The sequence below is a fragment of the Echiichthys vipera genome (genome assembly GCF_963691815.1).
Source record: "Echiichthys vipera genome assembly, chromosome: 22".
Lineage (NCBI taxonomy): Eukaryota > Metazoa > Chordata > Actinopteri > Perciformes > Trachinidae > Echiichthys > Echiichthys vipera.
In genome coordinates, this window is record NC_139847.1 from 7,192,030 (window position 1) to 7,249,820 (window position 57,791).

The window sequence follows — 57,791 nt, forward strand, 5'->3', positions numbered from 1 at the left end:
AATCAGCCTATTTCTGATTCTTGTCAAAAAAGTTTAGTGTATTGTGATGACCATTTATTTTAAGACAACCTCGGAAAAAAAGTTGGCAGAGCCGTATCCTAACTAATGACATGCTTTAAAAACACACATTTAATTGACAACACAATGAACCTGCTGTTGGATCTTATTCAGTTATTTATTCAGCATGATTGTCATGAGTATTGGATTTTATAAAACACAGTAAATGTTGCCGCTACATTAATATACCGTAGATATGGCCAACATGCAACAAGGCACCAAATGCTATTTAAAAAAACAAAAACAATTTCATTTCCAACACTACTCAGGGCGTACCGGTGTTACATCACTTGGTACAGCATTCATATTTGAGTGGAGGAAATCACGAAATTGACAAATGAAATGTAGTGTTTGCATGTGTGTGGGTGTGTGAGTGTACATGCATGCAAATAGACAATATGTTGCTGAAACATGAGGTCAATTTTTAATTAGCGATACACAATGGCTATGATTTTGACATTAGATGCCCTTCTCACTGCATGACTGTAAAAAAAAAATGTTGAACTCTCACCTAATATCAATGTCATGATCTACAGCAGCTACCAACGCGGTCGAGAGTAAACCGTCAAAGTTCTTGCCCCTTAAACATTTGAAACAAAACTATTGTGTTAAATTAAATGTATGTAAATCGGTCAAACAGAGCCCTGCAGGGTGGGTGTGCAGGTGAGGGTGGTGGCTGTTTGGAGGTCATTTTTTTTATTCATTTTGAACACGCTGTAGCGGCCCTAACGGCTCAGGTCCTAGCTCTGGTTCTCTTTTAACTCCTGTCCCTGCTCCCCGTCTGTGGCTCCAGTTTGAGCCGATGCGTTCTGATCCTTCTGTGAAGTGTTCAGGGCCAGCTGCATGGCCCAGACGCTCAGAGGCCTCATGTACGCCAGAGAGCGGTAGATGCCCTTCTCACAGTAGGCTTCAGGAGTCTGGAAGGCCATGCCCAGCCTCTCCCACACGGTTCGGTAACAACCCTCCGCCGTGCGCATACCCTCCTCCTGCATACCCTGAGAAAAAGAAAAAGACCAGGCAATATTTCACTTTAATTGTAATTCCAGCACAAAATCATTCCATGGTATTTCTCAGCCCTAACATACATCAAATAAGCCATCAAGACAGTTCTTTTCGTGTATGAATTATTACCAAAGAAATCCCAGAGAGTCAATAACAGCCGGACGTGGCTAGCACTGATTAGCTCAGGGCAGTACGATGCAGACATTAATGATGTGTATTGTAGAATAAAAAAAGTTTGAAGTGTCTAATTTGCCGTATTGGGAGTACAGATGCAAATTCATAAACAAGAAATGCACAAGAACTATCTATCATCTGTACTTAAATAGACTAAACAGAATGGCAAAGGAGCCTTTCACCCCCTTAAATTAGGTGTTTAAAGTGTAATTCAGCTAATTCCAATAATGCTGCTGAAAATAACAACAAACCTCTGCAGTAGCATGGGAAGAGTCCCTACACATAAAACAAAGCACCAATGGGCTCCTTCCTTTTGGATTGACTTTGGTAATCCACTTGAATGGACTTTACTATGAGAGGAGCTGGTACAGGGGCCAGTAGGTAAGTCTTTAAAACACTCTTTTAATAAACTCTGTGTTCACTAACTACGTTGTTGGTGCTTTGTTTTATGTGTAGGGACTCTTCTCATGCTGCTGCAGAGGTTTGCTGTTATTTTCAGCAGCATTAGTGGTTAAAAAAGACGTTTTAATGCCTTCACCGTACTGCCCTGAGCTAATCAGTGTTAGCCACATCTGGCTGCTAGCGACTCTACTGGATTTTTTGTGACTAATTCATTCACGGAAAAAACTGTCTCGATGGTTTATTTGATGTATGCAAGTGCCGAAAAAGGCCAAGGGATGATTTTGCACCAGAATTACACTCTAATGGCATACAGTACAGTCAACACAACAACACTTCTTCATATCTTGAGTAGAGAGTAGAAACACTTACCTCGTGGATCATAGTGGCTGCCAGTCCATACACTACTCCGATCCAGACCTCATCCGACTGGACACTGGAGCGGTCAGGCACTCCTTCAGGACGCATGCCGTTAACTGCCCCCATCTGGCCTCCAGCGAAGCTCATCACGTTCAAGTCAAAGACAGATTTTAGTGCACTCTGGATTTTTTCTTGTGGAAACGCCTGCACAGAGACAAGAAATGGTGCTGAGACCATGTCCTGATCTGAAAACGTTGCTTCGTTGAGGTTTGTGTCATTTTCAGCTCGTTCTCAGAGAGAGGCGGAAATTATTTAACACGATTACTCATTGACTTTAGAAACATTGAGCATTTACTGAATTAAAAATCAACTTTTTAAAACAATAGCTTTTCTTTTACTTTAAATACAATTCAAATGAAAAAAACAAATTAGGGCCATATTTCGTAGTGAGTAGCAGAGTTTGAATTGAATCTTATGAATTTATTTCAAACATGTCAAGAAAAAACTATACAGAACTACTCAAAACCAAATGAGTTCACAAATAAGAAAAAAACATGTAACAACATACAGTATATACAATTAATTATGCCTGAAAAGGAGTAGGAAGAAGTTTTCACTTATTTAATCAAACCCTTTATTCACAACTCAGTAATTGCTCTAATCTATAGATAATGAATCTTCTATATGTACTATTTGTTAATCTAATTATACAATAATAAACCTTATACAATTGTGTTAATAACACAGTATTTAAAAAATGTAATATATATAAAGTAATATAATTTAAAGCCTCGAATAAACATCCATAGAAACACATGTATATAACCGTAAATATACATATATAGGCCATATTTATACGCAAAGCAATTTTTTGTGTGTGTTTGTTTTTTTAAAGCCTCCCCTCATCCCTGTACCTTTTTAAAATCATTGCCTTGTAACCTTTTTAAACTGTGGGTTACACGCAGCAGCATGTAGTGTTGGTGAGAAACTATAAGCTAATGCTAGTAGTTTCATCAGCAAGGCTTTAGAGAAGGACACATACTGGTTTGTCTTAGGTACAGAAATAAAAAATAAAGTCCTACAAGTGAAAACAAGTTCCAACGTCCGCCTGTGTATTCTAGATGCAACATAGTTTGCTCACAACCTCAAAACTCCGACACACATTGTGTTTGAACTTGCCTGGTAGTCTCCCTCTCCCAGCCCGGACGCTCTCAGGAACCAGTGGCCAGCACACTGGTCAGACATGACGCTGTTAGAAAGGTCTCTCCCACTGCTGTCATAGTTGTAGTACTTGCCTAAACAAGAAAGTAAAATAAAGCAAAGGCAGTTCACATATCAATGCATAACTGCGTGAACCCTAAATCCATTTGAAACACGGTCAACCATAAACGACGTACCGTTCCACAGCAGTTTGTCAAAAGCAGCGCTGCCCCTGTCCAAGATGTCTCTGTAACGTTGGTGTGTCTCCTCGTTGTTCACCAGTCTGGCCATTTTACACATCACGCACAGGGACGCCAACCACAGCCCACCACAGTACGCACTGGAAAATACAAATGCACACAATGACACAGAAGAGAAAACAGGTTAACTGATGTGACTTCTTTCACAACTTATAAACAGGAAGTGACCGTTTCTTTGGTTTTTGCTACGGCCTCTGACCTCTAACTTGTCTCTCACATCAAAAGCCAGGATTTTTCCACGTCCTCACCTCTTTCCCTTCCCCCAATTATCTAACAGTAGTTTCTTTGACGAGTGCTCAGTTAATTAAAGTTACCTGTTTTAGATTTAATAAAGGGCTCACAGAGCAGAGCTACGTATTAATCAGAAATACTTTAATAATCTCGGGGGGGGGAATCATTTTCATAACAAAACTCCAGATATACAAACAACAAATATTATACGGACAACATAAATTAGAAAAACATGACAGGATTGTTGCTAAGGGTGGCTGTGGCTTAGTGTTAGAGTGAGTCGTCCTCCATTCGAGAGATTGGCAGTTCAATCCCCAGCTCCCCCGGTCCACATGTCGAAGTGTCCTTGGGCAAGACACTGGACCCCAAATTGCTCCCCGTGCTGTGCATGGGTGTGTAAATGTGGTGTGAATGGTTACATTAGACGGTATGAAGATGTCCACTGCCATCTGTGTGAATGTCTGTGCGAATGGGTGAATGTGACAAGTAGTGTGCAAGAGCCTTGAGTAGTCAGAAGACTAGAAAAGCGCTTCTATTAGGTTCCTAATTTGTTAATAGAATTAGAATATTTTTAGTTTTACACACAAAACAACCCAAGGGAGTCATGCATGCTCAGAATAAGGGATATATAATTGCATATTACTGTAATCCTAATCTTTATTTATAGTGTTTATTTCCGGGCTACCATGTTTTTTTTGTCCTCACCTTGGTCCAGTCACCGTCCAGCCGTCATAGGTCTGGTCAGCATATCCAGAGTTCTCTATCAGGCCGTCGCCATCCAGATCGAACTTCATCTCTGACTCCATCACCGCCTGGCAGACCAACCAGAATAAGAAAGCTGAGTAGTAACACCAACATGTAATCCAGTATATCCATGTTTTGTGTGAACTGTGTACTAAAGATGGGATACAATACTCAAATGCATTACAATTATTATCAGTCAGTTATTATACCTGGCAGATGGGCCACATGTCCCGCAGGTACTGACTGTCCTGGGTGAGATGAAAGTCCCTGTAGACCTGCAGGACAAACTTCAGGTTCAGGTCCTTCCAGTCTGCGGTGTCATGGATGAGGTAGGCATTAACCCTCTGCCACGGCTCGTCATCTAGGGACAGAATTATGTTTTAAGTCTCAGTATTTGATGAACAACCTATTAGGCAGTCACACGTTTCAGTTAACGAGATTGTCTTTCTCCTACCTGGGTCTCCTACGTCGTGAGGGACCACATTTTTGGCCTTGACAGGAGAATACCGCCCACTCATCAGATGGAGCCTCTCTGTTGGATCCTGCTGAATCACGCTGCCAGCTGAGAAGAGATTAATGCTGTAAAACCTTGGCCTGGTATTGCACTATATCAAATACAAATACTTAGATGATTGATAAAAACACTTAAGATAACAGAGCTTCACTCACCAATATCATATTGCAAACTCAAGGCAAGTTTGGGCCACAGCATGATGAGTGCAAAGGAGGCGTAGAAGTGCACATCGTATGTGTTGTACATTCTGTACTCCTGACCTGGGAAACAACAGTAGCTTAGTAATGGTCGTAAAACACATATTTAAGTCTTAGGAGTTATGTCCCCTGTGTTTTCTACACTGACATGTGGGCTGTTTTCCTGTTGAGAGGGTGGAGGTGTGGTTACACGGTGCCTGTGACTGGCAGAAGGAAGTGAACACAACGCTTGCTGTAGCAGACGCCATTCAGACCACACCACAGTCACACCGTTCCAGTCCAGGGACACCTGCACTATTATTTTAAGGATCCATTCAACAACAGCCTTAACCGAGCTCAAGCTAAACAACGGGTATCACTAGAGTCGAGGTCAGCGCTGGCGGGGTCTCCCTGAAGATAATCTCTTGATTTTAGTCCAAAACCAAAACATATTCAGTTTACGATTAATAAAAAAGAGAGAAACTCCTCACATAGAAGAAGTTGGAACCAGTTAATGTTCAGTTATCAAGATAGTTGCTAATTCATTTTCTTTTGATCAGCTAATATAAGCTCTAACCTGCTGTGTCTAGTCCTTCAGACTAACTGTTTCCTTGACACTTACCTTCTAGGTAGGCAAAACGGCCAAACTCCTTGATGACGGCGGGCTGAGCTGGCAGGCCCCCGTCCTCGCTGCGCATGCCACCACTGACATCAGCGTCTTCTGGTAGCTCTGTCCACACCGTCCCTCCATCCACCACGAAGTACAACTCGTTAAACAGGGCTGACTTATACCAGGAGGGGAGAGAACTGCAACACAAGCCGACGTGAGAGGATAAACAGTTATGAGCGTTCATAGATGGGAAACTATTAAATAAGGCCAGTGAAATCTATCATCGTTGTTTGAGATAAACTAGTGTTTAGTTGTGTTTAACCTATGGAGCTTTCAGGGTGATCTACCTGTCCTGCAGTATGGGCCTTTGCCACTCCTCAATGCTCTTCTCCCACTGTCTGTAGTGTGTTAGGCCGTAGTGACTGAGCGACGGGGACGCATCCCCTTTGGTCCCAAAGTAACGAGTGTATCTCCTGCAAACAGACACGCAACGTTCATTGACAAATGCAAATACAAAAGCAAGCGACAGCGAAAGCAAGCGACAGCGTCAGTTGGGCCTGAGGCTTTAAAATAGGAATGGACAATGAAAGAATATTTGTTTGGTTCGTCACTGTCACAAGTTTGTTTTTTTGCAATTAGGAAGGCCTGTTGTTTTGTCACAATACATTATTCATGGAAACTGGGCTGCTATTTGTGATGAATGCACAAAGGTAATAAACACTAGGGTAATAAAAAGAAGTGGGCATGGACGGCCAATAGATGTGTTTTTGGGCGCGGCAGTGTCCCCAGGTCCAAAAGTGAGCTGAACCAAACAACCACAGCAAAGGAAGATAACAAAGAACACTAATGTGGTCTGCTTTAAGTTAAAATTAACAGATGTAATAGGAAAACAGGGAGAAAGATAGCTGTAGCTGTGAGAAACTACAGCTTGTTCCTGCAAATGAACACACTGTGTTTGTGTTTCCTGTGTGTTTGATGAACCTGATGTGTTCCCTCTCCCTAGAGCCGAAGGTGATTGTTGGCATGTCCCAGGTCAAGCAGAACTCCAGGCTGTTATGGCTCTGAGCCGGCACAGAGCAGCCTACAGCCAACGCTGCGGCCACCTTCTCTCCCTTAGGCGTCGGCGGACTGGACCCTGCAGAGGTGAGTTAGAGAGCAAAGGGGAGGATAACACAGGAGGTCACTTGTGGCTTCTCTATTAAGCTCAAAATGATATATCACACTGGATAACGCTGCAAAAACAACACCAACAACGTCTTACTTTGTCTTTAAAAGTGTGAAGTGGTTTAGCTCTTGCAGCCTTTGTCTTTATTCACTTAAATGGGTCAACTGACAAAACTTGTTAGCGTCTGAAAACTGCATTATGGTTTTGAGAAGAATCTGCTCACAATGTTTAATGCTAAATGTATGTGTTTGCTATTTTGGGTGTTTTACTGTGAATCAGTTTCCTTCAATGTACTTCTTCTTTCAACATCTGTTTCACATTTCTGATTCACGTTGAGGAAACAACAACTTCAGACATCTGTTCAGTAATGAATCCCACTCATCCCTCTGTACTTTATTTTTAAACACCGACCTGTAGGAGAGTCCAGCCGTCCGTCTGTGATGAGGTCACTCCACAGGCCGCTGCAGGTTCCCTTTGGACTGAACGCTGTCTGGTGACTGACCTCCCTGTCCGGCTGTTAAAATGAATGAATGAATGAATACAAACAAAAACACACACACACAAACACACACACACCTAATGCTCACTAACACCACAGATTTCCCAACCAGCTGGTTATTATAAATCCACTTCCAGATAACTGAGACTATTGTTGCAAATCACTTTATTCCCTGGGAATTTCTCGTGCAGCTACCAACGGTACAACCTACTCAAAAAACGTAAAGGTTTGTTAAAAATCATAAGTTTGTAAATCAAACCTGTTCTCGGGCTGCGATGCACAGAGTGTAAGGGTTCACTGCAGAGCAGTGATGTAGCAAGACCCCAGACACCGCCTCCCCCTCCTTCTCCAGGTGGAATGGTTCATTCCAGTGTCCCCCGCTCTTATCGTCCTTGTGTCCCGAGCCGTTGACCATCGTGAACATGATGGAGACATCCAGAGCGTAGTCATTCTTGTTCTCTATGTCCCACACAAACACTGCCACAGGGAGACTAGAGTCCTGAAAAACAGAGATAAACACGGTGGAATAACTTTTATAGAAGGAGCATGTCAACATACACCGTTACACACACACTGTTTTTACTTTAGTTTCTACTTTTAAAAAGTTAAAAGCATGTATTTGAGCAGCTTGTTGGAATGAAATCAAATTGAATTTATTTTTCTGTAGTTGTGGATATTTCAGCATGAGCATAATGATCCACAAAGAAGGAAAAAGTCTTAAATGATAAAAATATAACATAGATCCTGACTTTTTTGTCTTTGTGTGGATGCTCTCTGTATTCATGGGTTTGCAGTGGTCTGTAATTGGGACATATTTGGCTTAAACTACCTACTCTACATAACTAGTTATGTAGAGTAGGTGAGACATCAATCATGGTCCGGGGGTTCCTGTACAAGCTTGTGTGTTTTTCAGCGACTTCCTATCATAGCCTGACAAATACTGGATTTGTTTAAGCCAATACTGATAACAATATATAACCAATATTTACTTCTCTTAAACATAAAAAAAAGATCTTGTTACATTTCCCTTTAAAAAATAATTTTTCACAAAGTATTGTGACCAAGATACTGAACATTTTACAGTTAAAATCCCCCGCCGGTGCACTTAGATGGACTAATGATGTAATTACCTCAAATGTAGTTTGCATTTCCATACCAAAGCAATTTCTTGATACTTTTCAGCCAACACATGCACTTATACGATATACCTGCTATCAGATAATATCAGTAGTCTGTCCTGTTTTACTGTGAAACCTGGGATAAGCCGAGATTGGCAGCTCCTCAGAGAGAGAGAGAGAGAGAGAGAGAGAGAGAGAGAGAGAGAGAGAGAGAGAGAGAGAGAGAGAGAGAGAGAGAGAGAGAGAGAGAGAGAGAGAGAGAGAGAGAGAGAGAGAGAGAGAGAGAGAGAGAGAGAGAGAGAGAGAGAGAGAGAGAGAGAGAGAGAGAGAGAGAGAGAGAGAGAGAGAGAGAGAGAGAGAGAGAGAGAGAGAGGAGAGAGAGAGGGAGAGAGAGAGAGAGAGATAGATCCTCTGTTACCTGGTAGTCGTGGGGGATGACCGGGGAAACCTGTCTGCAGGTTAAGGTGACATTCTGTCCCGGCAGGTGGTAGACGGTCCAGGCGCGGGGGTACAAGGCGTGATAGAAGGCGTATTCTCCGCAGTAGCCCCAGTTCCAGCCTTGTAGTGTGGGCGGACGCTCTACGGATAGCACCTGCTGGTAAACTGTTTGCCCCCCTCGTCGTAAACACACTGTGAACTAAGACAAAGAAAAAGGTTGAGAACACAGTGATTGTGTTTAAATGTAGGTTTGATGAGACATTAGTCACCACCACAAGGTTTTTGACTGCAATTTCCCATAATGTTTCTTCCAGGGACAAAAAGAGTCATACCATTTCCTCAAAACACGTCCTGCATTGCATCATAGTCTACTCAGGCTTTCAGCTGCCTCCTCTACACCAAGGCCTGGATTAGTACGAGTGTTTGAAGTAACTTAAAATTGTCCTAGCATTAAATTGCACAGTGGCCGCACTGGGAATATCTAAATGTGACATTTAATTGTCTGCATTTGGCAGATTGGTTACTCAGATGATTAGGAAAATAGCTCCATTAGTGTTGATTAAATGGAACGGTTTTAAATCACGCCTTCAGCGTTTGGCTGGTACTTGAAAAGAGGCTGTTCCTATGGATTTAGAGAATAACTGGGGGGAAAAACACCTGAACAGCTCCATAGTCTAGAGCATGGGTGTCAAACTGATCCAGTAAAGGGTCGTGTGGCTGCAGGTTTTCATTCCAACCAATCAAAAACACACCCGGTCCAACAAATCAACTGTGTGAAGACAGTTCAGGTGATTTTTCAGGTGGTTTTTGATTGGTTGGAATGAAAACCTGCAGCCACACGGCCCTTTACTGGATCAGTTTGACACCCATAGTCTATAGAGACGTGACTACTTAGAAACCTTGACTTTAAGTGTAAGTCCAATCGATTACTTCTGTCTACTTTCTATTGAACGTCAATCGAACTGAACTCGGTAATCGACTTGTTTGATCTGCCTGTCGATATGAACAGAGCCGGCTGCGAAGGCTTGTAGCATTGTAAAACAGTCTTTTTAATAAACTCTGGGGTTCGCCTGCTACGTTGTTGATGCTTTGTTTCACGTGGGTTTCTTATGTGTACTACTGCAGAGGTTTGGTTAGGTTATTTTGAGCAATTAAAGTGGTTAAAAAAAGCCGTTTTGGATGGTTCAGCGCTCCGCCCAGAGCTAATCAGTGTTAGCAATGTCTGGCTGTTAGCGACTCTCCAGGAATCTCTGTCAATAGGTGATCACCCCAAAAGCTTGTCTTGATGGCTTATTAGATGTTTATTCAAGCCGAAAAAGACAGTGGGGTCCAATTTTGCCGGAGTTACACTTTGACCCACTGTTACTAGCCTACTGCTTATTGTTATTCTGTCTCTTTGTATTGACCTGTCAAGGGGATACAGATGCAAATTCGCTTAATGCTAAAATCTGGTACAGAGCATCAAACATTTATTCCCTTTTTTAAAAAAATTACATATAAATAAATAACAGGATGCAGGAGAATTAGTTAGACTTTGTCAGGGATCAAAATAAATAAAGCGAGATACATTTCCTTGCCTCATTCGTTATGATGTAGTATGTTTTCACATGCACCTCTGCCTATTAGAGAGCCTGTATACCTGGTTTGCTGTGACAGTTTTGTAGTGGTACATCCCAGGGTTAAGTTGCCATCTGCAGAATTCCCCCCTCCAACCTCTCGTGATGGTACCTCCTCCAATACCGCCAAGTGGAGCACCTGCAATTTAGAGTATGGTGTCAACTTGCATTCATTCACTTTTCAAAGACCTTAACTGGTTAAATTCAAAGGGTCAAAATAGGTTTTGGTGCAGGATTACATAGAATTATTGATCGCAATTGCACTGAGACGTCTTGATAAAACAGCAGATGTTGGACCACTTCTCAAATTCAGCCTTTGGCATAAAACTTTTACACTCCGATCCTGAACTCACCATATATTTGACGTAAGGGTTGGGCACGAAACATATCAATGAACGGAGCTTTCTTTTCCACCTGGGTCTTCTTGTACCACCATTTTAGATACCTGGATGAACACATATACAGTTTACCATACACCGGTTACCTTACAATCATACGTGGAAGCATGCCGGTGTGTAGAGCAAATGAAGAGGACTGAAAACAAGCAAAGAAATCAACAAATACTAAGTCACAGAGTCAGTTAAAACAAAAGGAACCATGGCGTGTGAAGGCAGCATCGTCCTAACTACAGTCATGTGTTAAAGGCTGATGAATAGGGATGTTCTTAGTTATCAGTTTATAATGAACAATCACAAGCATATGGGCAATTGGTTAGCATGCTTATTCTCCTTGCTTGTTAAAAAAAAGGCAGCTACAGACGTTTCAAACCCTTTAGCAGACCGAAACCAAACAGAAATCAACAGGGGATTATGTGCACACACACACACACACACACACACACACACACAAAAACACACACAAACACACACACAGGCACACAGGCGGACAGAAAAGGGAATTGTGCAACTGAATGAAGGAAGCACTTGTAAGATGAGGAGAATGAAGTCAAAGTGGCAGCTCTACTTCATCTGAGTGATGTGAGCGGTGCAAGTACGTGTGCATGCATGCATGTCTAGGTGCAGCTCTCGCCATCACACCGGGGTTGTGGTGTAAAATATTAATTAGGCTACGTTACAAAAGGTCTCACAACAGCTCCCACAGCCCGAGGCTCTGAAGATCACAGTTCATTCATCTGTTAACGCTCTAAACTCTGATCTCACTTCCTGCTCATGTGCCGGACAAAGTAGAAAACCACTGCCGAGTTGAGGAGTTGTATTTCAGTAAATAGTTTACAGAACAGGCTGTAATACTAACGCAAGTCGCTACATTTAGCCTGCATCATTTTCACTTTTAGCTCCTGGACTTTGAGTGGTACTTAAAGGTCTCTAGAGGGCCCCAGCAGAATGAGAATCAGATTTAAGATGCAATAGAAATGTTCACTGTCCCACTGGTAATGACTAGGCAGTACTTGCATGCATATACCGCATTTGTTTTTCTGTTAGGTACTCAAAAATCTGCATTTTAAGATGCACAACAAGCCTAAAATATGGAACTTGGTGCTACAACTGTACCACTGGTGCCTCTAGTATTAACAACACCAGGGATCTTGTTTACGCGTTCATCCATCGGTGGTCTGAGGCCGATTTATTTGGGCCCGTTTAGGAGTTTAGGAGCCCTGAACTAGAGATGACAGCTTCACAAACCATTTCTGTATACTGCGACGGACCTATGATGAAAGAAACCCTGGTATAGCAACCTAATATTAACATCCCTCATCAACTCCACGGTGTCTGCAGCATCTAAAAGTCAAAACAGAGAAACGTACTTTACTTTTCTCGTTTACACACTAAACTAGCGTTTCAGCAATAAAAGGGTTTTCTGCTTGTTGTGAAGAAGATCCCGTGTGAATGCAAAATTGCCGTGTGTCCCGATGCAGGGAACTGACTGCAAACAATGACTTCACAGGAAAAGCTCAGTCCAGGGAAACAACAATAGTCCGCCAACACAGCTCCACTCTGGAGATGAATAGGATCAGTAAGAGCCAGTTATTTGAAGCCGTGGCAGGTTGCATTATTGTCAGGATCTTGTTCTGCAGCTCAGCTGGAATGCAAACAGTCCAACCTGATCCAGCTCTGAATACTGGCCAAATATGCTAACCTAAATCTAGTGTGTGTGTGCCGAAAAGCTGCCTATCCTGTTCCCCACCACAGTAAAGTCATGAGAAGAGCTTAAATGAGCGTGTAGCACATAAAGTTTCAAGTTCCTCTAACTGATATCCAAACACATTTACCATTCAGCTGATTTAGGTTGAGGCATTAGTGCACTGATGAGGCACTTGATGAGGTTTAGGTGAGTGGCGTAGGCTGAAGACAAGTTTTAAATGTCTCTTACCTTCCCCTCAAAGCTTTAATACAAAACAGTGCATGGACTTATCGTTGCACTGTGTTTTAGGTACAGTATAAGGGACCGACCAGGCAGAGCATAAGGCACACGGCACTTCCTTTTTTAAGAGCGTTGCAGGAGTGTTGCAAGTTTATTCATTCATTCATCTGCAACCGCTGCATCTTTTTATTATTCTTGCTACTAGGCAACCACCAAGGTTGCCTAGTAGCAAGAATAATAAAATCATCCTTCATCAGCTGTTGTTTTGCTGTAAAGTTGGGAGCTTTTCTGCCCTGAGTTCAAGTTTTTTTCAACCTGAGGCGTTCGGGGCGCTCCTGAAAAACATGGAGGCGCTCAGCAACGCAAAAGCATGTTTGCCTGTACAGCGGTAACTATTTTTTTATTATTTTATTTATTTTGTATTATATGAATCCTCACTCAGATGATGAAGAGATGAAGGTGTTGCTCTACCTGGGTCTAATAGTAACCCCGTTTTGTAACATTCTCCAAACAACTTCCTGTTACTGCATAAAGACCATCACAGTTGTGGCCTGTGCAATAATTGACAAATGTTGCCATGGCGACCAAGCCAACCGAGACACACCTTGGCTGAGAAATGGTGAAAATAAAGCTTTGTGGTTTATTTTGCTCTTCTGAGAGAGCCGTGTTTGTTTTACAGCAACATTGCAACAGATTGAAGAAGTGAAGTGAGTTTGTGGTTGGATTAACGTTTGAGTAGTTTTCTGGGAACCTGTTGGATCTCAGTGAAGCGCTGTGTCATGTAATACAGGGATAATGTGTTGTTTTGCAGAAATAACATGTTGTCATATCACAAACGAGCTGTGGTATTTCACTGCACTGCAGGTGTCTCATGGGGAAACGTTGTGAACAAGTAGAAGCTGCGATAGCTGCGATTAAAGCTCGAGTTATTCAATCAAAGTACGTATTTTCTGTTCATCATCAACAAGAAGTTGATTGAGATGAAGAGTGTCAGCCCAGTCTCACTCTGATCACTCTCAGGGCTGAAATAAGTGAGACAGCGTGGTGCTGGCTGTGTGCCCGACAATCCACTACAGCTGCAGAATGTATTACTTAGCATCTCGGATGTCAGCGGGTCGTTCCAAACAAACAGCACCAGATCAACAGATGTGGAGATCTGTACTGGATGATACTTTTTTTCTCCTATAGTTGTTGGGTGACATTTTGGATGCAGAAATGTGCTCCTCTAATCCGTTACCAGAGATAAAAACAACAACAACTCCCTTCTTTCTTCAGCTATTTGAGAAAAACAGACAAAGACAATAAGCTAAATTAACTCTCCGGTGTAGAGTGAGGAATATGACACCGTAGGCAAACACCTCATAGACCTCATACCTCTGGTTAGACGATAGGTTGCTGTGTCATATGGGGTGTACGCTGAAAACCAACTGTGTCAATAAAGGGACCAATCTCTGGGGTGTGTACTGCACGACACCATTGTTGAATGGATGTTGGTTTTTCAAAGGCAGAGGTGGAGGATTTCATCTATCAAAGAAAACTGGGTGTGCACCTGTGGACATGGGCTGATTTATCACTGGGTCAATGAGACGGGACTTTTCTTTAATGTTCCTCGACTGCAAGCTACTTTATAAGTGAAATCTAAAACTAACCACATAGTAATCCATCTCTGTTCTGACTAATGCATGTAAACGTGTGGTGTTTTGGTGCGTGTCTCACCTGATGCCAAGCCCGACGTGCTCCAGGACGTTGGACAGCGAGACATCTTTCGCTTGAAAGGGCTTTCTCTTCTCCTTGAACTCATGTGCCAGACAGATACGCCAACCCTCCTTGGGCACTCCATATCCCATTTCCTCGGAGACATACCTACTCATGAGGTCCGCTGTGGATTTCTCACCCCACTCAGTAGTCATTTTAGCAGGAGTATACCCAGCGATGGGGGAAGAGCTTTAAGTGTGTGTATGTGAATGGGAGCCGGAAAACACTTGTGATTTCAAACATGGGAGTTGTCACCGCCTTTGTTCAACAGTCAGTTCAGCGTGCCTTCACCATGGAGCAAAAACACAGAGGAGGTAGCTACATGTGGTGTAGGAACGGGAGCTTCAAAAAGTCATTCTTGTGGCGTAAACCGGTTCTCAACTGACACCATCTGCATACCTGCGGGGGAATAGTTGCTCATGTGAGTAGAAGATCCCTGTGCCATCATAGGTTCATCCAAGAGAGAATTCAGTCTTTACAGCTCTGTGTGTTTATAATTCATGGGACTATCTGCAGCACCATCACTCTCTGGATTATGTTTTTCTTTTAAGAGAGACCTCTCTGCCTCCTCTGCATGGAGTCCGGATGTGTCTGCTGTCATCAGCTGTGGCTGGATGGATGACAGGAAGTGTGGAGGATGCAGATCTCAGTGGTTCAGCCGGGACACTAACAATGACATCAGAGGATTAAACAAGAATGGGTAAAAAAGTAGCCCCTTTACCTCGCGTGCATGCAGGAGGGCCGAGGAGGCAAGCAAGCAAGCAAGCAGGGACCGGCGATTAGCTGCAAAACCGCTGCAAAAGAGTCGATTACCTGAACGATTAATCGGGAAACGTTGAGCCAACCCCGTGCAGCAGTGGCGAACTTTGGTGTCGCTTTTAACACCACAGAAGAAGAGTTGTTGTTTTTTAAATACCGGGGCCACGGCGACATCACACCGCTGCTTCTCACCGACCTCTGTCAAACTCTGCCGTAGCTGCTGCTAACGCGGAGCTCCATGATATGCAAATCCATCACATCTGACGCTGATACTCTGTTTCTGTTTGCCCTCAGCGAAGTCTCCCAGGAAACACGTCATCTCCGCGCCCACACGTCGCTGCTTTCTGATCAGTGTTGAGTCAGTTTGGTTTCAACATTCATTTGATATTCAGAATAAAGAACTATCATGCATTTAAACCATTTCATTAAATTGTGTCTAACACTTGTGCAACATAAAGACTAATTATATCACAAAGTTTGTTTTTGAATAATATACTTTTATCAATTTTTACAAAACTAAATCGATTATGCTTCCTTATCTTTTGACCTGTAGATGTCAAACCACTTGTGCAACATAAAGACTAATGTGCCTCATGTATCACGAGGCTTGTTTTTGAATAATTAATTTTTTATGATGTTTTTAATGTTTTTTTTTGATACATGAGGAATATTAGTCTTTATGTTGCACAAGTGATTTGACATAATTCAGTGAAATGGTTTAAATGCATAATAGTTTTTTACTCTGAATATCAAATTAATGTTTAATATCAAACTGACTAAATAGTGATTGTAGCCGTTGGGGCCAAGATAATATTTTTAACTAGCCTGATGTTACGATAAGGGATGGATAAGTGGTTTGTCATCCCTAGGTCAAAAGACAAGGAAGCATAATAAATTTAAGTTTAGCAAACAATCATAAAGAATGTTATTTAAAAAAAAGCCTTGTGATACATGAGGAATATTAGTCTTTATGTTGCACAAGTGGTTTGACATAATCCAGTGAAACGGTTAAAATGCATAATATTTTTTTATTCTGAATATCAAATGAATGTTGAATATCAAACTGACTTTATACAACTCCTTCTACCAAGCTATTTCAGAATGGGAAATTTATATATATATTAATTGAACGTCAATTTGTAATTTTGATAAGAATACGCCGAGAAGGGAGAAGTGTCTTTTAAAATGATATACCTGATTTATATTACATTTATTTATCTGTAAATTGTTGTTTTAGGAGGACCCCCCCGCTTCTTTTTTTATTTCTCTTTTTCTTGAATTAATTATTTCAGCTATTAGCTTTAGTGCCCTACAAACATTTAAATGACTTTAGAGTGTGTTTACTGTCCCAACAAATTCATATTTGACACACCGATGATGGATTAAAGTTTACTAGTTTGCCATTCAATACTTTTTATCCAAATCAATCTTAACCTCCAGACTTTCAGGCCCAAAATTGTGCAGAAATCCTGTTATTAGTGATTTCGTAGTTACTGCACTAAGCCTTTGTAGGGGAGAATAGTTTATTTTTATTACTATTTTGTTTCATTGTACCTTCATTATCTACTTATGTTATATGTTTTTTAATGACTTAGTTGGTTATTGTGACTGTTGGGAGGGATAGTGGGATACATGTTTGGGTTTTTGGTTTTAGTTTCTCACTTTAAGGCAGACAAGCTGATGCACGTTACAACTGTTGTACTTGAATTTGCACAAAATTCAATAACAAAATTGTTGATTTAATTTAATTTATATGTATATAGTTGATATAATGTACAGTATGCCTGACAAACTGTACTCAGGGCTAAAACGTTTACATGACAGCAACGCCGCTGCCGAGACTGTACCATTCTGAGTAAAAATAGGGGGGACTCTATTAATCCCCACGTATTAATCGTACCTCCAATAATCAGGCATCGACACATTTTGGTAAATATAATATTTATATAAGATTATTTAAGACGACCTCTGTATAAAATGAAGTGTTAGCGCACAAAACAAAGTTTAATCGCAGATATTGAGCTCACGCCTCCCTACAAGTTTCCATAGCAACAGTCGACCTCTCTTTAGCTTTGCCACGGCTCGTCTTCTACACGGCCGAACAAAAAACATCCCTGAGAGTCAACACCGACGTTTTCTTCGTTGGATATTTGCTAAATAGGAATTGAGATGACTTTAGGTCGTTAAAATCAACATATTCTTAAAGAAAATGTGTTATTTTTTCTGATATTTAGTTATTTTAATCTATTTTTTGTGTTCCTCGGTTAGTGATTGGTCGTACAGCAGCCGAGATGGGACAATTTTGTTTACTGTAGCCGCTAACAGATACGCGATGTCTAGTTCTTCGGGAAAGACAGTAAACTTTTGTATTGTTTTACTGGAGAAGTAAATGTAGGTGTTCTCTGTGACCAGACAACGTAACTGTGCTGTCGAAGTAAACATTAGAGACCAAGGTATGTGTCTATATGACCCTTTAAACAGCAGCTATTAGCTAGCAAGCCCAAACAAGCTACCTTCTGCCGGACTAGCTTGCATGGCTATCTTACAGGAATAACAAAGTAAACTACTTCAGATCCCAGTGCATTGTATCTTCTGCACACTAGTGTTTGATGTGTAATGTGGTAAAGCAGCGTTGTTGGTGTTTAAACCCCACAGATGATCGAGGTGGTGGCCTCCATGGCTCGAGGCCCCGTGTTTCTCGCCGGGGAGCTCATGGAGTGTCTCATAACATTCACCAACCCCATGTCCCACCTGTCCACCTCTGCCAGCAGGTAAAGTTGAGCCCCTTTCACCTCCCATCATGGACACGAACATAGACCTGCAGACGCCACCTGCTGCACCTGCATTTGTAGTGTACTATAATGTTCATCATCATGTGCAATGTCTTTAAATTTCACTACCATGGGCTATATTATGTTCATCATCATGAGAATTATATCTTATTACATCATGTTGTCATTTGCACTTTACTCCTAACACACTTTATTTTTCTGTTTCACCTATTTGATGATCTTTTGCTATCTTATAGTAATAGACCGATACATCAGCCGGCCGATATTTGCGTTTTTTACGTGTATCTGTCGATGCGGCTGCTGTGTTCGTGATAGTTTTTTAAGTTTAAGTTCAATAAATATTCCTTTTTTTAACACATTTTCATCATTGTGTAATTTTTATGATGTAAATTGAGGTAGCAAAAGTAGAATCGGCTCAAAATATCGGCTCAAGAAAATCGTCAGTCAAAGCAAGCAAAAGAAATTGGCATCGGCCCTTAAAAATCCATATCGGTTGATCCCTATTATCTTATATTGTTATTGTAAATCTAACTGCAATTTTGGAGCAATCGGGAACAAGAATTTCCTTCCGATTAATAAAGTTCTTTCTTATCTTAAATATTGCCAAACATGAACTATTAAAACTAGTTCAAATGAAAAGTGGAGAGGCCGTCTTGAATAAGCCAAGATTTGAAAGTATTTCCAAATCCACAAAGAGCACTACACAGAACCATACATGAACTATATTTTAAATAGAAGACAGACTACCGCCAACTTCTCTATTCCTAGAAAACAGAATTATGTGGGGGAGTTTTCTGAAATCTTGGTATTGTTGAGGATGCTGATGAGAATATGCCTTGGTAATTTTGTAACGGTCACAATAAACATAGTGAGAGAAAAGAAGACCAAGAATTATAAACATAAAATAGGAATTTACAATAAAAATGTGTAAAAATAAATGTGCTATTGTTCGTGGTATGAAGTGTGTGCATTACAGAAAAGTGTGTTAATGTAACGTGCAGCGTCCATTGGGCCAGATAAAAGTTCTGCTTTGTATATGGGACCTTCTGAAATCTTACATTGTTGAAAAATCATTATTTTGATGCAATCATCTGGGTTGGTATGTAGCGTCTTTTAACCCATATGGATTGGGACCATGTGATACCTTACACTTAAATCAATCATTTAACCAATCACTCTGTGAAGGCCCTTGTTGTGTAACCCTTGTGCTTTGCTGTGTCCCAGTGAGATGCTGGCGTGGGCCAGTGCACAGATCCACTGCCAGTTTCATGCCAGTGAGAGCAGAGTGGCCCTGCCGGCCCAGGGCAACAAACAGGATGTGCAGGCTGAGAGCAACACTGTGCTTATTCCAAGCAGAGGTTAGTGGAGGGAGGAAATGGGAGGAAGTGTGTGCTATGTTTTTAACTATAAAACAACATCTTTCATACGTAGCTTTAAAAGATTGCGGATTTTATCCGTGCTGTTGCTTCATGTGCGATATGCCTTTCTTCTACAGGAGAGCGGGGTCAGTGTGTGCTGGACACACCACCAAAGATATTATTCTGTGACCTACGCCTGGACCCCGGGGAGAGCAAAACCTGTATGTTCAGATCCATCAAAACTCACTTGTGTAAAATACATAAAATCTACTTTATTGAGGAGCATCGTAAAATTAAGGCAAATTAATTCTACTTTTAAAGTAAGAAATGAAAACCATGCTGTTTGTTTGTGTGTATGATACAAACGGACTGACACTCTCTCAGATTCCTACAGTGAGATCGTACCCATAGACGGTCCTCCGAGTTTCCGTGGTCAGGCGGTGAAGTACGTCTACAAACTGACCATCGGCTGCCAGAGAGTCAACTCTCCAATCAAACTGCTCAGAGTTCCCTTCAGAGTGCTGGTTCTGCAAGGTGAGATGAATGTGTACTACTTTTAATTTCCTTGCATTTTGCGCCGCAAAGCTTCCAGTTCTAATGAGGTGTGACGCTTGTGCTTTGAAACAGTTTTTTGTAAGTAAAAGGGGCTCGTTTCTGTACTCTTTTGTCTGTGGAAGTAAAGACAGTTCAAGGAGTTGGAAAAAATGAGAGTTGTGTTATTTGACTTATAATAGATAGTGAAATCTCAAATGTTGTTATTTTCCTGTCTGACCTGTAGGCATGCCAGAGCCTCCGTTTCCCCAGGACGAGGAGGTTTCCCCCTCCAACCCGTTCCTGGAGGAGGAGGAAGCGAGCCGCAGGGATGCTCGGCCTTTGGAGAGGGCACTGGACATGCTGATGGTCACCACCTCGAGACGCTGCCCACGTGAGTGCCATTCTCTGTCTCGCTGCTCTTTGCCATAGTTTCAAGCACTGTATTATCTCACTAGTTGTTTTTTAGGTTTCAATTATTATTGCTATTGTATTGTCTTTAACCCTTTCCCGCTAAAGTTACAATTAGCAACACCATCACTGACATTGGGTAGATTTTACCTGATATGATAAACTCGATAAAAAATACTTTACAGCAAAATATATTATATGGTAAATTGAAATACTCTTCTTACATTTCCCCCATACAACATTAATAAAATGACAAAGGGTCTCATTGGGGGACCCTATAAAAAGGCTCTAAAATGAGTGGAAAAATTAGGGAATTTTTAACAAAAGCGTCATAAAAACAAAAATAATGGAGCTTGAAACTTGTCCTTCGGTTCACCCGATCCTGAGACACGTGAGCCTTGTTTGGTGAAGGAATATGGAAAAGCACAGTTTTGCTCCATCACTTAAGTTACAATGGACAAGATATTTTACCCTCTATCACTAACGTTGGGTGAAAATCACCCGAACACATACCTGCTGAAAATATACAGTGAAACACGCCGACCTTCGGTAATGTCAGTGATCAGGTTGAAGCTACTGAAGGACTCACGTGACTCAGACAGCGGCAACACAATAAAAATCACATGACAACAGTCGCACGGGTAAACATCACCCTGCGTTATTGTTCTAGGGTTAAGTGGAATATTTTTATATTATTGTGACAGACGATAAATCATTAATTGACTTATAACCCGGCCCTGAACATGAACTAAAGAGGACGACCGAAGTAAGCGAAATTTAGGCAGACAGAAATAGCAACAGTTCAGTCTCTAAATAATTCTGGTATTCTAGTTTTAATCTTCTTTTCTTTATCATATTATCCACAGTTTCTTTGTTTGTCCACATTTGACCCGTGTGTTCCTTTTGTGTTGTCCAGATATGTTTAATATCACCAACATGCGCGGAAAAGTGGCAAAGTTCTGCATCTTCAAGACCGTTTACAGACTCGGGGAGGACATCATCGGCACGTTCAACTTCTCAGAGGGAGACATTCCCTGCCTGCAGGTGTGTTTGCCGTTCTCGTTTTTCCACATTGTTTTTTTAAGTATAAATTTCTAATATCCTGTGTTTATATTTACCAGTATTCGGTGAGCCTTCAGAGTGAGGAGGAGATCCAGCAGCAGTACCAGCGGCGCCCCGGCCAGGTCATCAGTGTGACTGGACACGGACGACACATGGAGTCCTGCCTCCACACCGCCTCCAGCCACTTCTCTCTCCCCATCCCCCTCAACGTCACGCCGGGTTTCAGCACAGACATAGGTCAGTCACAAGGCTGAAGTCATATTTCAGACAGCACTTTTCTTCTTTTTTTACACATGCTTGCATTATGACTTTATTAACACTGTCTCCAGACGTGTGCAAACAGCTATACAAATATTTTTATATCAAATGTGACTCTCACATCCCAAGGATATCATTATCTTTGATGTTCATCGTGAATAAAGGTTTATAAATCTGCTTAGAAAGGGGAAGAAAATGCTTCTTGAAACTCCAAAACTCCTGAGAATCATCCAGCTTGTAGGTTTTCTTCAGTATCACAATAATCCAGTAATAAGTACAAGCCAATAATTAGGAGAGTGCAGCTTTATCAGTGTAGTCTGAAGTGGGCCCACAGTGTCAAACCCTGAAAACTCCTGATTTAGAACTTTTCAGAATCCTCAAAAAGAAATGTGTCCAAATGTCGTGTTTTCCCTCAACGCTAAAGTCATTTGCAACTTATCTCAAAAAAAGAACTCAACCTCTGAAGCTGTGAGAGATTTCATTCGGTTTGACTATTTTATTCACAACATTTAAGATGTTATGTTGGCCCAAATCAGCTGTCATTTATCCCTCATTCCTAAATTTGAACTCTGCTCGTACAGTGATGCTGAGGTGGCGCCTTCACTTTGAATTCGTCACCGCCCGGGAGCCTATGGAACCGCCCACGGTTATGCAGAACCAATCGGAGGTCACCGTTTGGGCCGGGGCGGAGCACGTCGACGTGGATACCTTCAGCTGGGACCTGCCTATCAAAGTCCTGCCCACCAACCCGGCCTTGGCGTCTTACATGTCCCACTTTACAGGGATCAACAGCATTAATATCTGAGTGTGTGTGAGTGTGGGAGTGTGTGAGTGAGTGTGTGTATGTCTGCGTGTGTTCTTTCCAGATGACGAGTGTTAGCACATTTCAGGAACAAAGGAGCATCATTTTTTTGTTGTTTCCATTGTAAATGCAGAGCCAGTGATGGATTCCATATGTATATTATGCAGCCTATGTTTTGCCTTTTTCATATGCATATAACGGCACCTCTTAACTTTATATATATCTTTCTTTTTGGACCTTGTGATGTGCAGCTACCTCCGTGGTCGCTGTGCCTTTCTGTGTATTTATTTCCATTTTGACTCCTTCACTCACTCGCACACTTGGAAAAAAAAGTATTTTTACAGTTTTAACAGTTTATTTTCTTTCGGCTTGAGTAAAGGCTGCATCGAGATGTAAATACTCCGAAACAAATGAATTAAAAGTGGGATTTAAATTTGAAAGATAACGCGTGAGACAAGTCATTTATAAACATTTTTTCTTTGTGAACAAAGTTTTTATTTGGAGGGTAAATGAGTTACAGCAGAGGACAGGTACAAACAGGTTGTTATATATATTAATGTACGTATATATTTGCTTATATTTACAAGAAGTCATTGTTGGATTAATTAAGAAGCAGACAAACATCTTGTTGTGTAACATGCATGAATATGTGATATATGCTGAAAAGATTGAACAGTTTTACTTAAATATATTTTCACAGACTCATTTCACTCACATTTCCTTCCTTTGATAAAAGTACAGATGCTTGAAGTTGTATATTAGTACAGTATCTGTATAAAGTGTACTGGTATTTAACTGTAGTGAGTATTGTATTCAAACAGATTTAACAGATAGTCGCTGCTCTGAGCTGTTTCTACCCCTCGAGTTGTTGCTGCAGCTGAAGTGATCCGTGGCTGGGGTCCTGGATGTCCTCGCCGGGGGAGCAGGGCAGCCGGGGGTCGGCCGTCTGCACCAGGGTGACTTTGCAGGTCACTTGCTCCACGCGCACCTCACACCACGCGGGGAAATCAACCGGCCGATGAACCCTGCACAGTTATCAAGGTAAAAAGAGAAGACTGGCTTGTAGCTTCAAAAAGTATTTTTCCTTTGGACTGTAAACTCTTAACTGTTGGAAAATCAACAAGTGTTGCCACAAGTTGCAGGTAATGGTGTTGATCTTTCAAAGCATTTTCAAAGAAAAGGGCCTGAATAAAAAAAACAAAATGTTCTTGAGCGCTTAAAGTGGTGGAAAGCAACTAAATACATTCACTCAAGCACTAAACTGAAGTAGAGTTTTGAGGTACTTGTGCCTAACTCTTCATTTTATGCTACTTTTCAGAGAGAAATATGGTATTTTTTACTCCACTACATTCATTTGACTTATTCTTAAGTTTATTTTTAGTCATTTGCATCTTTTTGTTGTGGTTTTGCATCGCTTTTTGGTAATTTTGCATCTTTTTGTGGTTATTAGTTAAGTTATAATATGAAGCATATGACCAGCTTATAAAATATATAGTTTGAGATTCTATTATAAAAAAATCATACATAATTATTGTCATTAAACGTCTCAACTTATGATGTAAACAACATTAAAATGCTGTTTACATCATAAGTAAACGACATTAAAATGCTGTTTACATCATAAGTAAACGACATTAAAATGCTGTTTACATCATAAGTAATAAGACAAAATATATTATAAAATTCTTTAAATAAAAGGACAATTTTTACATTTAGCTGCGTAAGCTTAGGTAACATTTTAATGCAGAGTATTGCTACATTTAGCCTGAATACTTGCACACTGCAGTACAGTATCTGAGGGAATTTGGACACCAAACCACACAGGATGTTTGTGTACTCACGTCTCGCAGCAACCGACACCGACGGGGTGCAGACAGGTGCACTGCATGCAAGCGTTGTCCATCCAGGTGTCCCCTAGAGAGTAGTGCCTGCCCTCGAACACGCACAGTGCTGAAACAACACATGGCAGCCAAACATGAAATCAAAAAGTATGAAGATGTTTATTTCATGTTTAATACGGTAGAAGATAAGATACCTCACCTCTAGAGTTGAAGTGGCACTCCATGGGTGCAGCAGACCCGACGCTGCTCCACAGAAGAAACCCTGCAGCTGCGAGCACCCAGTTGACCCCGGCCATCTCCATCTTCATGTGGTCTGGTCAGCTTCTGTTTCCTCTTCTCACTTCGCTCCCTTATTTATACATCCTGGGGGCCTTTACGACCACGGCATGGAGGTGTGGTCAGCGGCGTCATGTGGACCACAGGCCTGGCTGCAGAAGGTGTCAGCGGTGCCATCCGTTGGGGAATGAGGGTGGAAGTGGGGAGGGGGGTGAAGATCTTGGCGCTGTTTTGGCACTCCGGAGATCTCCTCGCTGCGCTTCAGCGGGCATGAACCTCTAAAAAGATAGAAACAATGACACATCCATGTGGTGACTAAGAGAGGGAAGGGTAGGAGAGAGGTGAGGTGGAGGGCAGAGAGAGTAGAGTAGGAGGAAGAGAGAAAAAGAGGGATGGGATGGAATTATCAAACATGATTCATCACCATTCAACCCCTCATGTGGTTTTTTTTGCGGCCAGGTTGCCGTCCAGAAACTGAAGATGTGACTAATGCACATATGAAACACGTAGTATTACCACATCTACTGAAATAGTCCTGAGATTAAGAGAGATTCACATGTTCGACCCTTCAAACTTTAGGAAAACATCAGTGAAGAAACATCTGCAGATGCTCTCGTACAAGGAGTCGCTGGATGAAGTCACCAGATCTCAACCCAGGTTGACACCTATGGGAGGTTTTTGGCTCCACCACCGTCATCAAAACACTAAGTGAGGGAATTTCATTTGGAAGAATGATGCTCATCGCTCCGATAGAGTTCAGAGCTCATCTGATATCACAGGATTGATATGATCAGGCCTGTAGAGTATATTGGTATTGATAAATGAGTAAAAACCTGCAATACTGCAGAGAGAAAAAGGTGTGAGGCAATTTAAAAACAGTTATTACATAGTTCGAACAGAAGTTTATCAGAAGATGTTGATTAACAAACACACACACTTTATGCCCCTGGCCCGATTTGGCGTTACGGAGCTTTCCAAAGTGTCTCTCATCACCATCTTCATCCACTGATGAAGGTCATGCGATGTGGCTGAAAGCTCTGTGAAAAAAACCCCAAAGTAGCCTAAATTAATCAGAATCAGAATCAGCTGTATTCACCATGTATGTGTAAACACAAGGAATTGGACTTTTCTCTCCTCTGTGTACACAAAAATACAAAAAACACAGAAAAATACAAACTAAAAGTATTTACTAAAGAAGACAAGATTAACGATATAAATACATATACATGTTTAGTGCAAATGGGTATGCAATGCCAGGGGTATTATGGGGAGATCAGGGAGACGGCCTGGGGGAAGAACCTGTTTTTGTGTCTGGTGGTCTTGGCATACAGAGCTCTGTGACGCACCACAGGGAAGAGGTTCAAACCGTTTGTGTGCAGGTGTGAGGGGTCTGCAGTGATCCGTCCTGCCTGTTTCTTCACTCTGGACTGGTACAGGTCCTGAATGGAGGGCAGGTCGGCCCTGATGATTTTTTCTGCAGACCTGATTATCTGTTGCAGTCTGTTCCTGTTTGGTGGCTGATCCGAACCAGACACTGATGTGCACAGGACAGACAGGATGATGATGATGATGATGGAGGAGTAAAAGATGATGAGTATCTCCTGAGGCAGGTTGAACTTCTTCAGCTGTCACAGGAAGTAAAACCTCTGCTGGGCCTTTTTCCTTTTTCTGAGTCAATGTGGGACTCTCACTTGAGATCTCAGGTGATTGGGATTTTACAGAGACCCAACAATTCCCCCGAGAGCAGCATGACGTTGCACTATCTTTAATAAAAATTACAATAATTATAGTTTATTATATACAGTATTAATCCAGCATCTTGTGCACACAGTGGTGATGAAAACCTTCCCTTTAACAGGCAGGAACGTGGAACAGACCCAGCTCTATGGACGGACATCTGTCTGCACCGGTTGGGGACAGTAACTATGATAATATCTACAGTAATGTGAATATGACTTATATGTTATGGCAGTTAATACAGTAGAATAGTAGAAACAAGTACAGCTAAGGTGATATATATATATATAGTTATGATTTAGCACTTTGATACCATATATTAAAGCCAGTATTTGTATCCCAACCCTTTTATCACAGGAGATCATGACTTAAACTCCACCTGCTCGTGTACGTAACATAGATATCCTTGTGTCCTGTGTAATCTTTCACAAGTTCATCCTTGACAAATAAGGCAAATATCTTATAATAATATAATGATACATTTCTTTTAATCAAATATAAAACGTGACCTGACAACGCAAAGCAGTATCGTGGCCTGGGCCAAAAGAACATTAGCTCATCTTCTTCCAGTTTGCCGTCTGCAGTCTGAGGTGCGAGATCATAGGAAAACTCCTCTCACCGGAGGCCCCGGGGCCTCACAACTGCCGTCCTCCGGCTCCTCCACAGTAGTCGGAGAGGGTCGGTGAAAAGGGAGGACCTCGTCAAAACAAAAGATGAGGATTTTCCCTGTCACACGCCTGCCGTTCTTCACGGGTGTGAGTTTAATTGGTAGCAAGTGCGTTTTAATTGTTGAGAGCTTTGTGTTTTTAAAGTTCAGCAGGGTGGTATCTTTAATGTTTCATAAGAGGACAGTTTGTGTCAGTAAATATCTTCCACAGGACAAACCGCAGCCTAAGAGCCCCGTTAATGTCTTTCTTTCATTGACTAAAACTCACTTTTTTTTAATTTAAGTGGATTAAAAGGTATTATATCTGTAATAACATACATATATCTATGTTGGGTGTGCTATTTGTAGCCATATTAATAACTATTAATAAATAAATAACCCTGAAAATCCCATTCAATTCAGACCTATAATAAACAAAAAGCATAAATAAACTCTACATCATTAACAAAATTCCTTATGTCTCCTCTTTAAAGCTTTACAAACAATATTTAATATATATACTATATATAATGTATTCATATTTACAGCTAAGGCTCTAGCAACACTTCACAAAATGAAGAAATAAAGTCATAAATACAAATTGACTGGCTTTATAAATGTTTCACTTTTTAAATAGTGGAACTTCTATAGTTAATACAATCCTAATTTATTAATGTCTTTCTTTGTTATCCTTAATGTAAATAACTTTTACGTACATATTTATATAATAGACTTTACAACCAAAATACCAAACAGTAAACAGATTAATGGGAGGTGTAGTTTTTAATCGATTCATTTAAATTTTAAACATAAAAAGAAAAGAAAAGAAAACATTTTACAACAGAGCATAAATTACTACAAAAACTCTACATCATGATCAGAAACTCTCTTTTCCAGGGCTTTCAACAGTTTCTCACAGTCTTCACAAACAGATGGAGTTTAATCAGTTTTCATTGTGATGACAGCTAAGCAGAATATGTGGCAATAAATATATAAGTAATAATATAATGTAATATAATATAATATAATATAATATGTACTGTCCCTTTAATAAGCATGTAAACTGTAATATAATAATAATAATAATAATAATAATCATATAATATAATATAATTTGTACTGTCTCTTTAATAAGCATGTAAACTGTAATATAATAATAATAATATTATATTAATAATAATATAATATAATTGTACTGTCTCTTTAATAAGCATGTAAACTGTAATATAATAATAATAATATTATATTAATAATAATATAATAATAATAATAATATAATATTATAATATAATAATATAATGTGTACTGTCTCTTTAATAAGCATGTAAACTGTAATATAATAATAATATAATAATAATAATAATATAATATAATGTGTACTGTCTCTTTAATAAGCATGTAAACTGTAATATAATAATAATATTATTATAATAATAATAATATAATATAATGTGTACTGTCTCTTTAATAAGCATGTAAACTGTAATATAATAATAATATAATAATAATAATAATAATAATAATATAATATTATGTGTACTGTCTCTTTAATAAGCATGTAAACTGTAATATAATAATAATAATATAATAATAATAATAATAATATAATATTATGTGTACCGTCTCTTTAATAAGCATGTAAACTGTAATATAATAATAATATAATAATAATAATAATAATAATATAATATAATGTGTACTGTCTCTTTAATAAGCATGTAAACTGTAATATAATAATAATATTATTATAATAATAATAATATAATATAATGTGTACTGTCTCTTTAATAAGCATGTAAACTGTAATATAATAATAATATTATTATAATAATAATAATATAATATAATGTGTACTGTCTCTTTAATAAGCATGTAAACTGTAATATAATAATAATAATAATAATAATAATAATATAATATAATGTGTACTGTCTCTTTAATAAGCATGTAAACTGTAATATAATAATAATATTATTATAATAATAATAATAATAATATATAATGTGTACTGTCTCTTTAATGAGCATGTAAACTGTAATATAATAATAATAATAATAATAATAATAATAATATAATAATAATATAGTATAATATGTACTGTCTCTTTAATAAGCATGTAAACTGTAAACGCCGCCCCTATTCTACTTCCTCCTTGATCAACTCAGACTCGACAAATCGACACACGATACACTGATTGTCCGCGTAGCTTTACCAACACTGGTGTATCGATGATCGACTACTTTCCCCTGGCTGTAGATTTCGGTTGGTGCTGTGTTGTTGTGTAGCTATCAAAAACAGCAAATCATGCCCGGTGAGACAGCAGCTAAAATAATGTCTTTACCGTGAATAAAGGAGCTCAAAGCTATCTTTTAGACTCTTGTACAGACTGATAAGGTAGCTTAACCGTGTGAGCGCTAGTTTAAACCTTTAAGTGAGTGTTGTTGTGCAGAGCCGAGGCCTTGTCTTCGCAAAGTCTCGTATATCGTGAATAACCGTGCGGGATTTCATGTTGAAGTCGTTACATCTTTGGTTACATTTGAGTGTTTTCCCCTCGGAAGATGGACACTGATAAATTCAATTATGTTTACAGCTGTGACCTGGACATCAACGTTCAACTTAAGATGTAAGTTTTCTACTTAATGTGACCCTTTCGGTTCAAACGGTCAACTAATCTGTCTTGTGACTTGACAGGATGCTGCTGCTGTGTGTGTGTGTGTGTGTGTGTGTGTGTGTGTGTGTGTGTGTGTGTGTGTGTGTGGGACTTCTACCTCATTAACATATTAACACAGAAGTACAGAAATAAATACATTTAGGTGAAGGACAATGTAGTAAATGTAAAGCATTTATTTAATTTTATATATATTTTGTGTGCATTATTTATTTATTCATACATTTATTCGTGCATTTATGCATTCTAGTATTTATTTATTCATGCATTTATTTACTTATGCCTGTATTTGTGTATATATTTATTCATGCATTTATTTATTTATTATCATAATTATTTATTAGCTCCTGTATTTATGTATACATTTATTTATTTATAACGATATTTGTTTTTATATTTATCCATGCATTTATTTATTATCATATTTATTAATTTCTTCCTGTATTTTTTGTACATTTATTAATTTCTTCCTGTATTTGTTTTTATATTAATATGTGCATTTATTATTCCTGTATTTGTTTATATATGTATTAATTCATTTATTTATTCTCATATTTATTTATTCCTGTGTTTGTTTGTATATTTATTCATGCATTTATTTATTTATTCTCATATTTTTTTATATATTAATTTTATTCATTAAGACTTAAGTCGTGTTTAGTATGTGCGTGTGTGTTTAAAGACTTATGTCTTTTCTGACTTTAAAGCTTTAAACTGTGTCATAACAAACTGCTTTATCTATTAAATTTAAACTAAACAGTCAAGTAAATGTCACAGCTATCATGTGATGTGTTTAATGTTAATGTTACAACAGATTGTAAAACATATACTATTCATAGTTGTACAAACAGAACTGGAATACATGAAAAAAACACACACACTGTTATTAGCTTATTTTAATTAAATGACTAAGCAGACTTTTTACCCTAATCTTAACTTTTTTTCACTTTTAGAGTAAAAAGAAAAGAACAAATAGATCATAACTTCGGGAAAGTTGATAAATATTGATATTTTGTTGTTACAGTGTTACGCAAACAAAGAAAAAAGCCCAAAACACACAATACTATTTAAAGTTTTTTTCTGTCATAACAGTCTCTAGTCTGTTTCCTTTGAATTAAAATAGTTTGGAAAAATAAATTGACTTAAAGCTCAGTCTGTAAAAGTGGAAACACCAGAAACTTTACAAACCCTCCAAGAAAAATCATACAAATGTAAACACTCCTGTGAGAGGAAGAGTCGAGGAGCTCTTGATAACATCAGCAAACACCATGTTTGTTTCCGCCCTTCCTCACGTCCTCCTCTGTCTCCTGTCTCCTCTCCCAGAGGCAGTTTAGAGGGGAAACGAGAGCAGAAGAGCTACAAAGCCCTGCTCGAGGACCCGATGCTGCGCTTCTCCGGCCTCTACCAGGAGAACTGCTCCGACCTCTACGTCACCTGTCAGGTGTTCGCTGAAGGAAAACCTCTCGCCCTGCCCGTCCGCACCTCGTACAAGGCGTTCAGCACACGTTGGAAGTAAGAATCCGTCTTTTTTTTTGTATTTTCTCTCTTCTTTTCAGTCTTTTTTTGCCTCTTTGTTCCATCAAACAAAACAGAAAACGCCCCAAAATTACATTAAAAACTTCTTTGTAATGTTTATAAGAATATTTTTAGCACAAAATGACAACTTTTTTGAGAATTGATTAAACAGTAAAGTGGCTTTTCATGCAAAAATGGTGTAAAGGGCGGCCGGTGGCACAGTGGCTGAAGGTCCTAGAGGCAGCTGCCTCAACTTCAACTCAACTTCAACTCTGACCTACGGCCCTTTGCTGCGTGTCTCCCCCTTTTTCTCTCTCACCTTATTTCCTGTCTGCCAAAAAATTTAAAATGCTGTTTTCAACTTTTAAAAATTAGGCATATCCTGCTTTTCTGATTTACATCATATTAAACAGAATATTGGGGGGGGGGGGGGGTTTGGACAAAACAAGACATCGTAAGAGATCATCTTTGACTTTGAGAAACTTGGATGAACATTTTGGACATTTTATGGACCAAACGATAAATCGATGAATCTAGAAAATGAATAGACACAAAGCTTTCTCCTATACTTGCAAATCCTTTTTCCTGCAGTTATATTTCAGTTCCTCAGCCCTTTACCTCCCTCCTCTCTCTCTCTCTTCCTCTTCTACCTCTTCCTCTCTCTCTTCCTCTTTCTCTCTCTCTCTCTTTCTGTCCTGTGCAGCTGGAACGAGTGGCTGCGGCTGCCAGTCAAGTACCCAGACCTTCCCCAAAGTGCCCAGGTTGCTCTCACAGTGTGGGACATCTATGGTCCCGGCAGAGCCGTCCCCGTCGGGGGAACCACTGTCACCCTGTTTGGAAAATATGGGTGAGTCTGACCTCGCACTAGTACTTGTGGTTTGTTATTAGGACTCAACCGATATGGGATTTTTGAGACTGATTTTAGAGGGGAAAACTCAGAGATTACTGATATGGTGGCAGATATAGTGATTTTATCAGCTGGATGAAAGTGACATTTTCTTTGTGGGTTGTGCAAAGGTTCTCAGAAGGCTGTTTCTTAAACAAATAACTTAAATAAAGAATATTTAACATTGTTATACATTATACATACAATGTATTATATTGTTAACCAATGCCAGAAATGAACACTGAGAAACTATAGAACAAAAAAAAGTATGTAAGGGTTCGTACGGGTGCTTGAAATCCTTGAAAACGTTTGAATTTTAATGTTGTGTTATCAAGGTTTGAAAAATGCTTGAATTTTGGATAAAGTGCTTAAAAATGCTTGAAATTGGATCCGCATTTCTTTCACAACAAAAAAGATTTTCTTATCTGTCTGGTATCACGAAACAATTTTAATAATTTTAACAGGAATAATACCATTGATAAATACATGATTTTAATGAAATCATAATTGTCAATACGTATTCGTAGAAATATGTAATTTACCACAGCTGTAAGGTGTAAAATAGACCTTGAAAGTGCTTGAAAAGTGCTTGAATTTGACCTCAGAAAAGGTGAACGAACCCTGTATATAAATAAAGACCAGGGCCCACATTCCCAAGACATTAGGACTAGGAAGACTCCTATAAGTGACACGTTGCCCCTGTTGCCAAAAACTGACTGGAAACACAAGGTAAAAAGAAATAAATACTAATGATGAAGAACACTATGTGCAATAGACAATATACGTATACAGAAATATAGTATATGCAAAATGTGATTTAAATAACAACAAAAAAGCACTAACGTATCATTTTAAAACGCCTCCTCCTGTCGTCTTCTAGTATGTTCCGGCAAGGGATGCATGACCTGAAGGTTTGGCCGGGTGTAGAGGGGGATGGAGGGGAGCCCACCACCACACCAGGACGCACCAGCAGCAGCCTGACGGAGGACCAGATGGGCAGACTCGCCAAGGTACAATACTGTATGTGTGTGCGGACGGGAGCATGGGGGTTAAGGACTCGGGGGAGGAAAGGGAGTGCACTGTCGAGGGGAGTGTAACATTGTGTGTGTGTGCGTTGGAGAAGTAGAGAAACCCACCATGAAACAAACCATCATCTGTTCCAGGGCCCTGACCTGGAGGTACTGAGTGATGTGAGTACAAGTGGAGAAGTTAGTGTTGGCAATGCAGAATGTGTGTTTGTGTGTATGTGTGTGTGAAGAAGGCCCCGGTCCAAATGTATTTGCAAATCACCTGCACTTCTTAAATGAGGTTTACCACATTAGAACAGTTCAGACTGTGTCAGGGGAAGTTCATGTCGTTAATTAAACGTGCAAATCCTTTCCTTCATCCCCGAACAACTGGGCATTGTTCTGTGTGGGGAACCCGTATGTTGTATAAACCCAGTGCTCGGTGCATTTTCAAGTACATTTGGACCCAGATTTTGGTGTGAACACTTGTCTGTCAAGGTGTACGGCTGCGTTCCTGAAAGCATCACACACTTTGGTTTTTAAGTTTCCTGCTGTTGCCAACATTAGTGAGTTTTGTGTAAGTGTGTGTGCATGTTTGTATTGTTTATGTGGACACAAGGAAGTTAAGTTTTCCAACTCGTTGCAGCTTTTTTCGGAATATTTAGGGAGTTCATTTCATTTCAACATTATCTGATTAAATACTTTTTTAATGATTTAATTCCTCAATTAGATTAATGAAACCCAACATTTTCTTATTAATCCCGAGTGCAGTTGATTTTACTCTTATCCAGAGTTTCATCTAGGCTGCTACCAGTTCATGTGTTGTTTTAAAGAGTGAGTACTGATCTTAACCAGCTGAGTTTCGGGCTTCCTGTTCATGGCCAAATGTGTGCTTACATTCCCGACACCCACACTGACTGATGAGTGGATTGGCTGCTGAGTGTGTGACCGGAGATGCTGGATTGGCTGCTGCCACTGGATTTGTGCATGATTGGTCGAGCTGTTTGCACATCAGCCACCACGCTGCGACCAGCTCTGCTGCAACAGAACCTCGACCTTTGGATTCTTTTCTGTGTTTCGATAAACCCTTTTTTTTCTTTTCTTCCTCCCATCTTTCTCGCTTTCTCTCTCCGTCCAGCTGACAAAGGCCCATCGACAGGGCCACATGGTGAAGGTGGACTGGCTGGACCGTCTGACCTTCAGAGAGATTGAGATGATCAACGAGGTGAGTTGGTTTAGCTCGACTGTGTTTCTAATGTCTTGACCAACTATTGGATGGATTATTGAACAGTTTGATGCTTCATGCTCAGGATGAACTCTAATAAGTCTAATACACTCGAGTTTTCATCAAGCGCCACCATCAGATCAAAATTTTAATGGGTCCAATACTTTAACCTACAACCAAGGGCCCGTCCACACAGAGACGCATTTTCCTGTAACTGCTATGACTTTAGTATCGTTTTGGCCGACCATCCACACGCAGCTGGCGTTATCAGAGTCTGAAAATGGTATTGTTTGAAACCGGGTCCCAGAGTGGGGTTGTTGTCTGGACAGCGAAATCACATACTTTGTTAGACAATGCCGACATCGCTCCACCTGTTAAGGTTGTTTTCTTCATCCACACGGCCTCAGCTCAAGAAATGTGTCCACAGGAAATGGGCTAAAAACGCTGTAATACACATGCCAGGCCTGTTTGTGGCGCTGTAACTTCCGCAGAAATATGGCCAAAACGATACGTTACAGGAAAATGCGTCTCCGTGGGGGCGGGCCCTAAATGTACGCTCTAAACTAAGATGGTGAACATGGTAGCATTTAGCTCGGAGCACCGCTTTCATTAAGGTTTTCTTCACGTGTGTTTCTGCAGAGCGAGAAACGCAGCTCGAACTTCATGTACCTCATGGTGGAGTTTCCCCGCGTTAAAACAAATGACAAGGAACACAGCATTGTTTATTATGAAAAGGTATAGTCATTTTTCTAAGCACTTAACAGGGTGTCTTTTTAACATGTAATATTGATAAATAATAATGAAAACGATCCCATTCATTGGTGTATTTCACTCTTGTCCCAACAACAAAGGACGGAGACGACACTTCACCAGTTCTGACCAGCTGTGACATCGTCAAAGTTCCCGACCCACAGATGGGGATGGTGAGAGCCAATGTGGAAAAACTCAATTTTGCAGATTTGTCGATTAAATTAGCTCATGATTTACTCGACTAAGAATTTACTTTATCGGGGACAGCCTTTATTTAGAAACTCCCACTTTTTATTTCCTCTTTATATTTAAAAGAATGTGTTTTTTGTGAGTTAATAAACTGTAAATGTCCCTGATTGTGTTAAATGTTCAGATGATATCGTCTCATATCGACCACAGGCTCCTGAACTAGATTAAATCAAATCAGACAAAACTGTTTCGTGTGATATCAGCAAACATCGATGTCAAAGAATCGATATGATGTCGTATCGTGATGAAACTTGTGATTTACACCGCTCCTATACATGCAGTAATTTCCAATTGATGGTCTTTTTTCAGGAGAACCTGGTTGAGAGCAAACATCACAAACTGGCTCGTAGCCTCCGCAGCGGACCGTCGGATCACGACCTGAAGCCCAACGCTGCCACACGGGACCAGCTTAACGTAAGTAACCAGCAGTCTGGTTTTTATTATGGGTTCATTTGTAATCCAGTCCAACAGTAAATAAGTGTGTTTATTTATGTAGCATTTTTCACGAGCTGAGACTTCAGAGGAGTAGGCTTACGTCAACACTTCATACTGTATGTTGGGTATGCCTTTGTATGTCTTTACCCTGTCTGCTATTGTAACTCACTGAACCCACCGACAGATCATCGTGAGCTACCCTCCAACCAAGCAGCTGAGCTCTGAAGAGCAGGACCTGGTGTGGAAGTTCAGATACTACCTCACCACACAGGAGAAGGTGGGTGTGTTAGTCGAGTCCCTTACACACACTCACACACTGCAAACTTGAAATTATCTAGACATTTGGAGAATTCTGTCATTCTTAAGCAAGCCCCAACCACAGCGACTTCCTGGTTGATCCAATAAGGAAGTGACAACAACTGCAGTTCTTCGAGTGTCCACTAGGGGCAGGTTTTACAACAGAGAAGTTTCTCATTGATCTCCATGTTAAACAGGTCGTTTTCACAGCGTAATTAAACCTGTTTAAGGCCTGGTACAAAAAACATTCTAGACTGTATGTTTAGGTCATATCTCCGTGACTACACTCTTTTTGTACCAGGCTAGTTTTTATGTTATTGGAGGTTAAAGTAAGGACTAAGGAGTCAATGTAAAAACGTCTTTATATTCTGCCCCACCATACCCAAGTCTCCTCAGGTTCCTATCTTGATCCTCTTCTCTCCCACATGTTCAATTCTTCTTCCTCCTCCTCCTCCTCCTCCTCCTCCTCCTCTCGCTGCAGGCGCTGACAAAGTTCCTCAAGTGTGTGAACTGGGACCTGCCGCAGGAGGCCAAGCAGGCTCTGGAGCTGCTGGGGAAGTGGAGGCCGATGGACGTGGAGGACTCCCTGGAGCTGCTGTCTTCCCAGTTCACCAACCCCACGGTCAGACGCTACGCTGTGGCCCGCCTGCAGCAGGCAGATGATGAGGTAGGCGTGATGAGGACTCCGTCTGTGTCTATAAAACTTTAAATCTCCTGAGATAAAACTATTCCAAAGTTTGCTTTCCAAAGTATACTTATCACAAAGTTATGAAGGTAGCGCTGTTTAAATGAATTAGTTATTTGAATGATTAACCAGAGCTTTAAATCTAAAATATGAAGTTCTTTCTCCTCTCTCTCTAGGACCTGCTGATGTATCTTCTCCAGCTGGTCCAGGCGCTCAAATACGAGAACTTCAGTGATATTCAGGGAGGCTTGGAGCCAGGCAGCCGGAGAGACAGCCAGGGACTTTCAGATGACTCTGCACTGGACAGGTCGGTACTTGGATGAGAAGTTGTAATAGCTACTCTGGCTGCGGATCATAAATAAGTCATCACTACTAGCAACTTTGACAGAAGCAAGGAAACGTCTGTTGTGCTTCCAGTGATTTTTCTTCTTCTTGTTTTGTTTTTTTACTGCCTGCTCGGGAAACTATTTTCTGCTTTGCGGAATTTGATTATTTTCCTTTCAGAAGCCGTAATGAACTCTTAGGGTTTTATGATTTTACTGGCGTGACTCTGTGGAGCTCGGGCCAGAATCTGGAGGCAGAGAACAGTCTCAAAAAGTCGATACTGAACACATCATCTCGTCAGTTTGAAGTAAAAGTGCACTTAGATCTTTAATTGTCTCGTTCTCTGACTCCTCATTGTTTCTCTTTCTGTAGTTCCCAGATCCTGTCTGGCACATCTGGACCTTCCACTGCCTCGCAGAAAGGCAAGGAAGGAGCTGACAGCGAGAATCTAGAGGTAAGGAACGTAGACATGTTGCTGAAAAGAAAAAATAGAGCGGGATAAGAAACTGTCCTATTGAGGAATAATGTTCAGATCCATTACTATATGCAGGACATGTGGACAAATAACAGTTGTTGAAGCTGAGTGGAGTCAGAATCACAAATTGTGCTAAACAATTCAAATGTGTTCCTGTTCCTCGGGCCAATTTCACTCCAACAAGTATTGAATGACCCCACATGTATTGGCCCCTTTATTGCACCGATCAGGAGTGGTGCTCCTAATTTAGTTGTATTCTGTACAATGACCATGTTTTATTTTATTCTATTCAACAGAAGACACAGGGCTAAAGAAATCAGTCTTATTAGTTTTAACCTGGCGTTGACGTGTCATTGTGTCTGTATCTCTCTGCAGCAAGACTTGTGCACATTTCTCATCTCTCGTGCGTGCAAGAACTCCACACTTGCCAACTATTTGTATTGGTGAGTATAGTTCAAAGCGGCTTAGTTTATCATTACTGAGCATCTCGTTGGGTTTTGTATTCATCAGTCTTCAAAAACCTGTGTCTACCTTAAGGTATGTGATTGTGGAGTGTGAGGATCAGGACACTCAGCAGAGAGATCCCAAGACCCACGAGATGTACCTGAATGTCATGAGGAGGTTCAGTCAGGCGCTGCTCAAGGTCAGAACAAAACATATGAAACGTACATTTACAAAGAAGGTTTTTGTCTCCTCTGTTTTAACGCACACACTTCCTCTTCCCTCCAGGGTGATAAGAGCGTGAGGGTGATGAGGTCGCTGTTGGCCGCCCAGCAGACCTTTGTAGACAGACTGGTGCAACTGATGAAGGCTGTGCAAAGGGAGAGTGGAAACCGCAAGAAGAAGGTATCAACAGAATATGTGCACGTGCAAATACTTAAACTTATTCAATGTTTACTCTAATGTGTTTTCTTATTTAAATTATGCATGTGTTGCTATATTTCAATGTGCAAATATTCCTTAAACACTGTTTCATTATAGGTTATTTGGTGCAGATTTATTGATTCTGGCAGCAGCTTTTAACTGTAACAGCACCTGAACACACACTGATCCATGCTGAGTTGTGTTAACAGCGGCGTCCCTCCCCACGTGTCCGCAGACGGAGCGGCTGCAGGCTCTGCTGGCCGACAACGAGAAGGTGAATCTTTCAGAGATCGAGCCGATTCCTCTTCCTCTGGAGCCTCAGATCAGGATCAGAGGCATCGTCCCCGAGACCGCCACACTGTTCAAGGTACTGAAAGAGTCACGCGCGAATCTCCTTCTCATCTTCACTTTGCTCTGCTTTGTTTTGGCCAAAACCAGTAGCTGTGCGACACTTCGTTCACACGTCTTTTCCCTCTTTGTGCGTGTTTTAGAGCGCTCTGATGCCGGCCAAGTTGATCTTCAAGGCTGAGGACGGAGCCATGTACCCAGTTATCTTCAAACATGGAGACGACCTGAGACAGGACCAGCTCATCCTTCAGATCATCTCACTCATGGACAAAGTAATAATACTCAAATTAATATGTTTTCATGTAATTTGACTACCATGCACTTATAGTCACTGATCTCTTTGAAAGAAAAGTTCATGATGATGTTTTTGATCATCTTTGGACCTGAGATTTGCTTCAAAATGACGACAGAAAATACAGTTGTTGCTTCCTGTCGCTCTTTTTTATAATGTAAGAAGATGTAGTTGTTTATTTCTTTATAATATAGATAAAACTTTATTTTTATGAAGTCAAGGGTTTTACAGTATATATGGAAAAAAAGAGAGAGAACATAAAAGAACAAAAATAAATAAATAAAAGAGGAAGGGGGGCACAGATGGAGAAAATAACACGCACTAGGGGAGGATCGATCGTAATGACGTAATAAATTTTATGAGATAGTGCTGCGTTCAGGATTTACAGACATTTCAGTCCTTTTTGTTCTGTCCGCCCACGGTCTTTCCTTCATATCAGAACAGGGCGGAAACACTTCACTACAAAAACAAAACAGAGTCAATCATATTAGTAAATGTTAACAGTGTCCTGTTGAGATGAGTGGCCACTTATTCCAGATGAGCTGACCATTTCCTCCAGTATGAAGTGAATTTGTCCGTGCACAAGTTCCAGGAGAAAGTCAGTTTTCCATGTCGTATACTGTATTTCTTTCACAGATGCAGTCCACTCCTCCTTCAATGGGGACTCTTTTTATAGCCATCTTCTTGTAATTGCTTTTTTACTGGTGACCAACATTATTTTAATCAAATATTTATCAGTGACATTAATTGTAGGGGAGATATTACCAAGATAAATTGTGCAAAAATCGTGTTCAATCTCAAAGCCTAGTACTGACTTACATTTCTGCACTACATCTCGTCGGTAAGGTTTTATAACCGGACAGTGACAGAAGACATGGAAGTGATTCGCCTGAGCATTTCCACACTCTCTCCAGGACCTTCTATAACTCGTGTGACCTTTCTGGTGTTGTTTAATTTTAGGGGTAATAAAAAATCTAATTATGTTCTTCCACAAAAATTCCCCCCAATGACCAGAACTGGAAGTGCTCATTTAAGTTTTACAAATGTTTAGTCACTCATCTTCTGAAATGGTTATTTTTGCTTCTGTTTCCCACTTGGATTTAACATAAAGAGTGGAAAAGCCATTGAGTGACTGTAAACAGGAGTAGCTCTGGGTAATCAATTTCCGGTTTAGTTTAGATTTGTATGCGTCAAAGTTTTTTTAATAAAAGGTTTGTGTTATTTTTTGTTCTTAAAGCTCTTGAGGAAAGAGAACTTGGACCTGAAGTTGACGCCTTACAAAGTGTTGGCCACCAGCACCAAACACGGTAAGGAGTCGTCACTCTGTTTGGAAGAAAATGTGCTCCTTTAAAACTTAATGAATGCAGACTTTATGTGGTAAATAATACATAATTGTTAATAAATATATAAATACTAATAAAATTATATTTTATATATATATTTATAAATTACCATGTGCCCCAGAAAACCTTGAATACCTGGAGGACTCAATTTTCAGCCATGGAAACATCTGTAAATGTATTTAAATGACCAAATATCCTGGAAATATGTTGTGCTGGAAAATCTTAATTGTATTTAAGCCTCTCACTCAGACTTCCCACCAAGGTGCTTATTTTGTGTGAAACTTGACTAGTTGGTGGGATAAACTGCACAGTACGACACAAAGCGGCTTTCCCCGACTCAAAGCTGGACGCTCCTTTTTCATTTTGTCTGCCGTGTCATTCAGTCTGCAGAGCGGAGTCTATATTTTCCAGAGCTTTGAACAGGTTGAATGTGTCCAGACCTTTTGTGAGCAAGTGTTGTTCTTTATTTCCGTGAAAAAATCCTGGAAATGTCTTGGAAAATTATTTCTTACAAAGAGTGGGAACGCTGAGCAGCAGCAGCAGCAGCAGCAGCAGCAGCAGCAGCAGCAGCAGCAGCAGCAGCAGCAGCAGCACATTTAGTTACTGACAGAAAAAAAACCCACATGTTTTTTAAACGTATGTAAAATGTCTTTCACTACTGTTGTATCTTCCAACCTAACGCAAAAATAATCATTCTCGTTGCAGGTTTTATGCAGTTTGTTCAGTCTGTTCCTGTTGCTGAAGTCCTGGCTACTGAAGGCAACATCCAGGTGAGAGGAGAAACAATCAGGATAATCAGACGAACAACGTAAACTCTCCTTTTTATTCACACAATTTGTTTCAACAGAGCTTCTTCAGGAAGCATGCACCGAGCGAAAAAGGACCCTACGGCATCAGCTCAGAGGTGATGGACACCTACGTCAAGAGCTGCGGTGAGTCCGTTTGAACAGCCATGTTTCATCTGTTGGTCTGCTCCACCTGCAGAGCACAGTCTAATCCGTCTCTCTCACTGCGTCCTTCCAGCTGGTTACTGTGTCATCACATACATCCTAGGAGTAGGAGACAGACACCTGGACAATCTGTTACTGACAAAGACCGGTGAGGCGAACATGTTCCTTCAGATGTTGGTTTATTAACATCCTGGTTCATGGAGCAGTTACATTATTATCTCCTCTCCTCATCCAGGGAAACTCTTCCACATCGACTTTGGCTACATCCTGGGTCGAGACCCCAAACCGCTGCCTCCGCCCATGAAGCTGAGCAAAGAGATGGTGGAAGGGATGGGGGGCATGCAGAGCGAGCAGTACCAGGAGTTCAGGAAGCAGTGCTACACCGCCTTCCTGCACCTCAGGAGGTGAAGAGTCCGGAGACACAAACACAAAAGATATGAGATATTCCGTTATTAGTCCCACAAAGGGGAAATTTCAGCGAAGCGGATAGCACACATACAGTAGAGGAAGCATCAATAAGAAACATTCAATTGTAGAAACTATAAAAAAAAATATGAACAACATAAACACAGGGAAATAAAGAAAACAGGAACAATATATACAATTTTTCTTAAATATTTTAAATTCACACTAAGGCACAGAGTAAAAATATTGCTCATCGAGATTGAATTCATCTGAGATGAGATTAGGAATAAATTGTGCTGAGTCCTGCTTTGAACCTACTTCAGATGGTTTGAAACACAGAACCATCTGAAAAGGCTTCATCGGAAACCGGCACTTTCAAATAATACCTGGCAGGTGATTGGACCGTTCGTCTGTCTATCAATCTCTCACTGAAGTCGAACAGGAGAGGAGAGAAAAACACCTACAGTGTTGTTCCCTTCTCTCAATAAAGAAAATGTGTGGCAGCCTGTCGTGTCATCATCACAGTAGCTCCTCACAGGACGCTGACTGGCTGGATGACTTCTAGCCAAAGCACAAACGCGTTACCTGGAGCCTGACCAGATGGCTTTTTGCGTGACGACGTGATTCTCACTTAATCTTGTGTGATCATGAGAATTTGGCTGCTGTGCAAAGTAATCATGTTTTAGCCTCAGCTGAAAATCGTGTCTATTTTGCATTATTTGTGATCATTTTCCAAAACATTCAGTTGATTTCTTACTTTTTATGTTGTCAGTGATACCAAAGTTTGTAAGCAGAGCATTAAAATAAGCCAAAGAGCCGTTATTCCTGTCACTACTCTCCAACTCCAAATAAAGGCCTCGTTTCATCTTGATGAGGAAGATACAATACGATTAAAACTACGATACCACACATCAAACAAATCTCCTTCTTCCTTCCCTCTCTTCAGATACTCCAACCTGATCCTGAATCTGTTCTCTCTCATGGTGGATGCCAATATTCCTGACATCGCCCTGGAGCCGGACAAGACGGTTAAGAAGGTAAGAGTTTAAATGTCACTCGAGATTTAAAGGGATTTAATTCATCAGGGCACTTCACATGTAACCAACCAAGTCATTCCACTGGCTCTATGTTTAACATGGACCCCCATCACTTCGCCTCCAGGTGCAGGACAAGTTCAGATTGGACCTGTCGGACGAGGAGGCCGTCCATTACATGCAGAGTCTGATTGATGAGAGCGTGGGCGCTCTGTTTGCTGCTGTGGTCGAGCAGATACACAAGTTTGCTCAGGTACGTGCACTCAAACACAAACACACATCATACATTAAAAAAGCGTGAAGACCACACTGGCATAGCTAAATAATGTAGACCATTCGCTATGAATGATGCACTTTTTTCACTGCTGCTCGTTCAACATGCAATAAATCAACAAATTAGATCAATGAGATTAGAACAAAAAAATAATCTGATACACAAAACACAGCAACATTTTCTTTTCCTCCAATTTTTTGTGAAATCTGGCTTTGATTTACTTTTTAAGTCCTCTAAAAATACTTAAAATGACAAAATCTGATAAAATCTTGAGTTCAGATTTGGACAAGGAGCAAATGGAGGAATTGTTAGACCATAAATAACAATTCCTCCATTTGCTCATGGAGGAATTGTTATTTATGGTCTCTGTAAACCATAAATAATCCATAAATGAGTCGTAGTGTGTGGTCTCTAGACCTACTCTGTATGTAAAGAGATAAGAATAGACTTGTTATGATTTGGTACTATAAATAAAATATATAAACATTAATAAAATTGAATTAAATCGTTGCTCTGGTGTCCCCTGAGAGTTCAGTGCACTGCAACCTGAGAAAACAAGAGCAAATACTGGAAATAAAGACATAATAAGAAACATCTTCAACCATTTGATAGTTAAGAAAAAATGGTGTAAATAGAGATACGAAAATCTGGAGCCAGTAGGGCAGACGACAGCAGAACAGCTGTTTCCAGGGGACACTAAAAAGTGATGCACACGGCTGTAACTTGTTTCTTGACTCAAGTTAGTGAAGTGGGTTGAGTTAGTTTTGTAGGAGCTCACTGTTTGCTTTGAAATAAACAGACTTAGATGTGCAGCATGTTGATTTCTCCGTTCTGTTGAGTCTAAGAACCTTTGTTCCCGTCTCTGTGCAGTACTGGCGCAGATGAGCAGAGGGACTGCTGAGACGAGGCTGAACTGGATCAAACGTTTGCAGCATGAACACATGATGGTACGGCTCTGACCTGACAGATGCTGCTGCACGCGCGTGTGTGTGAGAGGATTAAAGAAAGAAACCCAATGACACTGTTAAAAAGGCCAAGAATGCACTGCCAACCATTACTGCAAGATGGTTCAACAGGGACACGGACGTCTTTGTTTGCTTATGTATATATAATGTATATTAATTATTAAAGGAGTGAATGAATTGTATGGCCAAATAAAAGACTGTTGATACAAGTGAATGTAGCAGCCTTTTTTGTTATGTTTCACCATTTTAGCCCTAAAACGTGATGCTATGCAGCGTTTATGGCGTGCAACATGTTTCTTAATTGAGCATTGCTGACCATCTGTGGATGGTCGATGCTGGGGGTAGAAACAAGGCAAGGCCCCAGAGGGTCGGTGAGTCACCGAGCGAGTGACTAAACATTTCCTGCCAGAGACGTGAAAGAAAAGTCCATTTATGAAGAAGAATTACTTTATCCCACACAGGGAAATTCAATTTTTTCACTCTTATTATTATACATGTTACACACACACAGGCCAGAAATACACACATGCACAACCAGGACTTATACATGCAATTAAGAAGAGATGGTAGGGCGAGGGGACTTGAACCAGCGACCCTCCGGTTCCCAGCTAAGTCACCTATGGACTGAGCTACTGCCACCACAAATGTGATCATGTGATCTAAGCACAAGAATATGTTTCTTAAGGTATTTCGTATTCTGAATGGGGAGGTTTTGTTTTTTTTTCTTGACTTTTTTTTAACAAATTATACACCGGTGGATTGCTTACTCCAGGTAGGGAATGAGTCCTGACCCCAAGTGAAGGAGTTCAAGTCCCTCTGGATCTTGTTCACGAGTGAGGGGACGATGGAGCGTGAGTTTGGCCGGAGAATCGGAGCAGCGGGGGCGGTGCTGCAGTCGCTCTACCGCACCGTTGTGACGAAAAGAGAGCTACCGGTCAATCTTGGTTCCTACCCTCACCTGTGGTCATGAAAGCTGGGTCAGGTCCCAAAGAACCAGGTCTCGAGTACAAGCGGCCGAAATGTGTTTTCTCAGGAGGGTGGCTGGAGTCTCCCTTAGAGAGAGGGGGAGAAGTTCCGCCATTCGGGAGGAACTCGGAGTAGAGCCGCTGCTCCTTTGCGTTGAAAGGAGCCAGTTGAGGTGGTTCAGGATCATCTGGTAAGGATGAACCCTGGGCGCCTCCCTAGGGAGGTATTCATGCACGTCCAGCTGAGAGGAGGCCTCGGGGAAGACCCAGGACTAGGTGGAGAGATTAGATCTCCACACTGGCCTGGGAACGCCTCGGGATCCCCCAGTTAGAGCTGGTTAATGTGGCCCAGGAAAGGGAAGTTTGGGGTCCCCTGCTAAAGCTGCTGCCCCCGAGACCCGACCCCGGATAAGCGGATGAAGATGAGATGAGATGCTTCAGACAGGCTTCTCTGTGACTGATTTAAGCATTTTTTTGACATATCAAAGTTTGACTGAAATTGCTTTGTGGATATCAAAGTTTGACTTTGATTGCAGAGGGCGGCAGTAGCTCAGTCCATAGTTGTCTCGGCTGGGGACCGAAGGGTCGCCGGTTCGAATCTCTGGTGTAAAGGATGCCATGCTCGGGGGCACTGGTCAACTGTGCATCCCCCTCACTCGAACATCTTTCCAATAGTTGCATGTGTGTATATTTAGGACCTGTGTGTGTGTGTGTGTGTGTGTGTGTGTAAAAAGAATAACACCATGAAAATTGAATTGTCCCAATTTCACATTCGGGCATTCACCACATTTTCGCACGGGGAGCAATTCGGAGTTCAGTGCCCACTTCGAAATGTGGGAGGTGGGGACCGAACTGCAGATCCTTCAAATGGAGGACGACCCACTCTACCTGAATGATACCCTATGACTAATTAAACAATTTAAAAATATGTATATATTTTGACTTTTTCGACATACTATGACTTTTTTTTCAAAAAAAAAATTGATCATTGTTTGGACGTATTACATTTTTAAAAACTTTTCTTGCCTTTTTCAATAAACTATGCTATGACTGTTAAAGAAACGTTATCCTATGACTGATTCAAGCACTTTTTCGACATACAATACTTTTTTTTATAATTTATTTATCTTCAACCGCTTATCCCGGGGTCGGGGTCGGCCGATCCCAGCCGACAACGGGCGTGAGGCGGGGTCCTCCCTGGACAGGACGCCAGTCTATCACAGGGCACATAGAGACAAACAGAGCCAGACAACCATTCACACCTACGGGTGATTTTAGAGTCATCAATTAACCTGACACGTGCATGTCTTTGGACTGTGGGAGGAAACCGGAGAACCCGGAGGAAACCCACGCAGACACGGGGAGAACATGCAAACTCCACACAGAAAGGCCGGGATGCGAACCCGGAACCTTCTCGCTGTGAGGCGTCAGTGCTAACCACATAACCACCACTTTTTTAAATCATGACAAAGAAAAATAGCAAAAATCATTTTTTTTGAAAGTGTTTTACTTTGTCGAAAAAACTAAAATAAATGCAAAAATCTGCTTTTTGAAAAAGTGTGTAACTTTAAAAAAGTTTTTAAAATGTCAAAAATAGTATGAGTTTAAAAATGAAGGTTAAATCGAATACATCAGTGGCTATTTTCAGAAACAATACTGCAAAGAAAAAGGGTCAAACATGCACCAGCTTGACTGTTGTGTAGTCAGGTGCTCATTCAAACGAGCCAGCTTCTTGCTTCATACATTCATCATCTCTCTGCAAGCAAAATAAGCACTGTGCTTATTCATAAAAGTCACACACACACACTCTTTGGATCACCCCCCAGGTCTCTGTGGACTCTGGAAAAGGCAGAAGGGGAAACAAACAATGCTGGACGGCCAAACCCCCAAAGGCTCCCCAATGTTGCGGAAAGAATGCAACACCAGCAAAACAGAAGGCAGAAAAGCGAGATGTCAAGATGTTCCTTGTATTCGTGCAGGAGGCAGGATGAGGTGTCGGTCACGGGTAAGAGGCGGCGTAGCTCCAATGGGGCAACTGTGAGTCAGAGAGAGCAATGAATGATTCAAAAAAACTACCCTCTGTTATCAGAGCAGCATGGAGGAGCTGTTGGCTGCACGTGGGGGGTCAGACGTTCTTGTTTATGAAGCTTATGGTTTGGACCGGCCTGTTGAGTGTCACTGGACCTCAGCGTTAAAAAACTGCAGAGGTGGAGGAACCGCAACCAGATTTAGACTTTTCTAAACCGAATCAGTGGCACATACAGAGAAAAACAAGCTCCTTTTGGACTTGTCGGATAAACTATTTCTGCTTCATTGGCGATTCTCACTCATCAGTCGAGTCTCTGACCCTCTTCGTGCGGCACTCTGACTCATATCGTAGGAGGAATGTGCTTATACGTTTAAAATCGGGAGCCACATTTCTATCGCCCGATGACAGACTAAAGAGAATTGCGTGTTCGAGGTCATCTGGTGGCTTTCAATAGGGAGTTCAGTATATGTCCTTTCGCCTTCATTCACTAACGGACTCCATTAAGAGGCTGGTTCAGAACTGCATCGTCAGCGAAAGGGATCCACGCACTTCCTCAAAGACATATCGTTTGCTGTATTGGGATTTGAACCCTGAAGCTCCCAGGTAAAGCCTTCAATAATGGCTTGTTCAGCTAATAACAGTCCAAAACCCCAGAAATATTCTATAAAGAGGGATAGGACTTGTGGAATAATGCATGACCACTGCTGGAAATCCATCATTTATCTGGGTCCTCGTTGTGACAGCAGGCCCCTCTTCCTCGTCCTCTAACTCTTCCTGGATGTCAAACCCTTGCAGGGGAAACTTGGCCGAATTATCTCCAAGAACCACCTCAACGTGCGTCTTTCAATGCAAAATTGAATGATTTCTGCCACTAAGTTGTCATTACCCAAAGTCTTTAATCATGATATGACCTGATATGAGAGTCCTGGCCAAGACAGGCAGCAACACAGTTCCACAATTACAGACAAAAGGTTTAGAAACAACAGAGAACATATAAATACAGTCACAATCAGAAGACCATTAAACAAAGCATCAACAGACACAAAAGTCTGCTCCAACATTATTAAATCTGTTTAGAGAAACCAGCTCCTTCAGCTTCAGTTCATTCTGCAGCTGGTTCCATGCGGAGGGCGCAGGATAACTAAATGCCCTTTCCCCCACGTCAGTACGGACTCTAGGTACAGTTAGTAAGATCGAATCCTCAGAGCGGAGCTGATGGGTTCCTGTGCTTTTTCAAATGACATATTTCTGCAGGTATAACGGAGGACACCAAGGATAGTCTTATAAATAGTATATGTTCTGAGAGAAACATTTCTGGTTTAAAAATAAGTCATTAGGTCACACTTGCAGAGGCAAAACCACTTTGAACGTCATAGAGCAGACTGATGTGGTGGAGCCCGACCCTTCAGTCCTGCACTGAAACCAAACCGTGAGCAACACTTACAGTGAGACGGCTCTCAGTCTTTTAGTCTTTAAAGCCCCTTTCACACATGCAGTCTAACCCTGAAATGCTCAGGAACATTTCCTGGCATGAGGTCGTGTTTGAATGGGATCAGGGATAGACATTCAGGGAATCTGTACTGCCAATTTTCCACATTGTATTATTTGTATTATTCATTTATTTCAGACTTGTAATCCACATCAAGTCGCAGTGACATTTTCAGGTTGCAGGGACAAACACATAAGGTCTGTCTGAGGAGACATGGAGCGGGACAACCAATCACAAGACTCCGCTGAAGATGCATTCGAATCTGTGCCTTGTTTACACCAATGCTTTATCAATCCTTTGTCTTGCAAACCTGTTGATTAGACACAGTACAAGAGCATTCAATCTGGTCAAAATCAGCTCCTCGCACGCCATCTTCGCACGTACATCCGGCCTTGCCCCATCTTCTTGTTCTTTTGTTGAGTTTTATGGCAGCTGGCATCCATAAGACGCAAAGGTTCCTGAAAGCATGACCCCTGCCTGAAAGCATGACCCAGTAATTTACTGGGAATTATGTGTGAAAGAGGCTTAAGTCTCTGTGTGTCCCACACTCTCCTCAGATGAGTGAGGCGCAGGTGGGATGCTGATACCCGAGTCTGGGCCTTGCTCCAGATTTATCCCACCGCTGTCCCAGTACGCTGCACCTGAGCTGGTGACGCTACGGAGATGATCACTGGCGTATGTTGAGGTCTGTTCCTGGTCGGAGGAGGAGTCGACGGATATTTGGTCATCGGCGAATTCCAGGTGGATGTCACAAGGGTCGACAGGGACCGGGGAAAGGGGGACCAGAGAGACTGGGTCGTGAACAGACGCCTTGATGAAAGAGAACAAGATGAGAAATCCGTCAAGGAGAAAAATACTTTTGTACCAATGAGTTCTGAGAAGAGTTAACACCAATACATCATACCGGAGTCTTGGGTGAGTTTTCAGTGGTTGGCGCAGCTTGTCTGGGTCTTCTTAGAAACAAGGTGAGAAGAGGCACTAGGAGCAGAGAAACCAACCCGATTCCCAGACACAACACAGGCAGCAGCCCTGAAGAAACAACACATGCAGGTTGAACAAATCGCTGCACCGACAAACATACAACACTGCAGACTTTCACACACAGGGTGAACACCTTTATGGAGCTTTTAGAGGGGAGGAGACATTCATGAAAGCCTTTCTTTCTTTCAGATAAGATCATACAAAAGTATTAGGACACAAAAAAAGATGTCCTCTGTGCTCCTGTGTTACTCATGTGATCACATTTAAAAGGCACTTGGGGTTGATTCTGAAAGTCACGACAGGATTTAACGATTTCAGAGCTCGGAAAGTTCAAATGTGACCCGTCTTCAGTCTTCCTCTCACCTGATTTGGATGAAGTTTCGACACACTGAGGGGCGGACTTTGGGGAAGCAGCCATGGAGAAGGTCGGGAAGGAGAAGTTGGCCACAGCGCAGTAGTTTTGACCTGGAGCCAAACCTGAGAACTCCACACGGGACACGGCCTCCTGGGTCCAAACGGTACGGCTCTGCGACAACCACAGAGCAACAGGCTTTTCAAAATAAAACTAGATATTCAAAAGGTAGAAACGATTCACTGACACTTGACTTGATTTAGGGGGACATTTGCTTTCACCACATCTTCACAAAAAAATGACATTTTAAAAGACAACATGAGTGTTTTCTTCTTTATTTTCGTGAATTTCTTAGATTTTATAGTAAAATGAACTTTTAGGAAGCTCCAAAATAATGTTGCATCCCATTGCAGGCGTTTTTAGAAATATACCTACTTTTACAAAAGGTTTCAGCGGTTTTAATCTCTGTGGATATAGTTTTTTACAGCTCTACAGGAGCAAGTCAGTGCAACACTGGGCGCTCTGAGCAGCATCTACGCATGAATGCTTCTTTTTGCATGTCAGACCTGGTAGTCAGATTGATTGATCTTGTTGTACACAGTCACTGTGGTCCAGGGGTCGATCAGTTCAGTGATGGGACAGCACCTCCCCGGAGGGCACCTCCTGCTGGCAGAACAGGGGAACTGCACCTTCACCAACAGCTGGTCATCTTTCAAAGAGGCTGAGACAGAGGGTGGGCTGAAGGCTGGAGTGGGCAAAAGAGAGAGAGAGGGGCAACAGTTTAAAACCATGTGCAACAGAGAGAGGGGGACCTGCAGACTCTCTGTGCTCTGTATCACAGTTTTTCTTTTTAAAAAACTCTCACTGACTGAAGTCACTGTAGTCAAATTTGCGTGGCTTCATCCAGACGGTGGAGCTGGGGCTGAGGTGGACACCCAGGCGGATCATGTTGTACAGCTCATAGTTTGAGAAGGCTTGTGAGACGTCACAGCTGCGGGACGACACCCAAACACACCACGGTACGTCCTGCCAGGGGTCCCTGCAAAAACGTACAGTACACAGTCACATTATGAACAAGCGTTTGTGCAGGAGCAAAAGCAAATATATTCTCTCTTCAAATCACAGGCTTTCATCGGCACATGTCCGAGCAATTTGAAGCAGTCAGCACAGAACAATATAAAACCCTTTTGTACGATTTTCTTTCTCTGTATTTAGGTGGCAACTATGCTACATTATTTAAATGTTGAGATTTTTGGTCTGTTTGGTCATTATACCTATTATTATTATTATTATTATTACTATTATTATTACTATTATTATTGTTATTAAATTTAATTTTATGAAGGTGCAAGGTGCTTAAAATGAAAATATGGCAATATAAATAGGATACTGACATATCTGCACACAGATACATACATACGTCAGTGTGTAACATACATAATACAGTCACACATACATACAGTACATACATGGAAAAACATTAAATTAATAAACTACATAGAAAGAAATAGAAACAATGGATTAGGAGTGGGATGATGCACCGTATATCTTGTTATTGTGTTGATTAATTTCCCTTCTATATGTAAAAGTTAGCAAATACTTCTTGTTGTGAAACCTGATTAAACCTAAATACTTTAATAAAAATCATAACTTTGTGGTCTTAAAAGTAATGTGTGCACACTTAATAATCTGATTTAAAATGTGTAGTATAATGCACAATACATGCAGATGATTGTTATTAATCCCACAGAGAAACTAGTGTGACAGCAGCAGAAGTATTTAAGTCATTAAATGAACTATTATGTATATAACTGGAATACTACTGTATGAGGATAAAGTGTGTCTGCAGTTACAGTTATTGCACTTTGTCTCTGACAGGAGGACTTACCCCTGTGTCTTCGTCTGCACGGTATAGGTGGTATTAGGCCTGGCATGGGGACAATCCCACCGCAGGAGACATCCTAAATCCATTGACTCCACCGCGGGGTAGCAGACTGATCCCATCGACCCTGGGAAGTTCGCACGAAACGCATACACCAAAATAGCACACTCACACCGATGCTCATTGACCTGTTAAGTCTGATTGTCACAACTTTGTTAACACTTGCAAGGCATGAGAGCCCACAGAGGAGAGAACGGCCTACTGAAACACAGGAAACAGCCACAGAAGAACAGCTGTGATATTAACTTCAGTACTCACCAGTGATCAGCAGGGCGACCACGACACACAACCACACCGTGGCTACACCAGGTGTCTCCATGGTGACCTTGGTGACTTCAGGATCAAGTGAGCAAGATTGTGAGGGTCATAACTACAGCGTGTAAGGTGCTGTAGGAGACTGGCAAGACACCCTGTAAGGACACACTGAGGAAGAGATGCAATAAGCTGCAGGAGAGTGGCTGACTGGAGCCAGCACGAAGGTGAAGGGGTGGAGAGATAAGGATTCAATTGAAAGCCGATGATTTTGTAAGAGAGAGGATAGGCTGTAATCTACTTAAGAGGATGATGAGAAGACGTCTGACAGACAGAGAGCGTTAGAGGCAGAAGATAAACTTGTTTCATGATTTCAAAAAGATGTTGCATGACTTTTTACTGTTACTTTACTATTTCTCATCAAACATTGGACCCTTTAATTAAAAGAAGGGTCTTATGTTCACATACAAACATAGGAACATAGGACCTGGAGAACATAGGTTCGCTCCCGCTTTGGTTCTCCCGCTAAATTTAGTACATGTTAACATTGACATTGTGAGCTAGCAATGTCAATGTTAACATGTACTAAATTTAGCGTTGATACAGCCCAGATGACCATTTTTCTTGTTGAACTCATTAGCTCAATTCTAATATCAAAATGCTCACATCGATGCAGATAAAGTTTAGGCTAATGTTTGGCATATTCACCACCTTTGTTTAGCTTGTTAGCATGCTAGCATTTGTTTTATATACCAAAAAGATGAATGCTAACATCTAAATGGGGGTCATCCCTATGTTCCCCAAAAGGGTCCCATGTTCCCTGGTAGCATAAGCCTCTGCAGATTTAATTTGGCATTTTGTTAGGGTCAGGGTGTAGTCAAGTGTTAGGGTCTACACAGTCCTATTTGCTGGGGAATTTGGCACCAATTGTGGAAAAATAACAGACTGGGGAACATAGGAGCCTTTCTGTGAAAACCATAAAGGGTCCTCTGTTCCCCAGCCCAACAAAGCGGGGAACATGGGTTAGCTCCCTCAAAATGCTAGTTCATAATGACAATGCTAACATGCTGATACAGCTCAGTTTATCATAACATCTTTGCTTAGCATGTCAGCATGCTAATGTGTCTTGTTGTATACAAACAGACGTTAGCTAAATGCTTACATCAACATGCTCACTATTACAATACTAGCATATGGATGCTAAACATATGTTATGTACCATGTTGAACCACCCTTTTAGCATGCTAGCTATCTGTAGCTCAGTTTATCTGACCAATGGGCTATCCTGACCTCAACCGTTCAAGGTCAGTGCCTACCTCAACAGTACATTGTGCAACCACATATTGTTAAATAGGCTAAATTTTGACAGATGTCAATGTGCTAGCTACAGTACCAGTGATAATGCTAAGATATTGATGCTAAACAGGTAGCCTAATGTTCTTGTTCACAATCATTGCCAGCATGCTAACATATGCTAACACCAAGCACAAACTACATCTGGGGCTTATCAGTTTGCAAGAAATTAACAGGTGATTTGCAGTAAAAAATGTAAATTTTGACAGATTAGATGAGAGGTTAAGGGATCCCCAAAGTGATTACAGTTTATCCTGAGGGGAACAGGAATGTCCATGAATTTCCACTTAATCCATCCAAATAACATTTTGCTTAAACCTCAAATGTGAACCTCATGATGATGAGAAGTCAAAAAGACGATACCTCATCCAGACACCACGAATGTCTGCATAAACTTTCATGGGAGCCTAATCCATCAAACAGGTGTTGAGATATTTCAGTCTGGAAACTATTGTGGCTAGAAAAAAGAAGCAGATACATATCATGAGAACTGCATTCTATCTTTATTCAATGACATCTTTAAATAATAAGAATCTGTACATCTCTTAAGCAGGTCTTAGACCATTCATTCTCAAAAAGTAACAATATCAATAGCTTCTTTATTAACAATAGTAATACAGTTGAAGTGCTTAACCAGGCGACCAGAACGGCCAACAGAGATCATACAGCAACACAAATCGTCAAAAGAACGGTGTACAGCACACACTTTCTTTTCCTCTCTCTCTCTCTCTCTCTCTCTCACACACACACGCACGCACGCACATCCAGTCTCTCACACTGAATCCACCACACACACGGGACACGTGTCCATTTCACACACAAACAATACAGCAGTGTACCATACACCCTCTTGATAAAGACATTAAAGCAAAACTGCCTGTTCATTCAGAAACAGCACCAAACATAAAAAAAATCATTGCAGCAGTAATAATACTAAGCTTAACATTCCTTATTTCAGCATCATCAATCATAAGAATCTTTACATCTGCGTTACATATACAGGATCCGACCAAACGGGTTCAAAACTGGAGTGTTTAACATGCTGAACGGTTCTGAACGCTGCAGATCAGTCAGATCGGCATGTCGCCCTCAGCCCAGCAGAGGGCGACATGCAACGAGTCACAGACACCAATTTCTTGTCCCACAGCTTTCATAGAGAAAGTCAGCCTGGAGTGTGTTTCAGTAAACTGATCTGCACCAAAAAGCGTGTCTGGAAAATAAGCAGGGTATTGCTGCGTCAAAATCTGTGCAAATTCACGGGAGACCCACTTAATTTCCAGGGAAGAGCTTTTGATGCGGAGTCTTTTTCTGTGTGTATTTGGTGTTTAAGAAGTTTATGTTTGCGCCACCGGCAAGGCGAGTCCCGGCTCCAGGCTGGTGGTGGTGGTTGTGGGGGTAGGAGAGGGCGGCATACCCTTGGGTCCCGGAAAAAGCAGCCCACGTGAGGCAGCATGGTCCACATTCAAGTTCTTGTAGGGGTTCCTGCGTGGTGGAGCTCTGAGACACATTGAAGGGAAGCGAAAGCTAGCGAGGCAGCAGCCGGGACAGGAGATCACCTCCTCCTGGTCCAGGGAGTGCCCGCTGCCGGAGCCAAATGGGGACGAACCCGCAGGGTCACTGGGAGGTGAGTGGTAGCCGTTGTTGTTGGTTGTTGCGGGAGCCACGACCGCGTTGTGGTTGTCTAAATGAGAGAGGGGAGGCAGGCACGGGGGCCCGTTGGAGATGGCCGAACCCCAGCCGTTTGAGAGGGGAGGAGTGGGGGGTTGGATGGGAGTCGACGAGTGGGACGGAGGAAGGGAGAGTTGGGAGTAAGGAGATGAAGTGCTGTTTTGTGTGTCTGGGGAGCTGGAGCAGTCCATGGGCTCCTCCTCGCCATCTTTGTCCAGCAGGTCCAGGGGCGGGTGTTCAAAGGACTGATGAAGACCCGAATCAGCCCCACTCTCCTCCCTGATCTCCTTCTCTTCCCCTAACAGTCTCTCTTCTTCACTCAATCCGTTTGTCTCGCCGGTTACAGCATCTACCTCAGACGTCGTCGACTCCTCCTCCGTAAGGACAGAGTTCGGCGCCGATGTGAGGTGCGGCGGGGGCGTACAAGGTAGCGAGTGGCAGCGCCTGTGCCTCCTCGGTAGCTCATCGCCGTCTGTGTCGGACGCAGAGGGGTCGTCGCAGTCTGGCGGAGGGGGCAGGGTGAAGGTGAGGGAGATAACAGACTTGCTGGGGGTGTCGAACAGCTTGATCTTGCCGCCCTTGAGGTCCTCCCTCTGAGAGAAGGGGTTGACCCGAGCGGGAATTGCCATGGTAACAGAGGGGGGCATATCCGGAGGGTGGAGCATGTCAGATTTGCTGCGGGAGAGGCGCGGATCTGATGGGAGGCAGAGGGATCGTCTTCGTAGAGGACCAATTGCTGGAGAAACAGCTTTAGAAAGAAAAAAGAGGGAATTATATTAATCTGCAGGAGGAAACACGTTTACTGTGTCTTCAGTGCGGAGCATTTGATGACTCACCTTTGACTGTTGGTTCGTCCTTCTGCTTCCTGTCAGCCCGTCTCCTCTCCAGCTCAAACACGATTTGGGAGAAGGATGGACGGAGCTTTGAATTCATCTGGCAGCAGGGAGAAACAAATTCAACAGAAGAGCATGATGGAACAAACAGGACATTTACACGACAAAATTAGACTGATTTGATCTCCTCATTCATTTTTATTTGATGTGATCGTCCATAAACGCAAAAAAAATCAAGGAAATTGTGACAATCTGTAACATTCCTGGCTTCATCTATCAGCTAAATTGATCACACATTTAAACATTAAGGATAAATGTACAATGCTGCAGCGAATTTTAGCATCTGGAACTAAAGATGTGACGCTAAAGCTACTTTTTCTTCCCCACGGTGACGCTACAGATACCTGGAACACCAAGCTAAAGCTAATGCATTATTTTACAACAGTCCTGCAATAAATTCTCTGAAATGTTTCTTACATTACAGCAGGCGATGGCCAGTTCCAGAAAGTCAGGAGGACAGTCTGCCACCATCTGCTGAAAGGTCACCACATCCAGACCAAAATCCTGTACAAAAACGCAGACATGAATGTCAAGCCTCATGCTTTTGTTTGTTTGTGCACATAAAAAAAAAAGCCTTTCAAAACTAACATGAAATAAAAAGAAATCCCTTTATACCACTGACTGGCCACAAGGGGGAGACATACAACAACATTACACACCAACGGTACACAGTATGTCATTTATTGGGAGTTATTTCACCGTTTTTACCAACAAAGAATGTGATACATGTGCCGACCAATTTAATTTAACACTGTTGTTTCTGGAGCTACTTCACCACCGTCTGCAATTTGTTCTTTTATATTTTGCAGCTGTGAGCAGCTTCTCCTTTTTGTCTTTGCATTGCATTGTGGGACAACAGTGAACATCAACAGCACAGTTTTACCATCAATACTGATTCATCATGTTCTCTTAAAGTTTAATTCCGCAAAATCATCCCATGGTCTTTTTCTGCACTTACATACATCAAATAAGCCATCGAGACAGTTTTTTTCATGTATCAACTGTTAACGGAGAAATCCGGCAGAGTTGCTAACAGTCGGACGTGGCTAACACTGATTAAAACGTCTTTTTTAACCACTAATACTGCTCAAAATAACACCAAACCTCTGCAGTAGCATGAGAAGAGTCCCTACACATAAAACAAAGCACCAATGGGCTCCTTCCTTTTGGATTGACTTTAGTATTTGACTTGAATGGACTTTACTATGAGAGGAGCTGGTACAGGGGCCAGTAGTAACTCTGGGTTCACTAACTACGTTGTTGGTGCTTTGTTTTATATTTAGGGACTCTTCTCATGCTACTGCAGAGGTTTGGTGTTATTTTTAGCAGTATTAGTGGTTAAAAAAAAGACGTTTTAATCACTGTTAGCCACGTCCAGCAGTTAGCGACTTGGGATGATTTTGTACCAGAATTCACTTTAAGGGTGCAGGAGAATCACACAGCATAAACACTGTTTAATACACAAATTATAAAAAGGCACTGTGTGTATTTTGTCAGTTATTTGTAGCATTTTGAGACATGCAATCTCATCTCAGGATCAAGTCAGCTTCCTGTTTGTATCCTTCCTGTTTGACAATCAGCAGATGAGATCAGTCCAAAATGTGATAACCACCTTTTTACATATTTTTAATCATCTTTGGTGGGTTGAAACTTCAAACTCGAGTCATTTTGACACTTCTGTTTGCACAACAGTCATATGCTTTTGAAATACTGACAGCAAGTAAATTCATTCAGGAACTGTCCCATTCATGCAGTGATAAAAT

The 57,791-nt window shown here is 41.3% G+C and overlaps 5 protein-coding genes across 8 annotated transcripts in view; 2 read left to right on the top strand and 3 right to left on the bottom strand.

The window, feature by feature from the left end:
- Positions 1-234: 234 nt before the first annotated feature.
- gba2 (glucosidase, beta (bile acid) 2) lies at positions 235-15,595 on the bottom strand. Its single transcript, XM_083937013.1, has 18 exons — positions 15,454-15,595; positions 14,602-15,306; positions 10,917-11,008; positions 10,587-10,702; positions 8,928-9,146; positions 7,651-7,890; positions 7,304-7,406; positions 6,709-6,862; positions 6,075-6,200; positions 5,740-5,924; positions 5,097-5,201; positions 4,882-4,989; positions 4,637-4,788; positions 4,389-4,495; positions 3,390-3,532; positions 3,172-3,287; positions 2,005-2,196; positions 235-1,052 (listed from the first exon to the last, which is right to left on the bottom strand). Exons 2-18 carry the CDS (start codon positions 14,793-14,795, stop codon positions 798-800), a joined length of 2,607 nt encoding a protein of 868 aa, XP_083793139.1. The 5' UTR covers positions 14,796-15,306; positions 15,454-15,595; the 3' UTR covers positions 235-797.
- Positions 15,596-17,710: 2,115 nt separating this feature from the next.
- Positions 17,711-23,035, top strand: rgp1 (GP1 homolog, RAB6A GEF complex partner 1). The gene is made up of 9 exons (XM_083937345.1): positions 17,711-17,852; positions 18,055-18,170; positions 19,416-19,549; positions 19,687-19,770; positions 19,934-20,083; positions 20,328-20,474; positions 21,408-21,535; positions 21,613-21,790; positions 22,393-23,035. The coding sequence occupies exons 2-9, from the start codon at positions 18,055-18,057 to the stop codon at positions 22,614-22,616; spliced, it is 1,161 nt and encodes a 386-aa protein (XP_083793471.1). The 5' UTR covers positions 17,711-17,852; the 3' UTR covers positions 22,617-23,035.
- A 114-nt stretch (positions 23,036-23,149) lies between these two features.
- msmp1 (microseminoprotein, prostate associated 1) lies at positions 23,150-24,768 on the bottom strand. Its single transcript, XM_083937431.1, has 3 exons — positions 24,654-24,768; positions 24,455-24,563; positions 23,150-23,638 (listed from the first exon to the last, which is right to left on the bottom strand). The coding sequence occupies exons 1-3, from the start codon at positions 24,760-24,762 to the stop codon at positions 23,467-23,469; spliced, it is 390 nt and encodes a 129-aa protein (XP_083793557.1). The 5' UTR covers positions 24,763-24,768; the 3' UTR covers positions 23,150-23,466.
- Positions 24,769-29,393: 4,625 nt separating this feature from the next.
- Positions 29,394-44,284, top strand: pik3c3 (phosphatidylinositol 3-kinase, catalytic subunit type 3). 4 transcript variants are annotated; one of them, XM_083937176.1, is made up of 27 exons: positions 29,394-29,544; positions 29,704-29,736; positions 31,105-31,293; positions 32,000-32,143; positions 33,063-33,192; positions 33,346-33,372; positions 34,328-34,414; positions 35,054-35,149; positions 35,266-35,337; positions 35,723-35,827; positions 36,033-36,125; positions 36,627-36,812; positions 37,007-37,137; positions 37,527-37,608; positions 38,005-38,072; positions 38,167-38,272; positions 38,359-38,475; positions 38,729-38,860; positions 38,985-39,113; positions 40,371-40,440; positions 41,182-41,246; positions 41,324-41,408; positions 41,500-41,574; positions 41,662-41,830; positions 42,778-42,868; positions 42,993-43,118; positions 44,010-44,284. In XM_083937176.1, the coding sequence occupies exons 3-27, from the start codon at positions 31,163-31,165 to the stop codon at positions 44,022-44,024; spliced, it is 2,532 nt and encodes an 843-aa protein (XP_083793302.1). In that variant the 5' UTR covers positions 29,394-29,544; positions 29,704-29,736; positions 31,105-31,162; the 3' UTR covers positions 44,025-44,284. The 4 variants fall into 4 exon arrangements, with proteins under 4 accessions (XP_083793302.1, XP_083793300.1, XP_083793301.1 ...); XM_083937177.1 differs by having other exon boundaries at positions 29,403-29,507; XM_083937174.1 differs by having other exon boundaries at positions 29,394-29,736.
- A 9,673-nt stretch (positions 44,285-53,957) lies between these two features.
- tesk1b (testis associated actin remodelling kinase 1b) overlaps positions 53,958-57,791 on the bottom strand; it is a 29,774-nt gene continuing 25,940 nt past the window's right edge. The window contains exons 9-11 of the mRNA XM_083937368.1: positions 56,446-56,532; positions 55,972-56,068; positions 53,958-55,883 (exon numbers count right to left, since the gene is read on the bottom strand). Coding sequence (XP_083793494.1) covers positions 54,802-55,883; positions 55,972-56,068; positions 56,446-56,532 — 1,266 coding nt within the window. The 3' untranslated portion in view covers positions 53,958-54,801. The remainder of the gene's footprint in view (positions 55,884-55,971; positions 56,069-56,445; positions 56,533-57,791) is intronic.

What these genes read in the sequence shown, in the direction of transcription:
- msmp1 (XM_083937431.1), bottom strand. Translation starts at nt 24,762, where the DNA reads ATGAAGATGGAGATGGCCGGGGTCAACTGGGTGCTCGCAGCTGCAGGG. An exon ending in GTGCCACTTCAACTCTAGAG is followed by an intron (nt 24,564 to 24,653) that starts GTGAGGTATCTT and finishes GTGTTGTTTCAG; the next exon opens with CACTGTGCGTGTTCGAGGGC. An exon ending in GGTGTCGGTTGCTGCGAGAC is followed by an intron (nt 23,639 to 24,454) that starts GTGAGTACACAA and finishes ATAACTGTGCAG; the next exon opens with GGTTCATCGGCCGGTTGATT.
- gba2 (XM_083937013.1), bottom strand. Translation starts at nt 14,795, where the DNA reads ATGACTACTGAGTGGGGTGAGAAATCCACAGCGGACCTCATGAGTAGG. An exon ending in TGGGAGAGGGAGACTACCAG is followed by an intron (nt 2,197 to 3,171) that starts GCAAGTTCAAAC and finishes GTCTCTGTGCAG; the next exon opens with GCGTTTCCACAAGAAAAAAT. An exon ending in CAGCCACTATGATCCACGAG is followed by an intron (nt 1,053 to 2,004) that starts GTAAGTGTTTCT and finishes TCTTTTTCTCAG; the next exon opens with GGTATGCAGGAGGAGGGTAT.
- pik3c3 (XM_083937174.1), top strand. Translation starts at nt 29,672, where the DNA reads ATGGACACTGATAAATTCAATTATGTTTACAGCTGTGACCTGGACATC. An exon ending in ATCAACGTTCAACTTAAGAT is followed by an intron (nt 29,737 to 31,104) that starts GTAAGTTTTCTA and finishes CTCCTCTCCCAG; the next exon opens with AGGCAGTTTAGAGGGGAAAC. An exon ending in GATGACTCTGCACTGGACAG is followed by an intron (nt 37,138 to 37,526) that starts GTCGGTACTTGG and finishes CTCTTTCTGTAG; the next exon opens with TTCCCAGATCCTGTCTGGCA.
- rgp1 (XM_083937345.1), top strand. Translation starts at nt 18,055, where the DNA reads ATGATCGAGGTGGTGGCCTCCATGGCTCGAGGCCCCGTGTTTCTCGCC. An exon ending in CCCCGGGGAGAGCAAAACCT is followed by an intron (nt 19,771 to 19,933) that starts GTATGTTCAGAT and finishes ACACTCTCTCAG; the next exon opens with ATTCCTACAGTGAGATCGTA. An exon ending in CAGAGTGCTGGTTCTGCAAG is followed by an intron (nt 20,084 to 20,327) that starts GTGAGATGAATG and finishes TCTGACCTGTAG; the next exon opens with GCATGCCAGAGCCTCCGTTT.